Raw genomic sequence first — 51,528 nt, 5'->3', positions numbered from 1 at the left:
TTCAGTCAGTTCTGGACCTATGTTCCACATAGTTCTGACCCATGACTTGTCCACATGTCTTCAGTCAGTTCTGGACCCTATGACTCTGTTCCACATGTCTTCAGTCAGTTCTGGACCCTATGACTCGGACACTAGTTCTACCAAGGCTCATTAGAGGTAAGCACTGGTAGGAGAGGAGTGGAGTTATCTTTGTATTTAGGCAGCAAGTTGACAAAGGTGATCAAATGCTGATGCTAATAATGATCCGATTCATTTGATATTGATTGTCTGCCATACCGAATCCTGATCCGATTCTTCTATTTCCCAGATAATACAGCTGCACCGTGTACACTAGCTCTATTGGTTTTTGTCATTGTAAATAACCATAAGCAATTGTTGGCTGTAACGTCTATGCCAACCAACTGTAATTTGTAATGTATTTTACCATACTTTAACGGTCAAGTTCTGGCAACCACAGCAGCCCACATGTTAACGTAAATGTCAAGTTTTCTTTTTACAGTGTACTTATATCTGTACATTTATTTTCAGTTTGCTTCAAGAAGTGGCTTCAACAGACAGAAATGCAGGACGCTACACAACGGGAAACATTATGGACATGAACAAGGAAAAACTAAAAACACTTTCTTTGTTGCCTTTTTCTTATTCTACATTACTGTTTTTGTTACCATTTAAATATTGAATTATATGTGTTACTTTTATTTTAAATTAAATGCACCTGTTTTAGATCATGTATTTATTTTTGATGTATAGGTTGATTTGCAGGTTGGTTGTTATTTGTATAATTATTATAGTATTGTTACTGTGTATTTCATTTATATTAACTAGCTATTTATTGCTATTTATTTAATTAAAATACTGTTATGAACACTATACAATGTCTTTATTTTTGGTAGATACCAGAATACATGACACAATGGAGGATATCTAAGGATAGAGGGTGTCGTTTTTCTCATACTGATATTCTGAACAATCTGTGCTGTTGTATTTGCTGTAAAGTGTCTCTACTGTAGGCTATTTTTATTATATGTACAGCACTTTGGCTCGACTAAAAATCGTTTATAAATGTGCTATATAAATAAAACTTTATTTGAAACTTGAATTAATCTTTGTAATATATGTATGTTCTCTGGTTTAAATAATCATACCAGTATTTAAACAATGAAGTAAGCTTCCAGCATGGTATATTTAATACTATTATTAAACATTAGCTGGTGATGGATGGATGCTGATGCTGTTTTTTTTTAGCTGGCCAGGATGGCTGGTTTAGCTGCCTGATGCACCAGTTAAACCAGCCACCAGCTAAAGTGTCCAAAACCCCCTCTAAACCAGCCAACCATCCAGCCTAATATCTACTGCAGGGGTGCCCAACCAGTCGATCGCGATCGACCAGTCGATCGCGATCGACCAGTCGATCGCGATCGACCGGTGGATCGCGGGGAGATTCCCAGTCGATCGCGAGATGTGTCTAAAAATAGAACAACAATATTCTGTTTTATCGTTAATGTCCTGTAACATAATCTTCCTGTGGCAGAATAATGCACTTGAACGCATCAAAGCTTTGTGATTGGCCGGCGTGACCCCATGAGTCGGGGCGTGGCTGGTGGGCTGTGCACTAGTTCGCTAACGTTGTCCGTAGGAGTGACAGTCCGCACACACACAAGACCGCAATTATGGCAGAAGCAAAACATATATAATTTTCACTCGGAGTGGGAGGATGATTATTTTTGTATCTATTCCAATTCAAAGTCCATCTGTCTCATCTGCAATGCGAGCGTGGCTTTATCGAAGAAGGGTAATTTAGGAGCGGCATTTCAAAACAGTGCACAAACGCTACGAGACGGTATTCCCTCCTAATTCTGCCCTACGCTCCAAAAGGGGAGGGGCCTGAAAGGACAGCTAAACGCACAGCAGTCCATTTTCACCAGGGCCAACAACAAGAGCAAGGCTGCTACCAGAGCATCTTATCGTGTCAGTCACGTTCTTGCGAAACACATGAAGTCTTTCAAAGACGGCGAAGTTGTGAAAGAAGCATTCCTGGAGGCTGCAGATAACAGAAGCATTTCAACAGGTTTTTGATATGATAAAAACTCAAGTTAGATACCGTTATTAATCAGCTGTACGTTTGAGTTTGTTTGAACTTATTCATTATAATTATTGTACAAAATGGTATAAGAATGCAAACTTAAATTGATTATAGTCTATTATCAATTCAGGTTAAGAAACTAGTGTTGCTTGCATCCTATTTTAAAGGCATTTCTTTTTTTAATCTACTAAAATGCAACAAAAAAAGGGTTTGATTCTATTAATTGTGTCCTTTTTATTGCACTTTGGCAGCAGATTCCTGTGTAGCTTCAGATCTGAATTGTCTTATTAGTAAGCCTAATTTATACTTTTGTAGCAACACTATTTTTATATAATGGCAAATAAAGGGTTCAGAGTCTTTTCTTTTTTCCCTGTGTCATATGTGGCAGCACTGTTCAATGTTTCTTGAAAACATTATCCCACTGTAGTATGTGACGTGTGAATAAACTCCAACTCTGTATCAACAACACTGTTGTGTAACTTCAGTTAAATACTTGTATGTGTGTAGATTAGAAAGAGGTAAGATAAAGGATCTGCAGTATTTTATGAAGTGTTGATTGATTGATTGATTGATTGATTGATTGATTGATTGATTGATTGTTTGATTGATTGATTGAAAAGTTTATTAACAGCTTGTATATTGGGTACAGTACAGTACAGCTCAAAACATACAATTGTTAAGGGGATGCAGACCAGAGAAAGACTTTCGTCTTGTTTACATCAGGGTCCCCCATTTCCAATTCATCATATCATTTAAGACATATAAGACATATTTGACATACAGATGGCTTATTTACAATTTACATACAGGTGGTTTTTTTACATACAGATTGCTTATTTACAATTTTCATTTTAGATTTCGTTCTAATACATCCTAACCGGACATTTAAGACATACCAAGTCTACAGATATACAGTTAGTAACAGAGTCTAAAATGCGAGTATATACATAGATGGGGGGGGAAGCTGTCCATTGAACGACAGGTTGAGATTTGTACCATTACCGGGGCCAGTTTTGCAATGCTCTCCCCCGAAGGTGCTCTTTAAGAGAGGTTTTGAAGGTAAGTATAGTTTTACTTTCCTTTACAGTTGTGGGAAGAGCGTTCCACCTTGATGTGGCATAATTGCGAAACGTGTATTCCCCCTTTTTTGTGCCAAATCTGGGTTTCACATGATTTGTGGAGCTCCCTCTGGTGTTATGATCATGGTATTCCTTGACCTTTGGGAAGAATTTTGACATGTACATGGGTACCATAGAGGTGTAGTGGATCTTGTAGACCAGGCCCATTGCAAGTAGCTGTACTCTGTCGTCTACTCTAATCGTACAAAGGTCAGTTTTATACAAGTAGAAGTGTGTATTTACCTGGTAGTAGGCTGTCAGTAATGGCTACGCCTCTCTATTTGGACTGGTAGATCTCGGCAGACTGGCAACTTTAAAAGTAGCTCTCGGTTCAAAAAAGGTTGGGCACCCCTGATCTACTGGCTGGTCAGGCTGATCAACTTAGCTGGTTTCTTCAGCAGGGTAACGTTTACTGATGTGACTAACATTAAAAATAAAACGTGAAAAAAAGGTTTTACATTTCAATGCATGATTTTTAAGTGTATATTAAATAATGTATTTACAAAGTAGGGATTAGTTAAGAAGTAAACAGTGGATTATCTGTAAAATATTAGTTTACATCTGAAATGTAGAAGTTTATGGTATCGAAAATGCATTGTACAAATTGACTTATGTTTGACTTTATAAATAAGAAAAACATGTAAGACTAAATACTCTAGTATAAAAAGCAGCCTTAAATAGGCTTATATAAGACAAATATATTAGTTATTGCTATTTTTTTGTTTCTAAATGTGAAGCCAGAGCAGCTCCATAACTCTTCCGTAGTGAAAGCGGAACTAAAGTGCTGATCATGTGATTCCTGTCAGGACTCGTTTAGCGAGCGGACTGTTTACCTTCCGCTGCTGACAGGAGGAATGCTCATCTTTCTGTCATCATGTACTCTCACGGCTCAGAGAGTTTAATTAAACAAGCAAGGTAATGAAACTTTAAAATAAGAACTTCATGTTCAACCCTTCTCTTCAGCTGGTTTACACACTTCCAGTTAGCATTTCCGCTGCTAAGCTAACTAGGCTGAAGCTAGGTAACCTGTCAAAACCTTAATATGCTTTGTTGCTTTTAGTGTTAACGTTCATTTTGCGTTACTTTTACATCTGTTTATATCCATTCGGAGGGCTAACAATGGTTCTTATTACCAAGAATGTTGTGTTTTTATTGGTAATTTATTTAGACAACATAAGGTATTGTTGTTACTTTTTACAGGTTAACAACCTAAAGTGGACATTTTCAACGAAACCTCAAGATAACAAAATTGTAGACTAACTTGTTATTAGCGACACCCCCGTTTAGTTGGTCTTTTAATGATGTTGTGATATAACTTTGAGCTGCACCTGCTGTATGAGAAGTGCTGTTCAAATAAAGCTTTATTATTATAATTGGTATCTAAGGACAGATCAGCTAGTCGATTAATATGCTGTCGATCAGCCAGAGTGTGACATATTTTAGACAACGGTATGAAGGGCTTGAAAAAGACAAAAGGAGGTGCGCTGTGTGTTTTTCAGGGAGATCCAGGACTCTGAGCTGCAGAAGTTCTACAGCCGGCTGGTGAAGCTGCTCCAGGGGAAGGAGCTGGGTTACGAGATGGTGGACTCGCTGCAGAGGCTGCACCTCATCCTCTCCGCCAACAAGTACATCCGGACGTAAGAGATCCAGCCTGCACCTCCCAGACACTCTCCCCTGATCCCCCATGTTTCTATGTGAGGTTCTTACCTGCCGAAACAACAAGAGCCACAATGTGAAGCTTTATATCATTTTTTTGTTATATTTCTTCTAAGATTAAAATAAAAAAACAATATTAAAATAGCTATATTACCTAGCTTGGGGAAGGGGTTACATTTCTTTTTACATTTGTGAAGTTAGTATGACAGTATTACAAGATTTAACTGAGATTTAAATAGTACATTTTCTAGATAAAAACTCAATAATTTACTATCATTTTTGTTTTCTTTGATTATTAATTATAACATTAAAAAAAATGTTGTTGTTCTTAATTATTTACTTTATCCTAAGTTGACAACCTTGGTCCCGACTCCCAAATGTATATGTGTTTGTTATGACCCTAATACGCAGTTGTTTAACATCACATTCTGGTTCTGTTTTTGTCTTCACAGCAGCAGCTTTTCTTCCCCAAACTCTCTCATATTCAGTGTGGGGTTTTATTTGTTTTAAAGGTTGCCTCCAGAGCTTCAGAAGAGGCTTCAGTCGCTCCTCTCCTCCCCTGCCGAGCAGTTTCAGGTGCTGAGCTCAGCGGTGCTCAGAGAGACGCTGCCACCTGCTGCTCACTCAGGGAACTACAGCCAGGAGAACATCGTCCAGCTGAACGGCCATGCTGCCGCCCTGCTGCTCTCACAGGTGAGCAGTGAGGCTGTGGATCAGATACCTAAACACTCAGGACATTAGAATAGAACACAATAGAGACACAGACCCACTGGGGATTTTAATTAAAGATGATCTTGTTTAAAATACTATAAGAGACATAATACTTGTTAAAGTCAGCCAAGAGTATGTGTCTAAAGACTGAGAGGATATAAGATAAGAAGTACTTTATTGATCCCAATTTGGGACATTTTTGTGTTGCAGCAGCATAAAAAGACATGGCATTGTACAATAAAAGCTCAGTCTAGGAGGCTATCTAAATAATGTCAAAATCCTTGAACACAAAAGAGTTGTATAGGTTAAGGTAAATGTTCAATAGTTGTTTTCTTTGTGGGTGAAGGTCAACTTTTTAGAATAAATATGCATGGTGGCATTGAAAACACACTTACTATTACTATTCAAAGATTTATGTTTAAACTTAAACCCCAACAGGCAGGATCCAGGGCAGACGTGTCGTCTCTCTGCACTCAGCTCCTTCGGGGTCTGGAGAGCCGTCAATCAGAGGGGCCGACCAACTCGCTCACACACACTCTGCCCATCCTCAACACCATCCTCACACACAACCCCGAGTGCCTCACTGAAGGTAACACACAGTGTCTTCCGCTGTTTTTGAAGGTCACCTATTATGCAAAATCCCCTTCTTCATGTCTCTTCTACATCAACATGTGTCCCCTCTTCTTCATGTCTCTTCTACATCAACATGTGTCCCCTCTTCTTCATGTCTCTTCTACATCAACATGTGTCCCCTCTTCTTCATGTCTCTTCTACCATCAACATGTGTCCCCTCTTCTTCATGTCTCCTCTACTTCAACATGTGTCCCCTCTTCTTCATGTCTCTTCTACCTCAACATGTGTCCTTGTCCCCCTCTTCTTCATGTCTCCTCTACATCAACATGTGTCCACTCTTCTTCATGTCTCTTCTACATCAACATGTGTCCCCTCTTCTTTATGTCTCTTCTACATCAACATGTGTCCCCTCTTCTTCATGTCTCCTCTTCTTCATGTCTCTTCTTCATCAACATGTGTCCCCTCTTCTTCATGTCTCTTCTACATCAACATGTGTCCCCTCTTCTTCATGTCTCTTCTACATCAACATGTGTCCCCTCTTCTTCATTTCTTCTACATCAACATGTATCCCCTATTCTCATGTCTCTTCTATCAACATGTGTCCCCTCTTCTTCATGTCTCTCACATCAACATGTGTCCCCTCTCTTTCATGTCTCTTCTACATAAACATGTGTCCCCTCTTCTTCATGTCTCTTCTACATCAACATGTGTCCCTCTTCTTCATGCTCTTCTACATCAACATGTGTCCCCTCTTCTTCATGTCTCTCTACATCAACATGTGTCCCTTTCTTCACGTCTCTTCTACATCAACATGTGTCCCCTCTTCTTCAGTCTCTTCTACATCAACATGTGTCCCCTCTTCATGTCTCTTCTACATCAACATGTGTCCCCTATTTCATGTCTCTTCTACATCAACATGTGTCCCCTCTTCTTCATGTCTCTTCTACATCAACATGTGTCCCCCTCTTCTTCATGTCTCTTCTACATCAACATGTGTCCCCTCTTCTTTCATGTCTCTTCTACATCAACATGTGTCCCCTCTTCTTTATGTCTCTTCTACATCAACATTGTGTCCCTCTCTTCATGTCTCTCTTTCATGTCTCTTCTTCACACCATGTGTCCCCTCTTCTTCATGTCTCTTCTACATCAACATGTGTCCCTATTCTTCATGTCTCTTCTACATCACATGTGTCCCCTCTTCTTTATGTCTCTTCTACATCAACATGTGTCCCCTCTTCTCATGTCTCCTCTTCTTCATTGTCTCTTCTCATCACCATGTGTCCCCTCTTCTTCATGTCTCTTCTACATCAACATGTATCCCCTATTCTTCATGTCTCTTCTACATCAACCATGTGTCCCTCTTCTTCATGCTCTCCTCAACATCAACATGTGTCCCCTCTTCTTCATGTCTCTTCTACATAAACATGTGTCCCCTCTTCTTCATGTCTCTTCTACATCAACATGTGTCCCCTCTTCTTCATGTCTCTTCTACATCAACATGTGTCCCCTCTTCTTCATGTCTCCTCTACATCAACATGTGTCCCCTCTTCTTCACGTCTCTTCTACATCAACATGTGTCCCCTCTCTTCACGTCTCTTCTACATCAACATGTGTCCCCTCTTCCTCATGTCTCTTCTACATCAACATGTGTCCCCTATTCTTCATGTCTCTTCTACATCAACATGTGTCCCCTATTCTTCATGTCTCTTCTACATCAACATGTGTCCCCTCTTCTTCATGTCTCTTCTACATCAACATGTGTCCCCTCTTCTTCATGTCTCTTCTACATCAACATGTGTCCCCTCTTCTTCATGTCTCTTCTACATCAACATGTGTCACCTCTCTCCATGTCTCTTCTACATCAACATGTGTCCCCTCTATCTATGTCTCTTCTACATCAACATGTGTCCCCTCTTCTTCATGTCTCTTCTACATCAACATGTGTCCCCTCTTCTTCATGTCTCTTCTACATCAACATGTGTCCCCCTCTTCCATGTCTCTTCTACATCAACATGTGTCTCCCTCTTCTTCATGTCTCTTCTACATCAACATGTGTCCCCTATTCTTCATGTCTCTTCTACATCAACATGTGTCCCCTCTTCTTCATGTCTCTTCTACATCAACATATGTCCCTCTTCTTCATGTCTCTTCTACATCAAACATGTGTCCCCTCTTCTTCATGTCTCTTCTACATCAACATGTGTCCCTCTTCTTCATGTCTCTTCTACATCAACATGTGTCCCCTCTTCTTCCATGTCTCTTCTACATCAACATGTGTCCCCTCTTCTCTCATGTCTCTTCTACATCAACATGTGTCCCCTCTTCTTCATGTCTCTTCTACATCAACATGTGTCCCCTCTTCTTCATGTCTCTTCTACATCAACATGTGTCCCCTCTTCTTCATGTCTCTTCTACTACATCAACATGTGTCCCCCTCTTCTTCATGTCTCTTCTACATCAACATGTGTCCTCTCTTCTTCATGTCTCTTCTACATCAACATGTGTCCCCTCTTCTTCATGTCTCTTCTACATCAACATGTGTCCCCTCTTCTTTATGTCTCTTCTACATCAACATGTGTCCCCTCTTCTTCATGTCTCCTCTTCTTCATGTCTCTTCTTCATCAACATGTGTGCCCTCTTCTTCATGTCTCTTCTTCATCAACATGTGTCCCCTCTTCTTCATGTCTCTTCTACATCAACATGTGTCCCCTCTTCTTCATGTCTCTTCTACATCAACATGTGTCCCCTCTTCTTCATGTCTCCTCAACATCAACATGTGTCCCCTCTTCTTCATGTCTCTTCTACATAAACATGTGTCCCCTCTTCTTCATGTCTCTTCTACATCAACATGTGTCCCCTCTTCTTCATGTCTCTTCTACATCAACATGTGTCCCCTCTTCTTCATGTCTCCTCTACATCAACATGTGTCCCCTCTTCTTCACGTCTCTTCTACATCAACATGTGTCCCCTCTTCTTCACGTCTCTTCTACATCAACATGTGTCCCCTCTTCCTCATGTCTCTTCTACATCAACATGTGTCCCCTATTCTTCATGTCTCTTCTACATCAACATGTGTCCCCTATTCTTCATGTCTCTTCTACATCAACATGTGTCCCCTCTTCTTCATGTCTCTTCTACATCAACATGTGTCCCCTCTTCTTCATGTCTCTTCTACATCAACATGTGTCCCCTCTTCTTTATGTCTCTTCTACATCAACATGTGTCCCCTCTTCTTCATGTCTCCTCTTCTTCATGTCTCTTCTTCATCACCATGTGTCCCCTCTTCTTCATGTCTCTTCTACATCAACATGTGTCCCCTATTCTTCATGTCTCTTCTACATCAACATGTGTCCCCTCTTCTTTATGTCTCTTCTACATCAACATGTGTCCCCTCTTCTTCATGTCTCCTCTTCTTCATGTCTCTTCTTCATCACCATGTGTCCCCTCTTCTTCATGTCTCTTCTACATCAACATGTATCCCCTATTCTTCATGTCTCTTCTACATCAACATGTGTCCCCTCTTCTTCATGTCTCCTCAACATCAACATGTGTCCCCTCTTCTTCATGTCTCTTTCTACATAAACATGTGTCCCCTCTTCTCATGTCTCTTCTACATCAACATGTGTCCCCTCTTCTTCATGTTCTCTTCTACATCAACATGTGTCCCCTCTTCTTCATGTCTCTCTACATCAACATGTGTCCCCTCTTCTTCACGTCTCTTCTACATCAACATGTGTCCCCTCTTCTTCACGTCTCTTCTACATCAACATGTGTCCCCTCTTCCTCATGTCTCTTCTACATCAACATGTGTCCCCTATTCTTCATGTCTCTTCTACAATCAACATGTGTCCCCTATTCTTCATGTCTCTTCTACATCAACATGTGTCCCCTCTTCTTCATGTCTCTTCTACATCAACATGTGTCTCCCCTCTTCTTCATGTCTCTTCTACATCAACATGTGTCCCCCTTCTTCTTCATGTCTTCTTCTACATCAACATGTGTCCCTCTTCTCTCATGCTCTCCATGTCTCTTCTACATCAAACATGGTCCCCCCCTCTCTTCCATGTCTCTTCTACATCAACATGTGTCCCTCTTCTTCATGTCTCTTCTACATCAACATGTGTCCGCCTCTTCTCCATGGTCTCTTCTACATCAACATGTGTCTCCTCTTCATTCATGTCTCTTCTACATCAACATGTGTCCCTATTCTTCAGTCTCTTCTACATCAACATGTGTCCCCTCTTCTTCATGTCTCTTCTACATCAACATGTGTCCCTCTTCTTCATGTCTCTTCTACATCACATGTGTCCCCTCTTCTTCATGTCTCTTCTACATCACATGTGTCCCCTCTTCTCCATGTCTCTTCTACATCAACATGTGTCCCCTATTCTTCATGTCTCTTCTACATCAACATGTGTCCCCTCTTCTTCATGTCTCTTCTACATCAACATGTGTCCCCTCTTCTTCATGTCTCTTCTACATCAACATGTGTCCCCTCTTCTTCATGTCTCTTCTACATCAACATGTGTCCCCACCATTGAGTTCTTTGTAACCAAATCTCTCTCAGAGGGGCGTGGGGAGGGGCTCCTTATTTTCATCTAAAGTAACAGACAGAGAATCAGCACTTTGGAAACAGGGCTGAAACAGAGGGGATTATGGGTAATGCTTCAATGACCTGTTTGGTGTTTGGACACTTCGGACATGTTTTGTATATATCTGAGACCTGTAATATATTTATGAAAAACAGTTTAATAGGGGACCTTTAAATATAATTAGACGTCTAATCAGTGATCCTAAGAACCAGCATCCTTTGTCTTTCCTCCCACCTCACCTACAGATCACGTGACCCTCCTGAGTAAAAAGCTTGTTGATTGGCTGCGTTATGCGAGCATCCTTCAGGGAGGCGGGGCTTCCTCTGGAGGATTCTTCACTGGGCCGAGGTCACGTCAGGTAGGCAGGCAGAGAGAGATAGTGTACTCAACTCTACGTCATTGTATTTACATTTTAATATATAAAAAATTGTATATTCTATGTAAAAAGTATTATTCTATTCTATTCTTTATTAGGATCCCCATTAGCACTAGCTTGAGCATTGGCTATTCTTCCTGGGGTCCTCACAACAAAACTAAAACAAAACAGCTCATCATTTCACACAATTTAGAGTGCTATATGAAGGGAACACTAAAATGATCATCCAATTTTTGCCGTCATAAGGCCAAACAAAAAAATAATACATACACAGCCAAAGACACAGTTCAATTTTACTTTATAATACTGAGATTTTAGCAACCTTTTGAAATGTACTTGAGAATTCTCCTGAATGATATAAGTTAATATATTTAGTTTTAGAAGTAAGTTATTTTGTAAGTCTATTACAGTGCATTCAAACGTATTGTGTTTTCTATGTGTTGTAGTCTGTACTATTGCTCACACTTGTATGCTTCTTCTCAATACAAATATTATATTGAGACACATATATTGTGTGTTTGCTCTCAGCCGGTGCCGATAGCGGAGCTGGACGGCACGGTGTCGGGGGACTTCTTCACGGTGCTGTGTGTGGGGCAGAGCTTCACGGAGGACCAGTGGATGAACGTCTTCTCCTTCTCCGCGCTGCGCCACTGGCTGCTCACCTACCACTCCGTTTCTAACGGCAACGGCACAGCGGACACTGGTAGGACCTCCACAACAATCACAACAATCACTCATCGCTTCATGTCATTAAGTTACTCACTTCATGTCCTTTAGAAAGCGTCCAAAAAGATTTGCGAATGAAAGATAGCAAGTACCTTTCTAGGCAAACCAACACTCTTTGTAGAAAGCTCTATAAAACCACAATAAAGTCACACCGTTATTCCATAATTGGTGTTAAAATATGGAAAAGAGAGGGACTGAATTAAGTTTTAAAAGTGTTATTTCTCAACACTTTAATTACAAAAACATATGTTAAGCACACACAATCTATATTGACTTTGATTAGTTCAGTTAACCAAAAATATGTATTTCAAGAAAATAAAAACAGGCTGTTGTGTTCTTTAGTTCATCTTTAAAATTATTAAATAGGGTCATAGTACATTTTTATGGGATCTAGTTATTTTTATTTATTTATTTTCTAGTTATTAATTTAATTTTTTTAACGTATCATAAGGTTTGTAATTATTTAGCTGTCAAATTTGAGGTTTTTGACTACAAACCAAAGTTAATAAATGGGAGGACATGTATTTGATATGCTCTGCTTTCTGCCCTCCATCACACCATGACTATTTAAAAAAATAGTTTTGATGATAATTAGAGAAAAAATACCCACTATATGTTAGTTGCAGTATCGGCCACATTTTGTTCAAACCCTGCAGCCCTAGAGGCAGCCTCACATATCCAGCCTAAACATATCCGCCTCAGATGACCTGCTCTGTTTCACCTCCAGCTCACAGGCTGCAGCTCAGCCTCTCCCTCTCCCACTCCCACTCCTTCTCTAATGGTAAGACATGTCCGTTGGTGGGCCTCCATCTGCATGCACGTGCATCTCAGACGCTGCGAACAACTCTTCCTCACAGCTGCACTCACAGCACTCTGAAATGATCCTGACTCACAGCTGATCTAACAAACCGACTCTCCAGGAATCCTAAATCTGTGACTTCTTAACGTCTCTCTCACTGGTGTTTGCTCACCTTTTTCCTTTCCTTCAATCTCATCGCGAGTGTGTCATCAGGAATGAACTTCTGTGACAAATTACTAAAACGCTGATCTTAAAAATGTCTTACATTGATTTGTATTACTTTACTTACGCTGTATAATCTGTGCAAATATGCAACTCTGCAATACTTTTAACACTTATGATAATAACTGTATATTGTTATTATTTTTTAATTTAGGGATTTTAGATGAAATCAGTATATCTAATCTGACGTAATCTAAAGAGTTTTCTAGTACAGCTACAACGTGTTTGTCGTTATTACAAATCTTGTTTCTCAGTCACACAGCAGCAGGTCACTCCTGGCTGCTTCTTGAGGCTAAAATGAAAAAGGACCTCTTGATTGATTGTTTTCCTCTTCTGTAAATCGGGCATTGGTCGAGTTCTCCATGAAGAAAAAACCTCTCCAATCATAATAACTCCTGCTCTCTGTTCAGATACATCGTGAGGAGTGTGGTTATGATAATATATACTAATAATAATAATCTTGACCTCTCTCTCCTGACCTCCCAGATGACCGTTCGGAGGTGGATGGATCGGTGGTTTCCATGGTTTCTGCGACTTCCTCTTCCAGCCGCCTGCTGCCTCCGAAGGAGCGTCTGAGAGAGAAATCCTTCCAGTACTGCCAGCGCCTCATCGAGCAGAGCGACCGCAGTGAGTGTGTGCGCGTGTGTGTGTGTGTGCGCGTGTGTGTGTGCGCGCGTGTGTGTGTGTGGCCTAGCATTATTATACTTGTGGGGACCTAAATCTGTCTACAGTCACGTGTGGGGACTGGCTTCCCTTATGGGGACAAATTGGAGGTCCCCATAAGGGGAATCATTAATTTTAGGGTGAAGACTTGGTTAGGTTTAGGATTAGGGTTAGGCATGTGTTGGTTATGGTTAAGGTTAGGATAAGTCTCCAGGAAATGCATGTAAGTCAATTTAATGTCCCCTGAAGTGATGTGTGTGTGTGTGTGTGTGTGTGTGTGTGTGTGTGTGTGTGTGTGTGTGTGTGTGTGTGTGTGTGTGTGTGTGTGTGTGTGTGGTGTGTGTGTGTGTGTGTGGTGTGTGTGTGTGTGTGTGTGTGTGTGTGTGTGTGTGTGTGTGTGTGTGGTGTGTGTGTGTGTGTGTGTGTGTGTGTGTGTGGGGGAGAGAGAGAGGGCAGTCATTTGTGTAGTTGTATCTTAAGATTTAGAAATTACATTGCATTCATTTTCTATGATTGTGTATCTGTCACTATAATTGACTTTGTGTTACTTTTGAAATGTATTCATGTTTTGTTTTTTTCATAGAGGCGCACAAAAAGTCAGATGCAGACCTGCAGAAAGCGGTGAGCCTGTGTGTCATCTATAAGCACTATCAGAACATACTTAGACCATAATATTTATAAGAAAAAAACTCCAAGATTAAAGTCCTACATTTACGAGAATAGAGAAACTTGGATATTAAACTCACAAAAATACCAACCAACCAATTCGTCATAAATTCATTAAGTCAAAAGTAGTTCAGGAAATATAACCAATTTTAATCTCAGAAATTCACATTTGCTTCTATGGCATTGTGGGGGGGGGGGTTATTAGCATTTTTGGGTATCTTACTAATGGAGACTTGCTGACTGTAAGGGATGGGGATTGAAACACCAACCCCCTGATTGGTAGACACACATTGAGCACAGGGCCATTCATCTGAGAGCAAAAAGTTATTGTGGGACATTTAGGAAACTTCTTACTAAAAACAAAGCAATAATGTAATCCAGATGTTGTCCTGATGCCTCTCTGTCCCCCCCCCCTGTCAGTGTCTAGTGGAGGCGGTGTGTATCCTGGACTGTGTGTGTGAGGAAGACGCCTCGCTGGTCTTCCGGGCGTTTCCGTGCATCAAGGCGCTCTTCGGTCGGCTGAGCTCAGATCTGTCGTTCGCTCGGGTGCTGCTGCCCATCGCCCAGTTCTACCTCAACCACGGTGTGTGTACACATCTACACACACACTTTTACACACACACATGTCTCTCTTTCTTCACATCACATCTGTACAAAAGCATCAGTATGGACTTAGGGATATAAGTTATTTCACACTGACGGTTCAGAACTACAGAAAGCATTTGTAAAGAAAGACACAACGATAATGCCACATTTTTTCACTATGAATACATAACATTTCAGCAAAGATTATAACTTCAAGGTTAATAATCTACGTTAGTCTTCTGTTACTCTGGTCCCCTGGAGTGTCTTCTTTAAAACGCTGACCCTGTACTTTAATGTGTAGGCGAGATGGCTGCAGTGGATTGTGGGTCGGTGTGGGCGCTGGTGTTCGGTCGTTTTCCCTCCGAACTCTTCAACGACCCCTTCCTCGCTCACGAGCTCCTGCGCTTCCTCCGACTGAACCTCGAGAGTCTGCAGCTCCGAGTGCCGCAGTACACACACTCCTTCCCTAACCTGCTGAAGGTGAACACACACACACTGCTGTACACTCTACACACACTCCTTCCCTAACCTGCTGAAGGTGAACACACACACTGCTGTACACTCTACACACACTCCTTCCCTAACCTGCTGAAGGTGAACACACACACTGCTGTACACTCTACACACACTCCTTCCCTAACCTGCTGAAGGTGAACACACACACACTGCTGTACACTCTACACACACTCCTTCCCTAACCTGCTGAAGGTGAACACACACACTGCTGTACACTCTACACACACTCCTTCCCTAACCCTGCTGAAGGTGAACACACACACTGTGTACAACTCTACACACACTCCTTCCCTAACCTGCTGAAGGTGAACACACACACACTGCTGTACACTCTACACACACTCCTTCCCTAACCTGCTGAAGGTGAACACACACACTGCTGTACACTCTACACACACTCCTTCCCTAACCTGCTGAAGGTGAACACACACACTGCTGTACACTCTACACACACTCCTTCCCTAACCTGCTGAAGGTGAACACACACACTGCTGTACACTCTACACACACTCCTTCCCTAACCTGCTGAAGGTGAACACACACACTGCTGTACACTCTACACACACTCCTTCCCTAACCTGCTGAAGGTGAACACACACACTGCTGTACACTCTAGTCTACACACACCTACTGCAGGATGGTGAAGAGAAGTGATGGATACTCAAGCTTCCTGTGTGTTCCTGCAGTTCTTGGCGTGGGACAGCCCGGCGGTGGTGGATGATTTTGTGGACCTGCTGCCCTCTCTGGTGACGGCTGGTACTGCAGTGGAGCTGCTGCACACTCTGCTGGACCTGCCCTGTCTGTCCGCCACGCTGGTGCTGCAAGTCAGGTGCACACACACACACACACACACACACACACACACTTTAGATCAAAACGGTATGAATACAAATATATATATACAGCACCTAGTATACACACATGCAGCTTAGAGTGCTTCACATTCGCCACAGCTGACGTTAAATTGACCGGACTTCTTTCAGCGGATTGATATGACTGCACATGGTCCATTGATCACAGGGTCCTTAGCAACGGCCTGCTCTCGAGAAATAACAGATTGCTGACTGTTCCAAAAAGGACCAATCAGAATCCAGTATTGAGCAGTGTATTGTAATCAAATCAAATAAACAACCAGTGTGAAAACCAACGATAAAAGCTTAAAAACGAAGGCTTTAAAATGACTCCTAATGAAATGCTAGCTTAAAAAATGTTTTTCTAAACTGTTTAAGATATGTCCATGTACTTCCTACCACTAATATGTAATATGGACTGCCTACCACTACTTCAACTAGGATCTTATTTTGACCACTGTCTTACTCATTTCTTTTTGTTGTTTATGTGTCCGTGCAGGTCAACTTGTTTGCCCATCTCTGAGCAGAGTGGCCGTGGCCTCCTGTCACTCGATGCCTTTCGAAGCCCGTCTTTCAGAGGGCTTTTCCTCTTCCTGCTGAGAGGGGAGGCGGGGCTCAGGTAACCAAATATCTTTCCTGATGTTTTGTGTTAATTATTGATCTTTCAAGGTGCTGTCTTGCTGTTTTACCCTTTCTTTATGCTAAGCTAGGCTAACTTGCTACTGTTAAATGTGTGTCTTTTTTCTTGAAAACATGACTTATTGAATCATTTCTCTCTCTCCCTCCTCAGGAGACACAATCGACCGACTGAGCACGCTCCATGAGCTGCTGGTGGAGACTGCTGATTGGCCGAGAGTTGTTCAGTGTGCCCAGATTGTCCCTGTGCTGTTGCACATTTTTTTCAACACTGTTATTACGGTAAAGAAACTTCAACTACTGCACATACAGAACAGTTGAAAAGTACAAGAGCCCGCTTTGATGTTAAATAAATGAGTTGGAAAAGTAAGATAAGGATGAACTTTCAGAATCAGAAATCCCTTATTGAAATGTACATGATTACAACAGGAGATAGTGCAGATAAAGAGAGGGGGGAAATGATTAGTTGATTGGTGCCAGGTCTAAGAACAAATACACAGTACAAATGTCAAGAACAAAGAAAAAAAAACGTAATAATTAATAAAAACCTAATTTATTTGTCTTATTTCTGACCCTAATACTCTCCAGTACATTAAGATAATGCATATTTAGTTTCGGCTTAAAACGTGTGTCTATCTTTAGGTAGCAGATGAGAAGCTCTTAGCTCACCTGATCCTGGTGATGCTGGAGAGAAGCAGCCTCCTCCTCAACATCCCCAAATACAACAAAGAGATACACAGGTACACACTCACACACACACACACACACACGTCTCTCTTCCTTCACATCACATCTGTACAACAGCATCAGTATGGATTTAAGATTATACGTTATTTGACACTGACGGTTCAGTGCTACAGAAAGCATTTGAATTGTAAAAGAAAGACACTATGGTAAGGCCTCATACTATGAATACATAACATTAACACACACACACATATTAAATAATGTGATATCCTGCTCTCTGTGTGTCTGCAGGGTGTTCAGCTCCCACCTGCTGAGGCTGTGTAAGCTGCACCCCTCTCTGGTCATGGATCAGTCCCACGAGCTGTTGGAGTTCTCTGGAGCCACGGCCAACGTGTACAGCAAGGAGGAAATCTACACTCATGTGGTAAATACACAGAGAAACGAAACACCAGGAGAAAAAACTAAAACACAGATTCTATCCATCGTATTCCTAGTAGAGTAGCAGTAAGGAAACAAATTATAAGGAACTGGTTAGGTGATAGGCTCTTGTAAATGAATACTGTATGGAATGAAAACCATACAAATTTGAAAGTCAGTTCATATATTTGACATAAAAGGGAAGAATGGGAGAGGTATCCACAATACCCTACGGTTAGATAAAACAATTAATGTATCAAATCTATTTTTATTCATATAGCCCAATATCAGAAAACACATTTGTCTCAGGGCTTTATAGACCAACACACATGGATTACAATGTACAAAAATACAATAACAATTATGATGATTACGCCCGGAAATAAGGTGGTTCGGGCACCTAGTTAGGATGCCACCTGGGCGCCTCCCTAGGGAGGTGTTCCAGGCACGTCCAGCTGGGAAGAGACCAAGGGGTAGACCTAGGACCAGGTGGAGGGATTATATCTCTTCGCTGGCCTGGGAGCGCCTTGGGATCCCCCAGTCAGAGCTGGTTGATGAGGGGAAAGGAAAGTTTGGGGCTCTCTGCTGGAACTGCTACCCCCGCGACCCGACCACGGATAAGCGGGAGAAGATGGATGGATGGATGATAACTTATGACGTTTGTTAACTTTCATATATATTATTCATCAATTTAAAAAAAAATGTATTACATTGTTCTCACTCTTTAGGTGTGTATGCCTAGTTACCATATCATTTCTTAAAATGCAAAAACCCGGTGTGTCTACGTGCTACAGAGAAGAGGATCAAACTCTTCAAAATGTTTTAATTTCTGTAGATCTTTGGATAAAAACCTCAAGCTTTTCCCTCAGCATCCCTTCCCTGGGTGATAATAATCTTGTCAAATATCACATAATTCAGAAAACCAAAAAAAAACATCCTTCGTTTGTTGTTCCTCCAGGTGTGGGTGCTGGGAGAATACCTCTCGGTGTCATGTGACTCCCGCTGCTCCGTGACGCTCATCACTTCCTGTTTCGAGGCGTTGGAGGCGGTGCTGTTTGAGATCACGTCCTCCGTCCCCCCGCCCGGCGCAGACTGCCCCGCCCCCAGAGTCGTCACCACTCTGATGAGCGCTCTGGCCAAGCTGGCGTCACGATCACATGACCTCATACCCAGGTGACCGCCTCACACGCATGTTTGAACACCTCCATGATATATTTTAAGGTCTGTTCCATTCTCCTGGACACAAACACTGCCTTGATGGATTTAAAGGTCCCCTATTATACTGTTTTTCATCAATATATTACAGGTCTCAGATATATACAGAACATGTCTCTGAAGTGTCCAAATACCAAACAGGTCATTGCAGCATTACCCATAATCCCCTCTGTTTCAGCCCTGTTTCAAAAGTGCTGATTCTCTGTCTGTTACTTTAGATGAAAATAAGGAGCCCCTCCCCACGCCCCTCTGAGAGATATTTGGTTACAAAGAACTCAATGGTGCTCTAGGAGGAGATAAGGGGGGGGGTACCTTGGTTGGTGATTGGCTAATGGTTACACAAGACAAAACATCATTATGACATCATAAAGTGGCCAAAATCTGATCAGCTCATTTTCAGACAGGTTTTTATAGAAATGGATCAGGACAAAAAGAGAGAGAATCTTTGTTCCTGAAACTTTCAGAGTCTCTTTACACAGAGGGGACACATGTTGATGTAGAAGAGACATGAAGAAGAGGGGACACATGTTGATGTAGAAGAGACATGAAGAAGAGGGGGACACAATGTTGATGTAGAAGAGACATGAAGAAGAGGGGACACATGTGATGTAGAAGAGACATGAAGAAGATGGGGACACATGTTGATGTAGAGATAGAAGAGACATGAAGAAGAGGGGACACATGTTGATGTAGAAGAGACATGAAGAAGAGGGGACACATGTTGATGTAGAAGAGACCTGAAGCAGAGGGGACACATGTTGATGTAGAAGAGGACATGAAGAAGAGGGGGACACATGATGATGTAGAAGAGACAATAAGAAGATGGGGACACACACTGTTGATGTAGAAGAGACATGAAGAAGAGGGGACCACATGTTGATGTATAGAAGAGACATGAAGAAGAGGGGACACATGTTGATGTAGAAGAGACATGGAGAAGAGGGCACACATGTTGATGTAGAAGAGACATGAAGAAGAGGGGACACAGTTGATGTAGAAGAGACATGAAGAAGAGGGGACACATGTTGATGTAGAAGAGACATGAAGAAGAGGGGACACATGTTGATGTAGAAGAGACATGAAGAAGAGGGGACACATGTTGATGTAGAAGAGACATGAAGAAGAAGGGGGACACATGTTGATGTAGAAGAGACATGAAGAAGAGGGGACACATGTTGATGTAGAAGAGACATGAAGAAGAGGGGACACATGTTGATGTAGAAGAGACATGAAGAAGAGGGGACACATGTTGATGTAGAAGAGACATGAAGAAGAGGGGACACATGTTGATGTAGAAGAGACATGAAGAAGAGGGGACACATGTTGATGTAGAAGAGACATGAAGAAGAGGGGACACATGTTGATGTAGAAGAGACATGAAGAAGAGGGGACACATGTTGATGTAGAAGAGACATGAAGAAGAGGGGACACATGTTGATGTAGAAGAGACATGAAGAAGAGGGGACACATGTTGATGTAGAAGAGACATGAAGAAGAGGGGACACATGTTGATGTAGAAGAGACATGAAGAAGAGGGGACACATGTTGATGTAGAAGAGACATGAAGAAGAGGGGACACATGTGATGTAGAAGAGACATGAAGAAGTGGGGACACATGTTGATGTAGAAGAGACATGAAGAAGAGGGGACACATGTTGATGTAGAAGAGACATGAAGAAGAGGGGACACATGTTGATGTAGAAGAGACATGAAGAAGAGGGGACACATGTTGTTGTAGAAGAGACATGAAGAAGAGAAGACACATGTTGATGTAGAAGAGACATGAAGAAGAGGGGACACATGTTGATGTAGAAGAGACATGAAGAAGAGGGGACACATGTTGATGTAGAAGAGACATGAAGAAGAGGGGACACATGTTGATGTAGAAGAGACATGAAGAAGAGGGGACACATGTTGATGTAGAAGAGACATGAAGAAGAGGGGACACATGTTGATGTAGAAGAGACATGAAGAAGAGGGGACACATGTTGATGTAGAAGAGACATGAAGAAGAGGGTTTTGCATAATATACCTCCATACAGTAATATATTGTAAAGTCTGGCCCTTTCTCCTGAACACGAACACAGCCTTAATGAACTTTTATCAAATTTGGCATATCCTTTAGTTTTATAAGACTGCATTATAATCAGTTATGACCATTTAAAATTATTGTGGTCACTTGTTTTGGCCATAACTCAAGAATGAATATGCTAATCACAACTTCATTTCACACATAGGATAAAAGGATGATGTCATACAGCTTTATATCCCGAAGGTCAAAGGACAACTTTAAGCATAGAATCATATAATACAAGGCCAGGCACTCGAAAGTGACAAACCAATATGCAGTCAGATAAAACGTCATTCCTTTCCACTGTACAGGAGAGCACAATGGCTACACAGACTTCACCTTGCCAAATAAATACAATTCATTCTGATTTCTGTGCATAGCATTTAAAATGGTATGGGTTCATGGCTCATTGAAAGCTTGGTTTAAGGCTCATGCACTTGCAGGATTCTTGCCGTTTGTATCTTGGTTGACTTATTGTAAGTTGCCTGGCTTACATCAAACTTTAATGTGACACTAATCTTCGGTACCTATTTGAATCTTTGTTCATTTAGAAAATGATTCTATGCTGCCAGGTTAAAGATGTGTTCGGAGCGTCCACACACGAAGGGGAATGTCGTTGCTGACCATTCATGTCAATAAAATGATAAACTCCATTTAATCCAAAACTACACTCAATATTTTTTTATTAAATTCCTTCAAGGTCTTCACACTCGTTGGTTGAAGCATACAACCCCAATCGTTTTTTTGTTTAAAGGTGGGGTAGGTAATTCACTTCAGAAACACTTGTTATATTCCATGGAATGCTCTTAACATCCCGATAGCAATGAATATATTAAATGCTTTGACAATAAATACATTAAAACATTTAATCTGTGGAAGCCGTGGCGCTGTAAAAAGCACGACCAATCATCTGAGCCGGCCCGGCTAAAGTAACTGGATGGCCTACCTGCCTGTCAGCCTTCCATCTGGGCACAAACTTATCTCGTGCCCTCATTGGTCATGAGCGCGTTCGTGTGTGTTGGAGGAGGGGCTCTGTGAGGAAGTGGCAGATTTGTTCCGGTTGTGTATTTTCAAATTCTAGCGCACTCGAGCTGGTTTCTCCATTCTTACCTTTAAGTACAGTATGGAGGTTACTTGTACTTTACACTTCATGACACAAATTACTTACCTTTAATGTCATTGATTTTAACAAGATACAGGGAGGAAATTGTTTAATCATAACTGGGTGTTTACGGTTTATTTATTTGGTTTGTTATTTTATCTTTTCTTGATAACCATTTACCTCTTTTATGTATTTGTTTATTTATTTGTTGTTTTTGTTTTTCAATAACAAATGTATTTCTTTAAGAAAAAAAAAAATATGTTTAATAATTTAGTTTTTGGGAGAAGGGGTGTGATTAAATAAGTGTAAACTTCTTCCCACCCCTTTTTGGATGTGTAATTAAGTAGATCATTTGTTTATATATAATTTAGGATCAGTAATATGTTTGTTTATCAATTTGACACTGCTTCATTTTGTATTGTATAATAATTCTCATTTCATTATAATTATAATTTTTTTGTATTATTGTTTTACACAAATCAAATACAAAATGTCATGTAACGGTGTGTTTTATCCACATTTAGGGTGTCTCTGTTCCTCTCCAAGCTGAGAACGGTCACCAGAGGCGGGTCGGTCGCCTGGTGCTCCGATGAAGAAGACCTTGTTGCCATAGTAACGCGAGGCGAGGAGTTGTGGTCGCTGCTAAAAGCCCCCGGTGTAGCTCAGAGCGTCCTGACCCCCCCTGCACACGTCACCACCCCCCAGTGGCACAGAGACACCAACGTGGCCTTACCTCTCCGACTGAGGACCCTCACAAACCTCACACACTCACATTAATATCACACACACACACAACCATACACACACACACACAGTCACATGACCATGCACAGGGAGATACCCCTCATGAAATATGCATCCTAATAAATCTTGTTTGATTCTTTTGCACATTGTTTTTGTAAATAAATGAGATTATTTGATTGAATTGTGGTGTGGTGGAGCATTTTTGACATCCATAAAACACACAAATCCCTCAGAGTAATATAGAATCTCTTCTTTATTATAGTGAAAATACAATTGAACAAAATAGATCATCTGAATTAAAAAACAAAGCTCTCTTCCTGAGTAAGTGTTCTGTTTTTCGGCAAAAACTGAACAAATTAAGCTACTAGACATTAGGGAAAACGTTTGATCTAGATGGTGTTTGAAGCAGAATAAATCATTAAAACTGTGGTAATTCTGTCATTTTCCGAGTATTTGAGTAAATTCTTCATAAAATAACTGATAGAAAAGTGTTCAAGGATACATTGCTAAAAAAACAACAACTGGCAATCATTGTCCTGTTAACAAGATAATCAACATCTTTGGGGGAATTTAACAAGCAGGGTTCTTACGGTCATTAAAAACCTGGAAAAGTCATGGAAATTCAAAATGCTAATTCCAGGCCCTGGAAAAGTTATGGAACACAATATTTTTCCCAACATTTTGGAAATGTAATTAAAGTTGCATCAACTATAATTTATATGTTATCTAATCGCCAAAATAGTAATACTATGATGATAAATACTGTATCGTATAGTAATGAAACGTAAAATGGCATTTAAATGCCAATGTGTTTTGCTGGTGAGAGATTTGAGTTGCTTTAGCCTGTAGAAGCTAGTAAGCCTACTATTTGAGTTGTTTTAGAGAGGCACAACATGTTTCATATGCAGACCTTATATTCCTGTTCCATGTGCTACCGCTGAGAAAGAGTCATTTTTGTGGTCATGGAAAATTAGGTAAAGGTCATGGAGAAGTCATTGAAAATCATTGGTGAAAAAGTGTATGAACCCTGAGCCCTGAAGGTTAGTGTTACTTACATTAGCTTTAGATTTATCATCTTTTAAAAACCACAATACAGTAAAGTAGGGGAATAGATTTCTATGCAGAACTACACGGACCAGTTCTACTAAAGCCTGTTAGTCGACCTTTATCTGGAATAATAGCGGGTCAACAACAGTCATGTCAGTGTGACCTAGCTAATATATGACGTCCTTTAGTTTGACAGTTCGGCAGTCAAAGTCCACCTAACCTTTTAACAAATATCAGAATCAATGTTTACACTAAACTACTCCATCACCTGAAATGGACAGTATTTGGCTTGAAATCAAACTGATGTTATGCTAAGCTAAAGTTATGCTAATCGGACAACAATGTGTGTCGTCCTAGTCCCAAATCTATATTTCAATGTTTTGCCGCTGTGCAAAATGGGCAAAAATAATGTAAAGTAAGTGTTTAGCACCTTTATGAAGGAATGTAAGTGGTACATTTTGGCACTTCACTGTTGGAATGTTTAAAAGAGTGGAGTTTACTAGCCTAGCATAGTTTAGCATGTGCCATCAGGTCTGTCATAGAGGTAATAGTTTGACATGTTATATGCTAATTTGCTTATTAGGTGCAGAGAATTAGATAGGAACGTTTATTCCACACTCAAATCTACAGTAAAAGGCACATTTACGACTTTATTTAAAAAACAAAAAATCTATAAATGTACCACTTTAATTTCATAGAATAGCTGAGTTTTCTTTCTACTAAATTTAGTTCAAACTTGGCAATCCGTTTTTTATTACAATACCAAAACACTTGTTTTAAATTTTAAAAAAATTGTGAGTTTGCTCATTGGCTAGCTGTTTCCCCTTGTTTCCAGTCTCTATGCTGTAAGCTAGGCTAACTAGCCGCTAGAAGTAGCAACGTATTTAGCATGAGAGTGGTATCATCTTCTAACTCTCGGGAAGAAAGTGAATAAGCATATAAGTATATTTTCAAACTATTCCGTATGCTGAACTTTTGGTAATATAAACTTTCTGGCTCATTATAAATATCTCCCATGAGTTGATGAACGAAAAGGACCATTCATACCGAGCAGAATACAGCAGAATTCAATCATAAGTTTGGTCCATTCAGAAAACATTTTGACTGATCAGTCAGTTTAATAATTAGCGTGTTGAAATCAGGGCTGGGCAGTATATCAATGTGATATAAGACTATGTAATGTCTTAGATTTTGCATATCGTGTTATTGTTAGTGTTGTCTTACATTACATGTTACTTGTTAGACGCTTTTCTCCAAAGCGTCTAACATACTCAATACTGTGGACAGTATCCCCACAGGAGCAATTTGGGGTATAGTGTCTTGCCCAGGGACACAACGACATGCTGACTGCAGTGGGGTTTGAACCTGTGATCCCCTGATCCGATCACCAACGCACTAACGCACTGCGCCACACGCCTCCTCATTACAGAGAAGCGATGTCAATCTCTGAAGTTTCTGATTGTTCTGCCTTTAACCACTAAGGCATTACATCAACACTAGTAGAAGTGATTTATCAACAACTTGTATTTTGTGAAATCACCAATAGTTAACCCTACAATATCGTACGAATATCAATATCACGGTATTTGATCAGACATTTTGTGATATTTGATTTTCTCCATATCGCTCAGCCCGAGTTGAAATGTCTTTTAGTGTTTGGTCCCCCAACTGTGGAGAATTTCATCTGATCAGATCACCTCAGCACCATTTATTTCCTTCATGAGTCAAAACACAATGTTCCCATGGATAAAATGTCCTGTTTTTCCCAGTTAGTCACATGATGCAGATCAGCTGACCTCATAGAGCAGCCAGTCACCTGGAGGTCTTCAGCGGCGGCCCCGGTAAGTACAGGTACCTCCAGATGGCGTAGTAATGAACGCAGGCTCCAGCAGCGACAAAGAGATGCCAGATGGCGTGAGCGAAGGGGACGAGTCCGTCGCTCTTGAAGAAGATCACGCCCACCGTGTAAAAGACGCCTCCTACTGCGAGCTCACACACACCTGAACGCTCACCCTGGAACAGAAGACAAAAGTGAAGTCGTAGGCTATAAGTGAAGAGTTGGTAGAGCAAAGACCAAATGAAAAAGTATAAGATAATAGTAATAATATAACAAATCTAACAAAGTATAAAAAGGGGGTTCTAACAGTTGATGTTTGTATCCCAAATAAATACAATATATTCTAATATACTATATAGGGGTGTAACGGTTCACAGAAGTCACGGTTCGGTTCGTACCTCGGTTTGGGGGTCACGGTTCGGTACGGTTCGGTACAACAAGAAAAAGCAAAAAAAAAGTCCCAAATGCATAATTCCAGGTTTGTTGTTATTTATGTTTGAACAGTAGTGCAAGTTTCAATTTATTTTTTTAAAAAGAACTATTTTTTGAATAATTAACTGTATTAAACAGTTAAAAACAAACCATACACAGTACACTCAGATGGCCATATTATCTATAATGGCTGATGTCAAACAAAAAGGTTTCATCAAGCTGTAAAGCTAAAAAGAATGTCTTGAAAATATGACATCATAAATAATAAGAAAGTGTTTCAAGAGCGCAAAGTCGTTGAAAAACATATGCCAAAAGCTTCCGTTATTTATTTTGGTCTCACGGCTTTCATTTCTATTGGTTTATAAAAACAGCGGGGATCAGCTGTTGAACTGCTGCTGTCTTTTGCCGGGCTCCGGTGATTGGCAAATCTGGGTGATGCCTTCTGGTATGATTTAGCATGTTTGGCGTGTGTTACCATTAGCATACCGCACCGCTATTGAACAACGGCGACACACCGTCCTCGTCCGATCCACCACTCGCACACTCCATCGTTATTGTAGTCCACAGGGAACCCGAAATGTTCCCACACAGCTGATTTAAAAGAAGCAGGTGGGTTCTAGCTTCTGTGTGTTCTCTGAAATCGCCATACTAACTTTTCTTCTTCTTGTATTTTGTTCGTTTTGTTGTTGTGTTTCTTCTTGTTCTTCATTTGTTGTTTAAGGGCGGCTGGCAAACAGCTTTTAGGCCCCCTGGATTATAAATAGTGTAGTGGATACTGCCCTGAATGACACTTTTTTTCCCACTCGTAAAAAAAATGGGTATTCGTCGTGTGACTGCGTGTGCCGAACCGTGACGTCCGAACCGTGACGGTACGGGACGAATACGAATACCGTTACACCCCTAATACCAGGGCCGGACTGGGACAATAAGTCAGGCCGGGAATTATACATCCAACCAGGCCACTACCAGTTTTCTTTTGTGTAATTTTCCTGGATTTATTTGTCAATATGTACAGCGTTGCTGCCCGTAGTGATAGCCATAAACTTTAAAACTACCCCAGAATAAACATATGGACATGGGTTACTATTTTTTTTTAAAGTGCAAATCTATTTAGGAACCTATCCATGTGAACATATTTTAAGTGGAGGTGGACCTCAAATCCTCTAGGGGGTCGGGGGGCATGCTCCCCGCGGAAGATTTTTTTTTTTTTAAATGTTGGACTTAAATGCATCAATCTGGTGCACTCTGAGGGGGAAATAAAGAGACTACACCCATATGAAACAGAACTGTATACATTTAAATAATCATAAAATCATAAGAACATGGCCATAGCCAATAACATACCATATCCAATATGAAAAAACATTGAAACTTGTTTATTTATTTGTTTTTGGTTCATTTATAGTTAGCATGGCATAGTGTGTCTGTGCTCCTGAACCAGCCTCACCTGTCTCTCTCCTCTCCCCCCTGCTCCTCTTTGAGGCAGCAGCAAAGACTAGTTTTAGCTCTCAACAAGTTTTTAAAGTTTATCCTACCTTTTTTCACCTAGTTAACTTTTTGTTGTTGTATTATTCATGCGTATTTTACTAATCACTCCCCCCTCAAATGGAAATATGTGTTTACATAAATGGTAACCAAACCGTTTGAGACCCACAGTGAACTTAGACTAAGTTAACTATCTAAACACTACTAAAGTCCTTTACCTCACCTGAGCTGTAGTTATCAGTCTCTCAGTCTGACAGGAGAGGACTCTCCTCCACCTTGTTGACAGCTCATTCCGTTAGCGCCGCTAGCTAGCACTGGATGCTAACAATAACAATACACGTAACCAGTGCACGCGCTTTCTCTCTCGCTTGCTCGCGCCACACATACACACCCTCCCGAGCTTGAATGACACGAGACCAATCGAGGGCATTAGTGTATGATCTGTATGAAAGTGGCCATGTCGGCAGGCCACATCATGTAGACAGCCAGTCACCCTCTGTGAGGCAGAGTCAGACCCACATTTGCGCAGCGTTGCGTTCACAATAGGCTACATACAAAAAATTCCTCAGGCCAGCAGGCCACTTAACAGGCCAGGCCATCGGGAAACCTCCCGGTCCTCCCGATGGCCAGTCCGGGCCTGCCTAATACTATATATATATAGTAATTTAAGGACAAACAGTAATTTGTATTCCTTATAGACTGAGTTTTGATAGTTACTTTAAAAGTTATTTATGGCTTCAAATCTTTAAAAAAGATATAAACCTAAAACCTAGCTAGCCAGGCTTTTAATAAAAAAACGGTTAATTTATTTTCTATTTTGTTGTATTTCATTTGTAACATTGTATTGTATAGTGCTGTCATTTAATTTTGTATTTATTTTCTTGGTCTCAAATCGTTGAACAGTTTGTTTTTTCTTTTCTTTTCACGTCAATCTTCTCCCGTCTTAAATTACAGCTTGTCAGTAATCTTTGGAGCACTTTGAGCTGCACTTACTGGTATTATAAGTGCTTAATTTATGAATAAATTACAATGTTATACAACCTTATACCTGACACTAAGTCATTTAAGAAAAAATAGTTATGTTACAGGAACTAGAGTGGTAGGTTATGGGCAAAAACAAACAAAAGAACACATGTTCAGTGTCCGATTCCCAAACAATAGCAGGAAGCCTGAAGCACCGGAAGAGGGCTCACTGAATAAAGCTTGTTTATTCCCGTAAAAGCGGAAGAAAGTCCACGTTTAAACCTTTATGCTCACCATGGATAGGATGACCAACGCAGGAACCACCCCCATGGACACATATCCCAACAGCTCTATCAGCTTGTACCTGTATGTAAAAACAACAACAGAGGACATTAAAACAAATACCACACCTCCTCACATCTTCTATGTAATTGTTTCTGCTTCAAACAGCTGCCCGGTGTTTCCTGTAAACACTCGAGGACGGGAGTTTGGTTTCAGGTTAATTGCGTCAAACGGTGACGAGGAGGAGCAGAGAGACGGAGTGTATTACCTCTCGTGGAAAAGGAAGACACACATGGATCCGACGCAAGCCATGACCCAAATGAGCCAGCGCATGTGACACACCCAGGGCCCGAGCTCCCTCAGCATCAACCTGTGGAGACACAGCGCTACATTCAATATTTACGCTTCGTAAAGGGACTCTGTCATGCTTTGTGGGGTTCTCCCTTTCCTGTAGAGCAGGGGTGTCCACATACAGAAAAACATACGAAGGGCTGGGTCGCTCACTAGAGACGAGGTAGATTGCCTTATAAGTTAAGTTAGCAAAATCAATCAAATGTAGGTCAATTATGCTTAATACTTGAATTTGCTTTAAAAACAAAAACAACAGCCTACATCACAGCTCTCCGTAGGGTTTCATTTATTTTGGTAGCAGCTCATTCCTTAAAACAGAAGCCTCAGATTGCTTACTGTATAATAAGAGGAAATAATATGAAGAGTTTATTTCAAGCTTGTTATGTAAATAAGTTATTGGGCTTTTTTTCTATCAACTAACATTTGTTTTCAGCTTCAACTGACTGAATGTATTTGAAGTGGGCTTCGTAACACATGAATACTACTGTGTAATATATGTTTTCATCTATATTTAAGAAGTACAAGACAAGCACAAGTTTCTTTGTGGGCCATATTTCATTATACTTTTAGAATTTGCTGAGGGCCGATTCAAAATGGCTCGCGGGCCGCATTTGGCCCCCGGGCCGTAGTTTGGACACCCCTGCTATAGAGTGTTGTATAGGTGTTTGTGCAAGTAAAAGGTCTGTAAAGGCTATAATCCCAAAGTGTCCTGTCTAAAACGCCTCCATTGGACTCCTTTGTTTACTTCCCTAACACAGACTGGTTTCAGGTTTCAGACAGAGGGTGAAAAGAGGCAGTATGAGAAAGATAAAGACATTTTTGAACATTAAAGCATTTAAACATGTCACAGTAGAGGCACAACATACAAATATGGAACCTGATAATTAGCATAATATGGCCCCTTTAACACGTTATTTTATCCACAGGACTGCATATTCAGTATTGACTCACCATGGAGAGTATGAGGCAGCGATGAAGAAGTAGATGGCCATTCTGTCACACATGTGGAAACGCTGCTCCACAGTCCTACACACAGACAAAGAAAAGGAAAATAAGAGCTCTAATTTATTACCAATATGTCATTACAAAGAATTTAATTACTTTAAAGGTTTACAGAATACTGACGTTTATCTCAGTACATGGCAGATCTCACATTTTAGAAGGCAAATTCGGTTGTTGGGAAAACACACACACACATTCCTACAGCGTACACAAGTCCACCGTGATCCTAAAGGTTCTGATCCTCTTAGATGCAACCGATCCTATTAATGTATGGAATGTGCTATAATGGGCTTTAACACCACATAAAACGCTCTTTTGTGAGCCGAAAATATGCCACTCACACACACAAGAGAACAATACATATCGAAGCATATGACACACACGTGGTGAAAGGAAGAAATGAATCTGATTATAACATGAAAAAGAGAGAAAATAGTGTGCTGATGATGAGGACAACAATGCCCTCTGATCAGAGCCTGTGAATCCCTATCCTGTCCTTTCGGTACATTACACACACACACATACCATGTATACATCTCTTCAGGGGACATTACATTGACTTACATGCATTTCCTGGAGACTTATCCTAACCTTAACCATAACCAACACATGCCTAACCCTAACCCTTACCCTTACCCTAACCAAGTCTTCACCCTAAAATTAATGATTCTCCTTATGGGGACCTCCAATTTGTCCCCATAAGGGCGGCGAGTCCCCACACGTGACTGTGTAAACAGATGTAGGTCCCCACAAGTATAGTAATGCTAGGCCACACACACACACACTAGGGCTGCTCAATTAATCGTATTTTAATCGCAATTACGATTTTGGCTTGCAACGATTATGAAAACAACATCATCGAAATAAAATTATTGTTTATTTTATTTATTTGTATTGGTTTTTCAGTTGAATTATATTTAAAGTTCAGGGTAATCAACTGCTAAAAACATACTGTTCACATTTTTTCAATAAATGGATGTTTTCAAAGTAAATGGATAATCGTTTTTTATAAATGTGATATCAATTATTGCCCCAAATAATCGAGATTATGATTTTTGCCATAATCGAGCAGCCCTAACACACACACACACACACACACACCGTTCTTAGTTAAACATGTTAATAAAATCTAAAGTAAACACAGATGAAAAAATCTCATTTGCAGAGGTAAGATAGATTTAATTAATTATACTTGATAAAGTACATACAGTAGCACCAGTCCAAATCAATTGAGAGTCAACCTCATTAATCAACCTCGAACATAACATAGATTGGGATACAGCGAACAAGAAGGCATCACCTCAGCTGAGTAGCTGATGTTTTTATTAGACCCAGGAGAGAATAAACATAATTATAGGCAACATTTCAAGAACATGGCGTTCTGAGATATATATACATATTTAATGTGGGAATTCAAAGTGTTAAAACTTGGAAGAGTTTGTTTCTATGTGAGAGTGTGTTTGGCTATTAATAGTTAAGCGAATGCTATTTAAAGGGTGTTAGTTGAACGTGATGTGAAATATTTTCATTACCACGGAGCATCTGTTGTTTTCTCTCTGGTCTTCTGGCTCTGTCATAATTAACAGACTACTTGTCTGAGTGTGCAGCACATGAAAACACACACATGCACAGCTGCCAAATCCCTAACAGCATCTCCCTTCAACACACACACACACACACACACACACACACACACACACACACACACACACACACACACACACACACACCGGAGGTGGCTGATTTTCCAGGCAGCGGTGTGGAAGAGCGTTGAGGTGAGAAACAGGCCGGTGAGACCGCTGCCGTAGAGCCAGGCAGCCACGCGATGCCATTGGTCCAGAGACAGGAAGTAGAGCATAGACCCGCCCACCAGACTGGGGATGATCCACAACTAGAAAAGATAGAAAATATAAAGTTTCTCATGATACACACAATGATTTTTACATATTGTATGAAACTTTTTTTTAATGTTATGATTTCTCAAAGTTGTATTAGAAAAAAATATATGAAATGTTGATATTAAAACCAACAGGAATGTGACAAGGTATTAGTGTGTCCAGTTTTAGTTTCTTCTTGGGAGATTATACTGCATTTGTCCGAGAATGTCTCCCTGATATTCTTAACATGACTCTCTCTCTGAATAACTTTATCTTTTAAAACAGCCAAACTACTTTTAATATTATCCGCAAATAGTTATTCATTCGAAATGTCAAAAGGCAAACTAAACCGTACGATAGCAGACGTTCCTCTGTTTGGTTGCTTATTCAGTTGTCGAGTTGGAGATGATGTCAAAGCATTGCTAGCGTTATTAGCTGAGAATCGCGCCTACACTGAGGCAGAACTTTCTGCAGTGGAAACATAATAATGAAAAAAGGCCTGAAACAAAAACGTAGTCTATTAGAGTTTTGCCATTGTACCATGCACGGAAATATGGGCATAACTTTGAAGCTACAACAACTAGCAATCGGTTGGTTAAGCTTAGCAGAACTGGAAACATCTAGCCTGGCTCTGACCAACAATCAAATTCCACCTACCAACACCTCTAAAGCCTGCCAATTGACATGTTATCTTGTATGTTTAATGGTTAAAAGATGGTCAATTTGTATCGATACATGTAAGTAAGCAAAGTGATTTTGTTAATGTTGGAAAGCTTTTTCCTCATTTCCTGTCTCTACGCTAAGCTAACCAGCTGTTACATGATATCAAACTTCTAATCTTGTCCACAAAGCAACAAATATCAAACTATTCTGATTCTGTATCTCAGAAACGTTGAGGATGATTCTTGTTGTTAATGGGAAACACTGCGCTGAATTGAACTGTGACTCGCTAAAGGAATGAATGGATGAAGCATCAGACAACCCTGGGCCATTTAAGGCTTAAGAGTCATTACAGCCATGTTTCCTCTCTGCTTTCTTTCATGTCTCTCCGTCTGTTTCATTCACTCCGTCTGTCTTGTTCTGTCCGAGGCGGAAGCGTACAGGGATTACAGCAGATTAGAGAAAACTACAGGCTGAATCACAGATTATAGCCTCTATGGCACGGCCTCAAATCCTCTGTATTCCTGCATTATTCCTCGCAATCCCCTCCATCTTTCAAAAGGCTTCTCTGAACTCAAACACTCACGAAAGAGAGAGAGCAACGGGACAGGGAGATACCAGAATTGGATCTGAATCCATTCCATTACATCACATGTCACTTGTTAGACGCTTTCATCCAAAGTGATTTACATACTCAATACTGTGGGCAATCCCCACAGGAGCAATTTGGGGTGAACGACATGCTGACTGCAGTGGGGTTTGAACCTGTGACCCCCTGACCCCAACACATACACACAACCCACTGCACCACACGCCGCCTCTACAATTTATTCTACGGGAAATTGGGTTTCGTGACATTTGATCTTATTTCAAATAAGACAAAATATTTTTTAATTAATTTAAAGTCAAAGTAAAAAATAAAATAGCATTAATAAATGTGTATATAAAAATAAGAAATTAAGGAATAATGTGCAAAAAAAGGATAAATAAAATAAAATAGGGTAAAACTATTTGTGGATAATCATCAGAAGTAAAAATGTGCAAAAAATATCAAATAAAATATTTATATGAACATAAAAAGCAACATTAGACATTTGCAATAAGAATGTTTAAACAAAATACCAATATGTATATCAAATATAAGAATTTAAAGTAAGACATGTGTTGTAAAAAACATAAAATTACAATATGTATATTAAGTAAAAATCTGTACCATAGTAAAACATTGATAATATGGAAAGATTAAATAAATTGTGCAAAATGTAACTTAAATATGTGCAGTGGCTTATTAGTATTACAAAGATATTAATGCTGAATGGCAAAGCAAAAGAGTGTTTCAGCTGCTGAAGAGTTGAGCGTAAAAACTGAAGAAGATCGTTTACTATAAGGTTTGTTTCTACTTGTTTGTATTTGTTTTCATCTCACCCCATGTGTGGCACAGTTTGCAGCGTGCTCGTACTCAGTGGGCTGGTATCTCTTACTGGCCGGGACCCTGCAGTTCATGAACCTGAGAGAGAGGTGAGGAGGGGGAGGCAGAGTGAGAGAGAGGGAAAGGGGGGAGAGAAATTGAAATCTTCAACTATTAACAATATATTTCAGAAATCTTTATGTGCTGTTAAAGCCCATTATAGCATTCCATACATTAATAGGATCGGTTGCATCTAAGAGGATCAGAACCTTTAGGATCAAGGTGGACTTGTGTACGCTGTAGGTGTGTGTGGTGTGTGTGTGTGTGTGTGTGTGTGTGTGTGTGTGTGTGTGTGTGTGTATGTGTGTGGTCTAGCATTACTATACTTGTGGGGACCTAAATCTGTTTACATAGTCACGTGTGGGGCCTCGCCTCCCTTATGGGGACAAATTGGAGTTCCCCATAAGGGGAATCATTAATTTTAGGGTGAAGACTTGGTTAGGTTTAGGGTAAGGGTAAGGTTAAGGGTAAGGGTTAGTGTAGTGTATGGTAATGGTATGTGTGTGTGTGTGTGTGTGTGTGTGTGTGTGTGTGTGTGTGTGTGTGTGTGTGTGTGTGTGTGTGTGTGTGTGTGTGTGATGGTCATTCTTGGAGGATTTGCAGGTCTCTAATCCACATCACGATGTCTGAATTTTATTACGCTTTTATGGTCGCAATGTAGTGATGTCACTGCCTGTGCTAGTACACCAGGAAACCGCTAACCATTAACTTTATTTGCATTTTATTTGTATACTACTAACAAAGTTACTTCCTGCGAGCACGCATGTGTGTGTGTGTGTGTGTGTGTGTGTGTGTGTGTGTGTGTGTGTGTGTGTGTGTGTGTGTGTGTGTGTGTGTGTGTGTGTGTGTGTCTGTGGGCTCTTTAATCATCAGTAAATCTCTCAATCCCGGCTTACAGGGAAAAAAACACATCTGGAGATGTTACGAAACCACATTTTATGCGACAAGATGCACAGACACACACACACACACACACACGCTCACACACACTCATTTGAATGTAGGCTCTCTTGCAGGGCCACAGGTGTGTCTGCGTCGGTCAGCTGTGTTATTTGATTACACATTTTGGCAGACGCCTCATCAACACACACACTGACATCACGCATCATTTACCAGAACACACACACACACATATATATATATGTCCCATAGCTGTTTGTTGTGGTCTATTAATTCTTCACATTGAGGAGAAAGTGAATCAGAGAGTTACACAGAATAATAGATTCAAGATTTAAAGGTTTTATCGTAGCTAGAAGCTAGTGTAGTTTTAGCAATGAAATCCCAGACTCCTCCTTCAGTCCAACAAAAATATATATAAGACATAAAACAATTTAAAAAATGCAAGATGAAACAGAATGAAAACAAAATAGTGAATGTTTCAAGTGACTAATGTGCAAGTAAAGGCAGAAGAAGTCAACTGTATACATGTTGAATAGAATAAGATAAGCTAAAAACTGAATTTAAAATTCATGTTACATTTCTGCCTAGATATTTATAAAACCACTATGTTGTATATTTAGTTGATTGTGTATCCCAAATGTTTCCAGAAGTGTGGGAACCCAGAGAAATGTTTTTATTGTCATCAATGCATTTCATTGTTGATACATGTTGATACCGTCACACCCACTTTACCGTGTGTGTGTGTGTGTGTGTGTGTGTGTGTGTGTGTGTGTGTGTGTGTGTGTGTGTGTGTGTGTGTGTGTGTGTGTGTTTTTGCACTCACCACCATAACCCTCATAACAAGAATATCTGTGTTTTTCTGTTGTAGGTCACATTGGTGGTACCAGGCATCAGGGTTAGGCTTTGAATGCACAAACACACACACACTCTGCTCTCACACACACACACACACACACACACACACACACACACACACACACACACACACACACACACACACTTTACTGCTTTGAATAGATTTTTTTAGACGTCATATCACTTTATTTCCTAAATACACTCTTTATCATCTTAATTAAACTCCTGCTCTGATGCATTATCCCTACTGCAATATAAAATTCTTAAATAAAACGTATGTGACATGCTCTATCATTTTCAGTAATAGAATAAATAACATTGAGTAACATTAGATGTGTGTGTGGCGTCTGTATCTTTGGTTTCCCTGCTGTCTTACAGGCCGTGCCAAGTGCATAACAAGTCTTTTTCTGAGCACTGTTGTGGTATTGTGAGGACATCAACGGACATGAATGCACCACTCTGATGTCCTCTAATAGCTTATGACAGAACTGTGTGTGTGTGTGTGTGTGTGTGTGTGTGTGTGTGTGTGTGTGTGTGTGTGTGTGTGTGTGTGTGTGTGTGTGTGTGTGTGTGTGTGTGTGTGTGTGTGTGTGTGTGTGTGTGTGTGTGTGTGTGTGTGTGTGTGTGTGTGTGTGTGTGTGATGTACCGAAAGGACAGGATAGGGATTCACAGGCTCTGATCAGAGACGGCATTGTTGTCCTCATCATCAGCACACTATTTTCTCTCTTTTTCATGTTATAATCAGATTCATTTCTTCCTTTCACCACGTGTGTGTCATATGCTTCGATATGTATTGTTCTCTTGTGTGTGTGAGTGGCATATTTTCGGCTCACAAAAGAGTGTTTTATGTGGTGTTAAAGCCCATTATAGCACATTCCATACATTAATAGGATCGGTTGCATCTAAGAGGATCAGAACCTTTAGGATCACGGTGGACTTGTGTACGCTGTAGGAATGTGTGTGTGTGTGTGTGTGTGTGTGTGTGTGTGTGTGTGTGTGTGTGTGTGTGTGTGTGTGTGTGTGTGTGTGTGTGTGTGTGTGTGTGTGTGTGTGTGTGTGTGTGTGTGTGTGTGTGTGTACACTAACTCCAGGGCTATTCCTTTTACAGTAAAGATCAAGTTCTTCCCCTCTGGGACTCAAACTCTGGTTCTCACGATTATCGCCATCTCCCACACAGACACACATGTGAATACAGACACACACACACACACACACACACACACACACACACACACACACACACACACACACACATAGAGGGTAATGACTGATGAAAGCACCCAAGCAGAATTCAACGTGGTATTCTGTGTACTGCTGTGTGTGTGTGTGTGTGTGTGTGTGTGTGTGTGTGTGTGTGTGTGTGTGTGTGTGTGTGTGTGTGTGTGTGTGTGTGTGTGTGTGTGTGTGTGTGTGTGTGTGTGTGTGTGTGTGTGTGTGTGTGTGTGTGTGTGTGTGTGTGTGTGTGTGTGTGTGTGTGTGTGTGTGTGTGTGTGTGATGTAATACTGCACATGATACTGACAATGAACTACCTCTGAACTAAAGCCAGCAGAGGAACCTGGACAGCATAAAGATGGATTAGAAGACAGATGGAGAGTCTTTAGTGCAAATATGCAGTGATTCTGGTTAAAAAATGATCTTTTATCCCATTTGGCGTGTGTGTGTACTTTTTTAAATTGTAATAAAAGATAGAGCTGCAATAACTAGGTACAATGTTGATCGACAGTTATAATTCAACCATTTTTATTCTCGATTTGTTTAAAAACTGGCAGAGTATCTCGTGTCATGGTTGGTTTGATAACAGCGTCCAGAATTATCTTCAGACATTGGACAATAAACAAGTCTACAGATATGAAGGGAAGGGTCAATGCAATGAAAATTATGAGGATACGTCTTGGGAACGTTTCTGGACATACATCAAAGCAGATAGAAGCATTACACACTTATACTTGTCCATTGCTTAGGTGCTTGATTTCTATTTTATTATCCTCAATGTATGTATGTATTGTCTTCCCTTTTCCATACCATGTCGTATAGGGTCTATGCCAGGACTCTGGGGGAGAGTGGTTGGTTGATGCAGTGTTGATTCGATTCTATACAAATTTGATATACAAAAATGTAATTATTTCTCTCACATATTAAGATTCCCTGATTTGCTCTGTTTAATATATAAACTTAATGTCTTTGGGTTTTAGACGGTCAAAGTTGACAGTAAACAAGACATTTTAAGTCATCTCCTTTAGAGCTGCACAATTTATTGTGTAGTCGTCATTGCGATGTTTGCCAGCGTGAAATACCACATAATACAAGACTGTGATATTAAACTTTGAGATGGTTTTAGTTAGCTGACAGAGTACTCCTTAAACAAACAGCAGAAAGGCAGATCTTAGTGCACTTTGATAGCTTAGTGTATATTTGTATCGTTTATTTATCACAAATGTTACATTATTGCCCCATATTGTGCAGGTCTTGGATGGACATATTACATTATTAAAGTAATACACTTTCATTGATTGATCCAAACAAATGTGGACAGATTAATCCATAAAAAAATCGTTTGTTCAAGCCCTAATACAAGTAATGGTCTCCATGCTTGTTACTTTTTTCTCTTTCCCACACACACACACACACACACACACACACACACACACACACACACACACACACACACACACACACACACACACACACACACACACACACACACACACACACACACACACACACACACTAATCTATAACATCCCTGTGATTGACCCTGTGCCAGCGCGTCAGTGCGCATGGATGCACAGGATGAGCCACACAGGGACAATATAATGCAGCCAAACTAAACCTCAAACTTTGTTAAGATAATACAAAATAACTTACCGTCCGAGTTTCGTCTTCTTAAAGTCCATTTGTGCGCAGACTGCTCTATTTACAAACAGCACAGCGGATCCCCCATTCCGGATGTCCCACCGCTGCGAGGAGACGGAACATAAACACTGAGGTCCGGCATCGAAACTACCGACAATAACTTCACCTAAGTGTCGAGACTTCTCCGGGGGTCGAGAGGCGAGACATGCCGGCGAGAGCACGGAGATTGTAGCAGCGTGTGTGTGTGTGTGTGTGTGTGTGTGTGTGTGTGTGTGTGTGTGTGTGTGTGTGTGTGTGTGTGTGTGTGTGTGTGTGTGTGTGTGTGTGTGTGTGTGTGTGTGTGTGTGTGTGTGTGTGTGTGTGTGTGTGTGGGAGAGAGAGTGTGTGAGTGTGTGTGTGTGTGTGTGTATGTGTGTGTGACGGGAAACTGTGCAGAGTTTTGTTCCGAGACTCAGATGTGTTTGCAGGATGTTCCGCGGGACTGAGTTTGTAACCCCTCCTCCCCTCTCCTCCCCTTTCCCCTATCCAGGCACACACACACACACACACACACACACACACACACACACACACACACACACACACACACACACGCATGCACACACACGCATGCACACACACACACGCAACATACACACGCACACACTATATCCTGCCTCACTTTCCTTTTCCACTACTGGTTAATTGTTGTTGAACGGCCGGAAAAACATCCACGTGATAACAAAACCTGACAATTTTATTATGATAAATGTTTAAAAAGTTATTATTTTTTAGCCTATTTTCTACCTGTAAAAAAGGGGAGAAAACACTTTAAACACACATTGAGGGATGCAACAGAGTCAGTCAGCTATCGTCTGGAAAAGGTTTTGAAAATCCTAGGTTCCCCAAACGCACCTCCTAACCCCCTGCACAAACGATCTTTTTTTTAAATAATGTTTCATCAGTTAACTGTGTTCAATTATATGTTCTGCCAAATTAAGCCAGGGCAGCTCGATAGTAACACATTTGATTCAGGTAAGGAATAAACATTTATTTATTTATTTATGTATTGGGCTAAAATAATTCAAATGTAGATATTTTGACTATAAAAACATGTGAATCATCATCAAATCCCCTCAGTGTTATTTCTCTTGAATAATGTAAATTTTCTTCTAACAAACTTTATTTTCTGGAAAGATTTGAAAAGTTCTGGCAATTGCACTTGAATTTGTGTGTTTTCAAACCAAAATATATCAATATAGCGGAGCTTTAAATAATGATTTAATACGAAAAAAGCATCAGTTTCGAGGTAAAAATGCAATTTACTTGTATTTCAAGTTATACGGTCCATCTTTGTTGCAGTTTATTGCTCTATACACAGGAAATATTGGTGAGTATTTTTTCCAGAGTAATTACTATTTTGCTCTGAAATAGTGATATTTAATCATTTTGGAGTGTATGTATTACTCATAGCTTCTAGAGTGCAATCAAAAATGCAGAGTCAATTCTATTGGAGTCAAACCATGACCACGCTGTAACGGAGGTGATCTCTGGGGCCGTAGATCTCGGTCTCTTATATTATATAGCTGAATTATTGGCGAAGTATATTACTTTGTTCCACGCTAAAACATTGCACAGGAAGCATGTGAATCTATGTCATTTGTGCATCTATTTGTCACGATCTGTCTATGTTTTACTTTGTCTGTCTCTGTTTCTTGTTGTAGTTTGAAAAGTGTTCCCCCTCCCGTCTTGTCTGTTGCTGGTGATTGTGTTCACCTGGTGCCCCTGTGTTTTCTCCTCCCTCCTCACCTGTGTCTTGTTGGTTTGATTAGTCCTGTGTGTATTTAGGTTCTGTTTCCTGTTAGTGTGTGTGAGGTCCTTGTTGCTGGTGACTGTGTTCACGTGAGACAGTCATATTGAGGCTGTGTATCATGAACCACAGCGATTGAATAAATGCCCACACCGGGTTGTATTTTAACTCTCTGCCTCTGCATCCTTGCTTGGTTGGGCCGCTCAATGGTCAGCTTCACACACGCCCACTCGTGTTACTTAAAGGTCAAATGCAAAGCTTCCAAATATGCTAAATTTTTATAGAAATGTTGTTTTTAAGACTGCCTGTATTTTTTATTTAATTTAAATCGAGATAATACACCCGAAAAAAAGCTTTTTATTGATACAAAACTCGACCCAAAGCCGTCTGAATTTCTGACATGTCATTCCCAGCAGCCTCCGCGCGCGTGACGTCATTGTGGCCAAACAGTCTCTGGGCCAAATATCCCGACTCGGCAGTCTCGTGCGCTGTTCACATGTCAGCGGTGTTTTTCGCTCATGACTGGTGCAGAAAACTCTGAATTATATCCACGAAATCACGCAAAACATGGGTTAATGTTGTGCTTTCGGATGTACGAACGGTGCGGGATCTGGGAGAATGTTTCATTCATTTCCCCAAGACAAAATCATCCGCCGAAACTGGATTATTTTAGTGAATCGTGTTGGCTGGCAGCCGACAAAATGGAGCAAGTTGTGCTCTGACCACTTCGCGTCTGATGCATACGATGTTGATCCTGCCATCGTCAAGTCTGTTGGTGGAGAAGCATTTAAAGTACATCGGAGGCTGAAACCCGGAGCCGTCCCCTCCATATTTGAGCACAAAAAACAACCGAAAGAACGAAAGAGCCGGGCAATGCAGAAACGCCAAATAATTTAGGTAAACAAATTTTGATTTGATTTCAAAGCGCACGGAGCACAGAGCGGACAGCAGATAACGAAATTGCAGTTTTATTGCTTATAGATTATCAGAACATTTCAAAGGGGACACAGCCCCATTGGATATTAACTTATGGATTAACTACATCATCGTTTTTATCGTTTTAATGCCATTTTAGACCAGACAAAGAGGAAGGTAAGCCTAGCTCATGTTAGTACCTAGCGCCACTTGTTTTGATGTACATTTTTGTTGATAACCTCGCGAGTTTGTATCTTTCAGTGTTGAGGTGGGCACCGTTAGATTCTGTGTCTTTACGATCATAAACAATGTGTTGGATGTGGAGCTAGGATAAGTAATAAGGGAGCTAGGAGTGATTTTCGGTGCAGTAATAGGTTAGCATTTTTCGCTCGGGGCTAATTCAGAGGCTCACTGTTAGCATTGTGTTTTTTTTTTTAAATAAATGAAAAAGATCAGTTAAATGAGTTTTTTCCCGTTATATGGATATAAAATATTCATAGTTTATTAAATATTAAGGTTCCTTAGACGTCGTTTCCTGCAAATTACGCGATTTCGGGTCCGTGGGGCTAAGAGGATAACAGAGTATGTTTTATCTTTTTTTCACAACAGTTGTATTTGGATGGAATGAATACCTATAGTGATAATTCAAAGTAATAAAATGATTTTTACAGTGAAAAAGTTCAAATGGAACTGATGGTTCCCAAATTACCCAGAGGTCGCCTGGACTTTATTTTTCTAAACCTCTCTAAAAAGGTCAAATTTCACTTGTTTTGCATCAATCTTGATACAGGGTACTTATTATATGTTATAGTTTGGATTCCTAAAGCTTTTAGTCTATAGTCTACTCAGAATCAGACATGATAACGAAAATAAGTTGTACTATCGGCGGAAGCAGCTGTGAGCGATAAGCCAGGTGGAAATATGTTTGGCCACTCTGACGTCACGCGACGCCATCTTGCGGAGACGAGCGGCTGAGAAATAAATCGTTGGTGTTGGGGGTTGAACAAAATAAATATTGCGCATTGCCAGACGCATATTATCTCCGATTTTAATACTGCAATATCTTAGATAGTGTTGTAGCTATATGATTTCGATTTTACTGGCAATTATAAAAAAATCTTTGCATTTGATCTTTAAGCACTTTGGTTTATTGACCTTTTTTATTATAAAGATCATTATGGTTCATGTATTCTATTCTGAGTAAAATGACCTTCTATTGGGAGTAAAATGACATTCGATTGGAGTGAAATGACGTTCGATTGGGAGTAAAATGACCTTCTATTATGAGTAAAATGGCAGTAGAGTTGTTTTTAATATACACTACATAGAGTAAATAAGCAGAGTCAAATCTAAGCACATAATAGAGTAAAATGAACTCTAAAAATCCAACTCTGAACAAAGAGTACATTTTACTCTATATAGGTTGGGACCAAATGTAATATTTTAGAGTAAAATTTTCTTCAATTTGAGTCAATTTTACTCAGAGAAATGTACTGTGTAGTACATGTATCTCCTCATAAAGAAAAAGTAATCATGCTCTTTCTATTCCTATTAATTTTCATTTTGCAGATCCTCTCATGCTGCCCTTCACACGACATGCTCACGCTCAAACCGAATGGAAAATTAAATGTTACCCAACAATAACAGCAGAGGCCCTTTGTGGCACTGTGCAGCAGCTGTGTGAGGCAGAACAGACACATTGTGCAAACACACACACACACACACACACACACACACACACACACACACACACACACACACACAAACACACACACATATCCAAACATGTTTCCATGCTTTAAACAGCAACATGTTACACATTCACCCCCTGGCTGTGTTTAGAGATAAAGATGTGGATGAAAGGAGGCCAGAGGAGCATATTTGTATTAGCTATTTCTGACCAATATGCAAATAAAATGTATTTCCTGCAGGTAATACATTCAAACATCTTAAGAGACTTACTTAGTAGATTAACAACATGTTGGAGGTCAGAATTCCAGGTGTGTGTCATAGTTAGAGCTCCTCACAAGCATTTGAATCTTCAGTTCAGTATCTCAGATACCCTTAAACCAGTCCCTATTTATGCTCCTCTAGGGTCTGGTTGTTCGGACTTTCAGCTTTCAACTCTCTTCTCCTATTTCCCTTTATCTACACATGGTGCTATCTTAGAGTCCGGGGCCTCATTCCCTGAATGTTTCTGTTTCTCACCTGGCAGGTTTTCCTATTATGCTCACTTCAGGTTCATATCAGTATGTAGTGTCTCTACTGGGACATGTCTCCATGCTTTAATGTTCAAAAGCTCATTATGTTTATCATACTGCCTGTGCTGCAGTGCCTCTTTTCACCCTCTGTCTGAAACCAGAGCCCAGTCTGCTCTGATTGGTTAGCTGGCCGTCTCTGTTGTGATTGGTCAACCGCCTAGAGATGTCCCGCCCCTTAGAAAATCACATACTGTACCATATGTTAGAGCGCTAGCCAATAGAAGCGTAAGTGTTTCGTAGTGATGTCAGTTTGTTCAGGAAGTAAACAATGGAGTCCAGTGGAGGCGTTTCAAGCAGGGGGGAGGTGTGGGAGAGAAACTCCCTCTGGAGGGAACACAGGGAATAAAATAATTGTACAAATGAGTGTTAATCCACTCTTTTTTTGTCTTAATCTACACTGAGAATATCGGTTATTCTGAATCCGATAACCATGTTTTCATTATCATCATCTTTACCAAATTAATTTGTATCTGTAAACTGTGCATGCAGCGTTGCTTTAAACCCCGCCTCTGTGTCTGTGTGTTTATCATGTTTATTTGAAAGCTATGTGCCTGTGTAAACTGCAGCCGGTACACAGTGTGTTGGAGCTCTGCCGGCTGAAGAACACTCACTGGACCAAAGGGCACATCGAGGCACAGGAGCAAACAAAAACTTCTTCATCACCATTCCTGCATTCTAAGTCTTCCAAATCCATCAGCATTACGACATGCGCAAATCAGCATGAATATTCAGAATCACAATTCGTAGTCCCACAGTGGGGAAATGTACAAGGTTACAGCAAAAGTGGCCTAGCAGCTAAAAGAGGCAAGCAATGATTAAAAAGAAGAACAGCAAACACTATTAATGAAGACAAATAAAGACAAATAAGTGTGGCTAAAAAAATTAGTAGCAGCAATAAAATAAAAAACATAACATTACATTTTTGAGACCTTATAAAAATGAACCGTTGGGACATTGATAATAATGTATGCTTGTACATAACTAATTTACATAAACAAATATATTACTAATGATAATACATCATTGTGTATACCAGTAATCTATTATAGCACATTTTTACTTTAGCTTCCAAATGTTTTCTTTTTTTTTTAACTTTTCATATTTCTAAAAATACTTTATATATATTTTCATTTAAAAATGGAGCCACTGTCACAGAACCCAATTCCCCTGGATAAATATTACAAAGTATTCTGATTTGCTGAATTCTGATTAGTGGTATTGTGTTATTCACTTTAATGTAATAATGAATGGTAGATTATTTTAACAAGCTACAATTTATACTAAATCATCATTTATTTTGTGTCTTTATAACTTGTGTTGATATTTGGTACTATGTTTGTTCTCCAAAATGCAGTGGAGTAGAAGTAGAAAATTGTGTGATGTGGAAATATACAAGTAAAGCACAAGTACCTTAAGCTTTGGTTGTATGTCTTCTTGCTTTCTTTCATATTTTTTGAAAACTTGTGGCAGCAGACTCCCACAGGAGGAGCTGCAGAGTCTCCGTCTCTTTATGATGTTATTCATTGGATATTTTCTATCACTCGAACACAATTACACTGACATGCTCAGACTTACACCTGAAACTTGGGCGCAGACAGAAACTGTGAGGCACACCCAAAATCAGTCCGTCACATAGTTATTACTAACATATTTATTTCCTTTTATGTCTCAGTGACTTTTGTAGGCTACATTACGTTTTGTAACTCATCAAAAACAGTGTATATGGCCTGAAGGGTTTTATATTATTAAGTCAACAAAAGCTAAAATAAATGCATTTAATGTCTTTATTTACATGCTTGTTGACTTCTTAGTAACAATATGTTCAACTCTGTTATATGCAACTGATAGATTAAATCTGATACAATCTGATCTGCGGGCGTGTGGTGCAGTGGGTTGTGCGTTGGTGTTCGGGTCAGGGTAGGGTAGCGCATTCAAACCCCACTGCAGTCAGCATGTCGTCGTCCCCCCCCCCCCCCCCCAACATGTACCCCTCCCCCTCATCGACCTGGAAGTTTAGCCTCAGTTGCAGCTGATGGTGTGGCAGCCCAGGTCCAGCTCAATTTTAAGGACCACCCTACGTGAGGCTAAACTTCAAGGTTGATGAGGGAGGGGTAAATGTCGTTGGAATTTGAATACAATTCACCGGGAGAGTTTTCTTGACTATCATAACAAATTCCGGTCCCTCCGCAAGGTGAGCGAGGCCCCACGCAGTCTGCATAATCGGCCTGTAGGGAGGGACGGCCCTCTTAGTATGTTGCACATTAAATTCAGATGTTGTTGCACATAGTCACAGTGTGTGGCGCTCTTACATTAAATAATATAGTTACTCTACAATAGTGTTGCCAGCCGTGTTTGCTTCTGTTTTTTCTCTACCTGGAGCAAGGATAGGAACAAGAAATACCGTCCTACACAGTACAGCCACTGTACTAGTTGTATCCCACTACAATTATTTAACATCTTAAATTAATAGGTTATTAATACAAAAATATAAATCGAATCTGTTTATTATATATTATTATAGGTTAAGCTACCAAGTAGTATATCACGTAATCATGTTGCACTTTGCCAAGTGCAACATTGAAGTGATGAACCCATTAATGCACATACTTAATCAAATCTGGTGCTTAAAATGTCCATTTGGCATAATGTTTACATTTACTTTTGGTATATTTTGATGCTAATACTTTTGTAGGACTTTTACTTACTTACTTACGTAACAGAGTATTCCTAGACTGTGGTATTTCTACAGTGACTTAAGTACAATATCTTAGTTCTTCTCCCTCTGATAATATTTATAATTGTATTTTTATCATCAGGACTGCAGTTGTTAAATCGAGCTGGCCCTTTAAAGGCACTGCACGCTGCGTCATCGGCGCATGCGCAGTGAGGGGAAGCAGCAGCCCCTGTGAAAAACAACAACAATCACTACCGAGGGGCCAAGAAAAAGACATGGCTCCGTGAAACCGTCTGGCCCTAATCACAGTTCTTATCCCAGCCAGACTGCTGCTGCTGTTTCTACTGGAACATTATATGTGGATGGTGCCGAGCCCATGAACTTGGCCAGTCAAAGCGGGGATGCAGGCGGAAGCCAGCTCCTCTTTGCCAACTTCAACCAGGACAACACGTAAGAAAAGGGCCGCGGAGAGTGAGGCAGGGCCGGGGAGAGAAGAGAGAGAGGAGCCGCTGGCCTGGTGCTGTCAAGCTAGCTGAAGTTAGCTTAGCTCACGGTTAGCTCCTCACGGGATGACAGGGCTCCATATGAAATAGTAACGTGTGCTTTCTCACATTAGAAATAACTACAAATACACAATGAGTTTCGCTAGCTGAGTTAACAGTAGTGGACGGTGGTTGCGTGTTATTCACGACACTAGCTTAGCCTTTAGCTAACAAAATGGCTAACTTTAGCCACTAACCACATGAAGTTAAGGTGTCATGTAGCTTCTTTAAAGGCTGTGGTGACTACTGTTATGATTAATTTACATCATACTACTCAATACTCAAGAAGTGGAAGAAGTACTAGGTCTTGTGCTTATGTAAAAGTGGAAGTACCAGAGTGGAGGAAATACTCTGTTACAAGTAAAGTCCTGCAATCAAATGATTACTAAAGTAAAAGTACAAGAGTATTACCATCAAGTTCCCATTATGCCCATTTCTCAAAACTATTTTATATGTTTTATTACGATAGTCATGTTTTATTGATGTGTTATTAAAGGTGAAACTAATTGTAATGACTTTATGTACTGCTAGCTACCCGTGTACATGTCTACGACAGGGTGACAGGTCTCCATGTGAAATATACATGTGTGGTTTCTCACATTATAAATAACAACAAATAAACAATATGTTATGCGAGCTAAGTGAACTGTGGTACGTGTTATTCACTAGCTAGCTTAGCTTTAATCTAACATGTAGCTGTGTGCTTAACTTTAGCCACAACACGCATGCAGTCCAGGTGTCAGGTAACTTCCTTAGAGGCTGTGTTGACTACTGTCATGATACAATATACAGAATATAATCACGGCTGAAGTCTTTGTGTGTTTTGGACGATGGGTTATTTTTAGCGCTGCGGCTCTGAGACTGTTGGCAATGCTGTGAGAAACCAGGTCACTGTGTTTCTTGTAGACAACAGAGGTGGGGAAAGTACTCAGATGTTGTACACAGTAGTAACAGTAGAAGTACCAGAGTGTAGGAATACTCTGTTCAGATTAAAAGTCCTGCAATCAAAATGTTTCCCAAGTAAAAGTACAAAAGTATTAGCATCTAAATAAACTTAAAATGTATAATTTTGCAGATTGGCTAATATGTTATATGTTGATTATAATTATTGATGTATGTGTTTCTCAAAGCTGGTGAAGGTGCAGCTAGTTGTAATGACTTATACTGCAGAGCTTGTGAATTTACTCCAGGTGGAACTAAAGTCTGATTTAACACTTGATTATATTTCTCATCATTCATCCAAATCTGTAAATGTTTTAAATAAATGTAGTGGAGTAAACGTTTGACCTCTGAATTGTAGTTGGGTGGAAGTAAAAAGTAGCAAAACGTTGAAAAACTCAAGTAAAGTACCTCAAATTGTACTTAAGTACAGTACTTGAGTAAAGCTACTTAGTTACTTTACACCACTGGTAGACAGACTTCTGTAGCAAGATTTAAAGTTGACTTTGTCCTTTTAGTGGACTGTTGACTGCTTCACACCGCAGAGCCCTGCTCTTCTATTGCAAAACAGCTGGAGTCGTGTGACCGCTGTCACAATCCGACCACAGACTCCTCTGCTCAGTGTCCACTTTGAAATAAGATCATAAGTGTATACAGTGTTTAAGAGCTCACTAAGTCAATGATTGTTTAATGCTGCTGTTGTGTCCATTTCTGTTATTTGTGTAGGTCCTTAGCGGTTGGCACCAAATCAGGATACAAGTTTTTCTCCCTGTCCTCTGTGGATAAATTGGAGCAGATATATGAATGTCGTAAGTATTGGATTAAGCTATTTCTTTACTTTTAAAAAACACATTTGACTTATTTGACAACAGTGACTTGGCGTGAAGGGTTATTGTCTATCAGTAGCAATATAGAGATGTAGAGGAAACCGTTTTGAGCAGTTAAGAATCTAAATGTATTGATATTGATACAGCTCATGAAAAACTGAGGAAGAAGGGTTTTCGTTTTCTTTTCACTACTTGCTTCCCAACCAGGGGCGGGGAAACCTCCTTAGTTTTGTTTGTCTTTCATTCTTATTCTCAAGTTACAAGTTATGTTCTTAGTTAACAATGAACTCCATTGTGTTTGCTGTTGACCCTAAAGCAGGGGTGTCAAACTCAAGGCCCGGGGCCAAATCCGGCCCGCGACTTCATTTGATGTGGCCCCGCAAGAGCTTGCAAAGAATATAATACGTTTATTATACGGTTACAGGCCGATTTACAGAAGCACGTTGCCCATAAACTACATGTCCCACAATGCATCTCGTTTTGTGACATGCCACCGAAGAGACTTCTGCTTTCAAATGTAGTTAGTTATTACCCTACCCGATAATAATCCAATTCAGAGGCAATAATGTAATATAATACATTATTTTATATATATATTTATATATGTATATTTATATAGTTACAACCGTAATGCTAATGTGGCCCGCGATGAAATTGAGTTTGACACCCCTGCCCTAAAGGCTTAACTCTGTTACTGCGTGGTTTATTCTGTGATTAGTTTTCCTTTCACTTTGTTCTTGAGCCATTGTTTCAGTTTCCTTTGTTGTCTCGTTAAGATACATTTGGTTCTATATACATCTTTCTTTCTTTATTAATTAGATTTTATTTGTGCTCATATACAAAAGTACCAATACCAAAAGTACAGATTATGCAAAATAATATAAATGAAATAACTGAATTATAGCTGTAGCCATATTTGTATTTATAAAGACTCTGAATCTGCAAAGGTTCTTGTATCTTAAGTTTTCAAATGAATGCAATGAAGTCAAAAAGTGAGCGCCTCTGAACTATAGTGGACTAGAAGTAAAACATGACAAAACAAGTAACAAGTAGTACCTCAAAATTGTACTTAAATACTGTACATGACTTGAGTAAATGTCCTTGGTTACTTTCCACCACTGGTCAGTGAGTACAAACTCCCTCCCATACGTTTTAGTCGATGTGTTTAATGCATGGCGTCTATACACGATCACTGCACCATTACATCCTTTTAAACATGAATGTGTTTAACCCCTCTTTGCTCGCCTGCATACTAAAGCATCAATCCTCTTACTTGTAACTGGATTTACATAAAGTATAATATGATGATGAGAGGCTGAGTTGAGCTAACCGGCACCTTTTGATCATCCGGTTTGATTTGAATACTCGGTGCAAAGCAGGTAGTGTCGTCGGGCAGAGCGAGACAATAAGCACAGCTGTCTTCTATAATTCATGAATGTAGCTCAATGCCTTTACTGAACAAAGCGAACACAGTGTGCTCAAAGTGTTGCCGCTGAGTTCAGGAGCAAACAAACGGCTGTGATTGAGACTGCTGCACACATGTGGATGCTTTCATTTGCATCGTTTCCTTACACTCAGAATAAGAATATCTTTATTGTTATCATACTCTGGTTCAACGAAATGTTGTAGGGGTCTCTCAATGAAGTAAAAACATAAGAACTAATACATACGATACACTGAGGACTAGGATACAAGCGGCCGAGATGGGTTTTCTCCGCAGGGTGGCTGGCGTCTCCCTTAGGGATAAGGTGAGAAGTTCGGTCATCAGGGAGGGACTCGGAGTTGAGCCGCTCCTCCTTCACGTCGAAAGGAGCCAGTTGAGGTGGTTCGGGCACCTAGTTAGGATGCCACCTGGGCGCCTTAGGGAGGTGTTCCAGGCACGTCCAGCTAGGAAGAGACCAAGGGGTAGACCTAGGACCAGGTGGAGGGATTATATCTCTTCGCTGGCCTGGGAGCGCCTTGGGATCCCCCAGTCAGAGCTGGTTGATGTCGCCAGGGAAAAGAAAGTTTGGGGCTCTCTGCTGGAACTGCTACCCCCGCGACCCGACCACGGATAAGCGGAAGAAGATGGATGGATGGATGGACACTGAGGACTTGTTCCCAGTATGGCATTGATTTTAATATTAAGTATAACGCCAAGAAGAGTAGCATCAGGATTGTGCGAAGTAAAGAGGATAACAAGGCTGTATTTCCTCATTGTATTCCCAGTAGCAACATTCCACTTGTGTGCCGTGAGAGGAAGAACCGTGGTCCTTATATCTCTGATGCTCTCACAGAGGACCAGCTGTATGCCCAGGCAAACATATTCATGCGGAAGTTTCACAAGTGCTCTGTAGCAGCGTTTCCGCTAGCAGGTAATCACCGGACTATGAGCCGATATGTTTAAAACTCAGTTCATGGGAGTCCTTTTTATATTGCTTCAGTTTATAACTGAATAACAGTAACTGATCGAAACATTCAGATAATAATAAATGATTCCACAAATAACATAATTATTACATTCAAAGAAACTACTTGTAGTAGATGAAGAACATTATTCAAAAGCTTACATTAACTTG

The 51,528-nt window shown here is 40.3% G+C and overlaps 2 protein-coding genes across 6 annotated transcripts; one reads left to right on the top strand and one right to left on the bottom strand.

The window, feature by feature from the left end:
• Positions 1 to 3,451: 3,451 nt before the first annotated feature.
• On the top strand, positions 3,452 to 23,190 carry ap5z1 (adaptor related protein complex 5 subunit zeta 1). 5 transcript variants are annotated; one of them, XM_034237234.1, is made up of 19 exons: positions 3,459 to 3,603; positions 4,008 to 4,116; positions 4,701 to 4,838; positions 5,370 to 5,550; positions 6,007 to 6,157; positions 10,979 to 11,091; positions 11,638 to 11,812; positions 12,563 to 12,616; positions 13,343 to 13,483; positions 14,103 to 14,140; positions 14,606 to 14,768; positions 15,072 to 15,250; positions 15,973 to 16,115; positions 16,637 to 16,750; positions 16,923 to 17,055; positions 17,416 to 17,513; positions 17,752 to 17,884; positions 18,836 to 19,050; positions 22,790 to 23,190. In XM_034237234.1, exons 2-19 carry the CDS (start codon positions 4,076 to 4,078, stop codon positions 23,040 to 23,042), a joined length of 2,463 nt encoding a protein of 820 aa, XP_034093125.1. In that variant the 5' UTR covers positions 3,459 to 3,603; positions 4,008 to 4,075; the 3' UTR covers positions 23,043 to 23,190. The 5 variants fall into 5 exon arrangements, with proteins under 5 accessions (XP_034093128.1, XP_034093125.1, XP_034093127.1 ...); XM_034237237.1 differs by lacking the exon at positions 4,008 to 4,116 and having other exon boundaries at positions 3,452 to 3,603; XM_034237236.1 differs by lacking the exon at positions 12,563 to 12,616.
• A 50-nt stretch (positions 23,191 to 23,240) lies between these two features.
• Positions 23,241 to 39,469, bottom strand: LOC117560373 (monocyte to macrophage differentiation factor 2-like). The gene is made up of 7 exons (XM_034237239.1): positions 39,036 to 39,469; positions 34,371 to 34,452; positions 32,139 to 32,299; positions 30,358 to 30,432; positions 29,324 to 29,425; positions 29,068 to 29,137; positions 23,241 to 26,069 (listed from the first exon to the last, which is right to left on the bottom strand). Exons 1-7 carry the CDS (start codon positions 39,062 to 39,064, stop codon positions 25,869 to 25,871), a joined length of 720 nt encoding a protein of 239 aa, XP_034093130.1. The 5' UTR covers positions 39,065 to 39,469; the 3' UTR covers positions 23,241 to 25,868.
• Between the last annotated feature and the right edge of the window lie 12,059 nt (positions 39,470 to 51,528).

Source organism: Gymnodraco acuticeps, unplaced genomic scaffold (assembly GCF_902827175.1).
Source record: "Gymnodraco acuticeps unplaced genomic scaffold, fGymAcu1.1, whole genome shotgun sequence".
NCBI lineage: Eukaryota > Metazoa > Chordata > Actinopteri > Perciformes > Bathydraconidae > Gymnodraco > Gymnodraco acuticeps.
The sequence above is the reverse complement of the archived record's forward strand: the minus strand, read 5'-3'. Positions and strand labels throughout refer to the sequence as shown.

Bases quoted from the DNA above. Each gene is read 5' to 3' on its own strand.
- LOC117560373 (XM_034237239.1), bottom strand. From the start codon at position 39,064: ATGGACTTTAAGAAGACGAAACTCGGACG. The intron at 34,453-39,035 runs GTAAGTTATTTT...CCTCTCTCTCAG, and splicing joins AAGAAGACGAAACTCGGACG to GTTCATGAACTGCAGGGTCC. The intron at 32,300-34,370 runs GTGAGATGAAAA...TATCTTTTCTAG, and splicing joins CAAACTGTGCCACACATGGG to TTGTGGATCATCCCCAGTCT.
- ap5z1 (XM_034237234.1), top strand. From the start codon at position 4,076: ATGTACTCTCACGGCTCAGAGAGTTTAATTAAACAAGCAAG. The intron at 15,251-15,972 runs GTGAACACACAC...GTGTTCCTGCAG, and splicing joins CCTTCCCTAACCTGCTGAAG to TTCTTGGCGTGGGACAGCCC. The intron at 17,514-17,751 runs GTACACACTCAC...GTGTGTCTGCAG, and splicing joins TACAACAAAGAGATACACAG to GGTGTTCAGCTCCCACCTGC.